This window comes from Abramis brama (genome assembly GCF_963993115.1).
Source record: "Abramis brama genome assembly, chromosome: 8".
Taxonomy (NCBI): Eukaryota; Metazoa; Chordata; class Actinopteri; order Cypriniformes; family Leuciscidae; genus Abramis; species Abramis brama.
In genome coordinates, this window is record NC_139970.1 from 9291304 (window position 1) to 9363392 (window position 72089).

The 72089-nt window shown below is 40.5% G+C and overlaps 1 protein-coding gene and 1 long non-coding RNA gene across 2 annotated transcripts; both read left to right on the top strand.

Annotated features, from left to right (window-relative positions):
- The first annotated feature begins 710 nt into the window (after positions 1 to 710).
- On the top strand, positions 711 to 39181 carry LOC311088953 (NACHT, LRR and PYD domains-containing protein 1 homolog). The gene is made up of 11 exons (XM_084123348.1): positions 711 to 1012; positions 8564 to 8635; positions 8814 to 9062; positions 18370 to 18414; positions 18568 to 20257; positions 20378 to 20461; positions 20584 to 20667; positions 36972 to 37232; positions 37941 to 38027; positions 38363 to 38479; positions 38687 to 39181. The coding sequence occupies exons 2-10, from the start codon at positions 8617 to 8619 to the stop codon at positions 38475 to 38477; spliced, it is 2634 nt and encodes an 877-aa protein (XP_083979474.1). The 5' UTR covers positions 711 to 1012; positions 8564 to 8616; the 3' UTR covers positions 38478 to 38479; positions 38687 to 39181.
- A 26515-nt stretch (positions 39182 to 65696) lies between these two features.
- Positions 65697 to 68011, top strand: LOC311088887. Its single transcript, XR_014607576.1, has 3 exons — positions 65697 to 65779; positions 66058 to 66185; positions 66935 to 68011. It is a non-coding gene; the product is annotated as an uncharacterized lncRNA (long non-coding RNA).
- Positions 68012 to 72089: the final 4078 nt, after the last annotated feature.

Here is a 72089-nt window from a genome sequence, read left to right on the forward strand (position 1 = left end):
TTTTCATGTGTTCGTAGTCAAAACTCAAAAATGAGTTTATATTTAATTATTAAAAATTGCCATTATTTTATATGAAAAAGTTTTTTAATTGTATTTTATTTAGAAAATATTTTAGTTTGTTTTGTATATTTTTTTTATTAGATCAGATAACATTTTAAGCTGCCATATGATCATGTTACAATGTGCCCCACAACATGTTACAATGTTCCCCACCTATGGGGCATGTTGTCACATTTCACTTCCATTCTTTCGGGGTATATCAAGAAAAAAGTATATACTGTATTAATAAAACAAAAACACATAATTGTACTAGACATGTGGGAAATGAATGTGGGAAAAAATAAATACTCTGAACCATAAGTAGATTTACACAAACTGAGAAAGTCAAAAAGCGTTAGGTTGTGCCCCGCTCTCCCCTAAATCAGATTTCCCAAAGCTACAAGAGAACGGAGGAGTGCCGTTTAAAATGAACCGATTCACTAGAACAAATCGGACTTCGAGGAGCTTCTGTGCTGAATTGGTTAGCACTGTGTGATCGTGGTTGATTCGGCTGTGCAGTTTGGAGCATTTCAGGATGAGAAAGCATTTGCAAAAGTGCTGTAAGACGGTTCCTTACTATAGCTTGTGGGAATGAAGAGCGCGGCAACAAACCGCACTTTATCGACGGTCCCTTGTTGACTCTGACGAGAGGAGCACGTCTTTTAACTCTCATTGCGAAAGCTTGTGGAATATTAGCCTATCACCCTTTCGCGTTTTACACCAGTACTATTTTGGAGAGATGATCCTTCGCCGTTTGTCTCTATGTGTGAGGAGGAATATCGAAAACAAAACTAACTCGGCATAACTAAACTAGTATTCTGGGATGTCTTATAGAAATGAGGGAAGTTCAGAAGAGGTGTGTCCACAAACTACTTTCGATCTGTAGTGTAGAAATGAATATTACACATTAATATTCGTGACAAAGCCTTGACATCTTCACAGTGAATAGGCTACTATGTCGACTTCACTGAAGGTAAGAACAAGACTGGACCGTAACTTATTGGTCACTTTTCTGACATGAAGCCTCGCAGTCACGAGATGAGTTTTGCTCACTTACACGATCGATATTATTGTTTTTCAAAACCGCGACTGGACGCGCAGCATAATATGTGGGGGTTTTTTTATACTGAGTATTGGATATAGATTATTTTTAAACTATTCGCCAAAAAGATTGATTCATGGGTAGAAACTATGTGCCAGTATGTGGCAACATTTCTTTGTGTGTGTTATGAGTGATTTATTTACTTAAAGTCACCATGAAATCTAGGCGAGAGCAACCTGTCACTCACGTGACGTGAGATCAGCAACAAATTCCCGAGGGCAATATAGGCTTGTTTGACTTAATGCAGCGGTGCGAATCTAATAAATCTGTATATTTATAACAGTAAAACCTCATTCCATGTAGTCACGAATCCCAATGTTATATTGTGTCATGTTTATCAAAATAAAATTGATTAAAAACATAGACTCCGCTACATTGGTATTTAAATACTATAGGCTTATGTTATGTTTATCACTTTATTATTGTACAAACAGACGCTGTATTAAGCAGTACATAAAGTATTGAATGAAAATTTATCTGAAACATCTGTTTCATCTCCCTGATTGATCGTTTCTACCACACCTAAGATCAACAAAATCAAGTCCCACCCCACAATTTTTTCTCATCTGAGAAGCCGTTTCACTTACATCACAATAACAACTTCCGTTTCAGGCCAAATTTAATCATTTCTTGTTAAGGAACAACATCCCCTCTCATTCCCCATCCTGAGTTACGAGTGATTCTAAACTCACTGGTAGGCATATTACTTTGAACTATATTTATTTTATCCCCAGCTTTATCTAGAATGCAGAATCCCTGACAACATTCAAAAGACAGCTGAAAACTCATCTCTTCTGTGAGCACTTAACCTCATAAAAAATAAAAAAATTCCTTCAATCCTCCCTTGTCCCAGCAAACATTTGGACGTTTAATGACCGTTGAAAAGACGTCCGTCCGACACATCCCGTCATGGTTGAAAAATTTTCCAAAATGAAAGTTGAACGGACGTCTTCGACGTCATCTAACCGTGAATTCCACGTCTAAATGCGTCGTCCTTCGTCATCCGTGTGTTTAAATGTGTTGTTGCATAATTTAAGTGTATATATAAGCCTGCATATAAAATAATCACACACCTATTGTGTAACATCGTGTAAGGCAATCAAGTCTTGAGGTTTACACATCTTGACAAAGGTTCTAAAAAGGTCCAAAATTGGTCCAGTCAGACCTTAACATCAATAAAACGTTTTAATCACGTGTACATCACAAACAAGAACACATTATTTGTTGACATAAGCAAAAATTTTACATTGATTTAGCACAACATTTTATTGATCTTGAACAGCCAAAATTTATCTTTATTTTTTTCAATGTTTGTTAACCAAACTAAAATACTAATTACAAAATACTGAATTATTATATAAAGGGATAGTTCACCCAAAAATGAAAATTCTGTCATTTACTCACCCTCATGTTCCAAACCTGTATGAGTTTCTTTCTTCTGCTGAACACAAAATAAGATATTTTGAAGAATGTTTGTAACCAGGCAAATAGCGCAACCACTGACTACCATTATTGGAGAAAAAAGGATTATGGTAGTTCATGGGAAGAGACATCTGCTTGGTTACAAACATTCTTCCAAACATCTTTGTGTTTAGCATAACATAGAAAGGTTTGAAACATGAGGTTGAGTAAATGATGACAATTTTCATTTTTGGGTGAACTATTCCTTAAACACATTGTTTGGCTCATTTTTTGTATCCACCACCCCCAGCTCTTCCTGGAGCATGTTTCAGGTGTTCTGCCATTGCTGCATCAATTTCAGAGTCTGTAGCATTTGGGCTCCACCTCTTCACAGCATCTAAGGGAAGAGAATATTTCTTTTTAAAATAAATAAAATTAAAAATTTGAGGTAAATGACATGCACTTATTTTCAAAATATTTTTAAAGCAGTTACTGAAAACATACATGTTCAAATCCAGCTAAACATTTAATTCTATTTCAGATAATTTACTTTCTGAAAGAAACTCTCAAAAGGCTACATTAATAAGTTACAGTAATAACTTTGACTGTATCATTAAACATACTTTATACTATGGTATACCGTTGTATAATTTCAAAGTAACTTTTAGCCTACTAGCTAATTTTAGCCAAACTCAGTAAATTTCAGTTGACAATGTGGGCATCATTTCTTTCAGTTCATTCATGTCAAACAAGTAAAACTCAAGCACGTTAATCTAATAATACAAAATGTACTTACCCAACAGTAGAATTTTAAAAATATCGATACAACTCCCTCCTCAATTCCTCCTCTCCTCATGGTTGTTCAATGTTCCGGAGTCTATGGGGAGAACGCGTTAACATCTCGCAAGATAATCTATCCTATCGCGGGATTTTGTAATATCGTGAGATCTTTTATTACTACATCTTGGCAGCACAGTTTTGGCAATTACATCCAACTCAGACATAAATGGTGACCATTTTACATGTATATGCATACATTCCATAAAAAAATAACAACGAATACATCAGGTACAACAGATTGAAATAATGACTAAAATGCAGTGGCTTTGCAATCACTTAACCACACTGGGCACTTTGTGATTATAATTTATTTAAACAAGATAAAGTAAATATATTTACTTTGTATACAAATTGTGTATTTCATAAAGATAATTCCTGTTTTTTTTTTTTCCTGTCTTGCTTGACTAGACGTGTAAAGGACGTCAGTGGACGTCTTCACAACCTCTTAAAAACTACTTGGGCAATTAAATTAATTATTGCAGTATTAACCATGCAAGGATTAAGCACAGCTTTTGCATATTTCACAAGGATTTCATAGAGGGTCATGATGGACTATAAATGCACGTGTAAAAGATGTCGCCAGGTCCTCTCACCCGATACACTGTTGAACTACACGTAGCTAAAAGTCAAAATTATAATGACAATTATACATGCAACCCCAGAGAACTGTGGACATGTACAAATGTATCTGAATGCATTTTTAGAAAATGTTCTGTGTTATATATTTTTACCGATTTATGCCGTCCTACCGCGACTATTTTTGGCCAGGGACACGATGTTGCCGTCGGACCAATGTTTGCTGGGGTCTGGGTTATGCTACTCTGAGCAATGCCTGAACTTTGTATTTTGAGCACTTCTTGCGTTGTTTTTGCCTCTTCACGATGACTCGCTTGCTTTAGTCCTCATTTGTAAGTCGCTTTGGACAAAGGTGTCTGTTAAGTGACTAAATAAATGTAATGTAAATTTTATAGGGTAAGTCGTGGGAAGTTGATGATGAATTTGCCACAGAATTAAAATATGAAATATGTAGATCATTGGCCACTATTACTGGGTGTTTAACCTCTTCAGGCATCATTTCATTTTCAAGACGTCCACCAACTCTCATGATATCTGAGTGAAGTACTGGGTTAAAATGGTAAATGGTAAATTATCACACCATCTATCCGCCAGTTCTTCAGAATGTCTCTTCTTCTGGCAAAGACTAATCATTTCCAATTCAGCCTTTTCCAGTTCCTCAGAAAACAACAAATTTGGAGGGATATTGAATTGATATGAATGTACTATCACACCGGTGTGATCATTCTTGGCTGGTCCCTGGAACGTACGATCACAACGGTGTGATTAGAATGTTCGTGCATCACGTGATCAACTGCTAAATCTGGTTAGGGGCTGGAGCTTGCACTGGGCTCTGGTCAGGGCCTTAAGCCTGCACTGGGCTCTGGTCAGGGGCTGGAGCCTGCACTGGTATATGGCCAGGGCCTTAAGCCTGCACTGGTATCTGGTCAGGTCCTGAAGCCTACACTGGACTCTGGCCAGGGGCTGGAGCCTGCACTGGTATCTGGTCAGGGCCTGAAGCCTGCACTGGGCTCTGGTCAGGGCCTGAAGCCATCACTGGACTCTGGTCAGGGTCTGGAGCCTGCACTGGACTCTGGTCAGGGGCTGGAGCTTGCACTGGGCTCTGGTCAGGGGCTGAAGCCTGCACTGGTATCTGGTCAGGGCCTGAAGCTTGCACTGGGCTCTGGTCAGGGGCTGAAGCCTACACTGGTATCTGGTCAGGGCATGAAGCCTGCACTGGTATCTAGTCAGGGCCTGAAGCCTGCACTGGACTCTGGTTAGGGCCTGAAGCCATCACTGGACTCTGGCTAGGGGCTGGAGCTTGCACTGGGCTCTGGTAAGGGGCTGAAGCCTGCACTGGTATCTTGTCAGGGCCTGAAGTCTGCACTGGGCTCTGGTCAGTGGCTGGAGCTTGCACTGGGCTCTGGTCAGGGGCTGGAGCTTGCACTGGACTCTGGTTAGGGGCTGGAGCCTGCACTGGGCTCTGGACAGGGGCTGGAGCTTGCACTGGGCTCTGGTCAGTGGCTGGAGCTTGCACTGGGCTCTGGTTAGGGGTTGGAGCTTGCGCTGGGCTCTGGTTAGGGGCTGGAGCCTACACTGGGCTCTGGACAGGGGCTGGAGCTTGCACTGGGCTCTGGTCAGTGGCTGGAGCTTGCACTGGACTCTGGTTAGGGGCTGGAGCTTGCGCTGGGCTCTGGTCAGTGGCTGGAGGTTGCACTGGGCTCTGGTCAGAGGCTTGAGCTTGCACTGGGCTCTGGTCAGTGGCTGGAGCTTGCACTGGGCTCTGGTCAGAGGCTGAAGCCTGCACTGGTATCTTGTCAGGGCCTGAAGTCTGCACTGGGTTCTGGTCAGTGGCTGGAGCTTGCACTGGGCTCTGGTCAGGGGCTGGAGCTTGCACTGGACTCTGGTTAGGGGCTGGAGCTTGCACTGGACTCTGGTTAGGGGTTGGAGCTTGCACTGGGCTCTGGTCAGGGGCTGGAGCCTGTACTGGGCTCTGGACAGGGGCTGGAGCTTGCACTTGGCTCTAGTTAGGGGCTGGAGCTTGCGCTGGGCTCTGGTCAGTGGCTGGAGCTTGCGCTGGGCTCTGGTCAGGGCCTGAAGCCATCACTGGACTCTGGTTAGGGGCTGGAGCTTGCACTGGACTCTGGTTAGGGGGTGGAGCTTGCACTGGACTCTGGTCAGTGGCTGGAGCTTGCACTGGGCTCTGGTCAGGGCCTGAAGCCATCACTGGACTCTGGTTAGGGCCTGAAGCCATCACTGGACTCTGGCTAGGGGCTGGAGCTTGCACTGGGCTCTGGTCAGGGGCTGAAGCCTGCACTGGTATCTTGTCAGGGCCTGAAGTCTGCACTTGGCTCTGGTCAGTGGCTGGAGCTTGCACTGGGCTCTGGTCAGGGGCTGGAGCTTGCACTGGACTCTGGTTAGGGGCTGGAGCCTGCACTGGGCTCTGGACAGGGGCTGGAGCTTGCACTGGGCTCTGGTCAGTGGCTGGAGCTTGCACTGGGCTCTGGTTAGGGGTTGGAGCTTGCACTGGGCTCTGGTTAGGGGCTGGAGCCTACACTGGGCTCTGGACAGGGGCTGGAGCTTGCACTGGGCTCTGGTCAGTGGCTGGAGCTTGCACTGGACTCTGGTTAGGGGCTGGAGCTTGCGCTGGGCTCTGGTCAGTGGCTGAAGCTTGCACTGGGCTCTGGTCAGAGGCTTGAGCTTGCACTGGGCTCTGGTCAGTGGCTGGAGCTTGCACTGGGCTCTGGTAAGAGGCTGAAGCCTGCACTGGTATCTTGTCAGGGCCTGAAGTCTGCACTGGGTTCTGGTCAGTGTCTGGAGCTTGCACTGGGCTCTGGTCAGGGGCTGGAGCTTGCACTGGACTCTGGTTAGGGGCTGGAGCTTGCACTGGACTCTGGTTAGGGGTTGGAGCTTGCACTGGGCTCTGGTCAGGGGCTGGAGCCTGTACTGGGCTCTGGACAGGGGCTGGAGCTTGCACTTGGCTCTAGTTAGGGGCTGGAGCTTGCGCTGGGCTCTGGTCAGTGGCTGGAGCTTGCGCTGGGCTCTGGTCAGGGCCTGAAGCCATCACTGGACTCTGGTTAGGGGCTGGAGCTTGCACTGGACTCTGGTTAGGGGGTGGAGCTTGCACTGAACTCTGGTCAGTGGCTGGAGCTTGCACTGGGCTCTGGTCAGGGCCTGAAGCCATCACTGGACTCTGGTCAGGGTCTGAAGCCTGCACTGGGCTCTGGTCAGGGCCTGAAGCCATCACTGGACTCTGGTCAGGGTCTGAAGCCTGCACTGGACTCTGGTCAGGGGCTGGAGCTTGCACTGGGCTCTGGTCAGGGGCTGAAGCCTGCACTGGTATCTGGTCAGGGCCTGAAGCTTGCACTGGGCTCTGGTCAGGGGCTGAAGCCTACACTGGTATCTGGTCAGGGCATGAAGCCTGCACTGGTATCTAGTCAGGGCCTGAAGCCTGCACTGGACTCTGGTTAGGGCCTGAAGCCATCACTGGACTCTGGCTAGGGGCTGGAGCTTGCACTGGGCTCTGGTCAGGGGCTGAAGCCTGCACTGGTATCTTGTCAGGGCCTGAAGTCTGCACTGGGCTCTGGTCAGGGGCTGGAGCTTGCACTGGACTCTGGTTAGGGGCTGGAGCCTGCACTGGGCTCTGGACAGGGGCTGGAGCTTGCACTGGGCTCTGGTCAGTGGCTGGAGCTTGCACTGGACTCTGGTTAGGGGCTGGAGCTTGCGCTGGGCTCTGGTCAGTGGCTGGAGCTTGCACTGGGCTCTGGTCAGAGGCTTGAGCTTGCACTGGGCTCTGGTCAGAGGCTGAAGCCTGCACTGGTATCTTGTCAGGGCCTGAAGTCTGCACTGGGTTCTGGTCAGTGGCTGGAGCTTGCACTGGGCTCTGGTCAGGGGCTGGAGCTTGCACTGGACTCTGGTTAGGGGCTGGAGCTTGCACTGGACTCTGGTTAGGGGTTGGAGCTTGCACTGGGCTCTGGTCAGGGGCTGGAGCCTGTACTGGGCTCTGGACAGGGGCTGGAGCTTGCACTTGGCTCTAGTTAGGGGCTGGAGCTTGCGCTGGGCTCTGGTCAGTGGCTGGAGCTTGCGCTGGGCTCTGGTCAGGGCCTGAAGCCATCACTGGACTCTGGTTAGGGGCTGGAGCTTGCACTGGACTCTGGTTAGGGGGTGGAGCTTGCACTGGACTCTGGTCAGTGGCTGGAGCTTGCACTGGGCTCTGGTCAGGGGCTGAAGCTTGCACTTAACTCTGAACAGGGCCTGAAGCTGTCACTGGACTCTGGTCAGGGGCTGGAGCCTGCACTGGACTCTGGTGACATATCCATTATCAGGTCAATTTCTACAGAGTTTTCATGACAGAACTATACAATATGAAATTTGACAATGCTGAGTCAAAAGCAGAAGATGACCGATACATTTATTTATCAGAAAATTAATCAACCTTCTATGTCTGTAACATTTAGTTCTTTGACTATAAATTCAGTAAAGGCCAAATTTGGGTTGTGCATGTTAAGATACATTTTTCTACATGCCACTTAATTTACTGCATACCAATAATGTAATCTTTAACCATGGGTCACAAAAGCTCTCTTCAACCATCTCACACTACGTGCATTATGTTTCATTTCCTAGAGGACAACTTAAGACAGCTCTCTACAACACGTCATAGACACTTATGAGACACCATGGACCAAGACTCAGAGTGTAAGTAGTTACCATGGTAAAAGCATAGATAGTCATATGAAAAAAGTCTGCATTACACTGATTAAAAGTGAAGTTTCCCAAATAAGTACTTGCTACACTATAGAATATCCCGTTCTTGAATCTTATGAAATCACTTTCTCCCTTGTGAGCAGTTATCATGTTATTATCTCTCTACCAGGTGCTCGGTTTGTGGATGCCCACTGGGCGAATCTTGTCCAGAGAGTACAGATGGTGATGCCGATAGCGGATGAGCTGCAGTCCAGTGGCATGCTGGAATGGGAGCCATACTGTAAGATCAGAGCAGCAGATACTAACCAGGAGAAAATGAGAGAGTTATATGAAGTGTTGCACTCTGGAGGAGACAAAGTTAAATCTGCCTTTTATTCTAGCCTGGAAAAGCATGAGCCATCTCTGTTTAGAGACTTAGGTAAGAGCACACTAATTTTGGCTATTATACCACATGTGTCTAGACCTACAGTATATTGAGATATGTACTGTTAAAATATGTACTTTTACAGGCATTACACAAATTCCAGAAGCTCTTGTAGAAACCTTAAATATTTTGTCTTAATTTTCCATCTTGTTAACTTATTTCTGTCAGGACCACTATCGTCAAATACGATTGACAATTAGCATATGTTTTGGATTGGAGGTATGGTTCTGTTCTGGGCAAGAACTCCCAGTGCAGCGATGCAGCCTAGCATGGCAGGGTTCCCACGGGGTCATAAAAAAGTCTAAAGTTCTGAGCTTTAAATTTAAGGCCTTAAAACGTCTTAAAGACGGCCAGATTTTCATCCAAGGTCTTAAATTTAATTTAGTCAGGTCTAAAAAAGGTTTTACCCTCGTTTATTTCCAGAAACGCTGGCCGCAGAAAGTTATTACAAAGTAGAAAGTTATTACAAAGTAGTAAAAAAAGTATCGAGTCGTAGCCTACAAAGCGGAGCTCTAGAGCAGGGGTCTCCAACACGTCGAGACCAGTAGCTCATGGCCTGATTTGAAGTCGCTCGCCAAGGGGCCGTTCACATATAGTGTCTTTTGCGTGCTCAAGTTCGTTATTTTAAATGTAGACGTGTGGCAAGCCCGCTCATATTAGAAGCGATGCAGCCGTTTTTTCCAGGTGGAGCGAGATGAAAAAATCTCAACTTTTTTTCTGCAAGTGCACTGCAGGTCATGTGACAAGAACCAACCAATCAGCTTCACCCTTTCCGTAACAACATTGAAAGCTCAGTCAACAGGAAGGATGGGGGTGCACCCAAACACTACGGGTGTTTTTCTCTTCTCTTTAAATAAATCTTGAAGCAGAGCTACAGCAAGCGTTTATCGGTGGTGGAAATCCATTAACTACTACAACAACCATAGAAATACATAATAAAGGCTAGATGTCTTGTCCGCGCTGCTGGCCAATGGAGGTCGACATCCGCACCTGGCGGCCATCTTGTCACAGTCAGCTCGCTCACTCGTAACATTGTGTTTTAATGGTGCATGTCATAGCTGGCAACTTTTGAGTTTTGCTTGGAGTGAGATTTATGTTTTGGGGGGGGGGGGGTTGGTGTAGTGTAAAAAAAATTATTGCATCACAATAAGTGTATTGTGATTGTCAAAACATTTTAGTAACTAAACTGAATTTTATTAGGTTTAGTGAGAACATGTTACAATGTTTACATGGTTCAATTTCTGGTAAGCTACGCTTTTTTATTATTTCATTTGATTTTGATTTAATATTGACTCATTTGGATAAATATTAGGTAGGCTACACAAGATAGGCATTCATTTTTCTCAAGAAAAAAACAACTCACCTAATGCTGTAAACATACAGAGAGCCCTATCAGCTGGTAGTATTATTTAAGGTTAAAAAATAACACAAATTAAATATAATGCGTTTTTTTTTATTATAATAACAACTTTATTTAAAGCTCCAATATGTAGGAATTTTGTAATAAAATTTCCAAAAATAACTTGCACAGTGTGATATATTTCCTCCAGTTGTGTACTTACAATATCTCAAAAGTCTCCAAAGATTTTTTATTTCAGAGAAATTCCGATTTTAAATAACTGGCCGTCCCGGAAAAGAAATGTCGCGCCAGTGACGCAATGTCCGCTCTATCCTTTTTTTCCGCTATCCGATTTTTTTTTTTTTTTACAACAACTTTATTGAGTTTTTTTTCTTATCACAATAAACAATAAAGACGTCTGACAAAGAATAAAAAAAGAATAAAATAAAAAATATGACCCACCACACCGGAATATCACATGGTCAAATGCGGAAGTGGTGGTTAAAGCGTTATAGCCATAGACTGTATGGTTATAGCTGTTATGGATCACGAACTCTTTGAAGTGCCAACAAAACGAAAGCGTCCATATTCTGATACACGCAGACTGTGTGACAAACGGAGGAATAAAACCCAGATAAATATCGGCAGGCGTTTTCGAGATGGAGAGAGCTGCGCGACTATCTTGGACTTGACAGAGACTGCTCTCGCGAGTGTATTGATAGACAGGTAAGACATGCAACTGTCAATAATAGCACTTATAAACAAAGTTATATTGCTCTTTGTACTTTGGTAAGGCTTTTTATCACGTGTGGTGACCGAGATTATGGCAGTACAATTAAATACAATCGGATATGATGTTAAAAAAATATATTTAGTCATTACTTGCAAATGTTCGTTCAAATTTACTTTTAGATATTGGTTTGAACACGTTAAACAACACGGCATTAACCATAAAAACGTAAAACTGCACAACATAAACCAAACAAATCATTTGACAAATAGCTGTATGTTGTAACGGGATAATATAGCATAACATTTCACGTTCCTTGCAGTTCATTAATTATGATGACATAAAATAATACGATCAGACATACAGGTAATACAAAAACGAATAAATTACCTCATCCGTGATCATGATTCATTAATTCCATTTAGATACATTGCTATGGTGAAAACGCATTAAAAACGACATCTCCCATCGTCACCTCCTTCATAGCGTCATCAAGCTTCGCCTTTGTTATTGTTGGAAACTGCGCCTTCTTGTGGTCAAATACCAAAGTCGCATACTGGAGCTTTAATGATATAAGTAAAAATATAATAAATATGCAATATAGTACACATATTTAGCCAAATACTCTCTATAGCTCTTTTTTTCTAGCCAACTAACGTGCTATAGCCTATATTATGGTCATTAAATGGCTTTCCTGAGGTAAATGTTATGTGACATGATTGTTCTCCAGCTGTTTTATTGACCCCTTTGTTTGATTGATTGGTCGATATTATGTATGAGGAATATACATTTCGGTAAGTTGTACTGTATCTTTCAACAGTGTTCATTCGTGTTTAAAGTTATTTATCAGCTAGAGATGATCTGGTCACGTGCCGCTAGGGATCTGTCGCGTCACATTTACAAGCGCCAAAACGGTATTTATTGTCTGAATTTCGTAATAAAAGTGACAGAATCTGAGAGCTGAGATTTTTTTCATATCATAAGTAATCTGCTCTGTCTAGTCTTTTGGTCTCCATGTCCTCTTTGCTTCGCGATTTTTCTGTGCGTGAGAAAATGGATGTGTGGCGTGAGCGCGTGTGAAGAGTGTCAATTGCGTGTGTCTCACGGTGAATGCGTGAGAGTTGGCAGCTATGGCATGTACTTTTTAAATAACCATAACTTGCTCAATTTTCTACCGATTTTCAAACTGTTTGCTTTGTTATAAACGTGTAACCGCACTGGGTATTGAACATTAGCTCAAATGATCTATAGGGAATTTTAATACTTAATCATGAATATGATTAATATATTGCATATTACAGTTACATTAAATCAGGGGTTCTCAAACTTTTTGTGTGTGTGGACCACTATTTGTAAACAAGAATTTTCGCGGACCACCTCATAATACACATAATAAAATATGTCTACACAGAGTCCTACCTGAATTAATCTGCACCTATAAATAGGCTTACTAGCACTAAAACTATAACTGGTCATCACATCAGTACAACAGGCTTGTTAAAAGAAAGTTTACTGCACAGAACGGCTGCCACATATTTAATTTATTTATTTAGCCTATTCAAGCGCCCGATCGAGGGCATAATCAGGTTCATTTGAACAACAGGCAATGGAGTATGAAATCTATACAGTAATAAGAACACTGGAATATAGTCAACATTTCAAAACCTTTGGCGATTTTAGGGGATTATTAATCTTCAGAGTTTTACAAGTCCTCAAAAAGTAGCCTACTTAGGCTTGAGTTTGTCCACTTAACAGCACATCCGCAAAACATTTCAGAAACGCAAGATCAAGAAACTAACTGGAAATTAAAATAATAACAGGCCTTATTCATTCCATTTATAAACATTTCGTTTCATATAAACTGCCTATGCCTAACTGTAAGTTCACACCGGACGCGAATAGCGCGTCAAATTCAAAAAGGGATAGGGATCATATGTCAAATTCGCGCCTGCCGCGTCTAGTGATACGCTTGATTTCGCAAGAGCGAAATTGACGCGCGTAAAAACAAAAGTTTGAAGAGAAATTTCGTCCGGTGTGAACGCACCATTAAAGGCATGCGTGTGATGTGATAATGAGAACATATTTGCCTCTGCCCTTTTCTCTTCAGAGAACCTGTTGCTATCCACCAAACCAATGTTGTTCTAACGGCACTGAACTTGAATGTCACGGCCGAACACCACTAGGCTATTTTAGTAATCACACAACTTGACAATTTAATTAAAATGTTATATCAATATAGGCCTACATATTCTTTTTACTTTTTTTATGGGAATTTCCTGGTAAAATGAAGGTAAAAAAAATATTATTTTATATTTTATTTAGCCTTTCCACGGACCACCTGCAGTACCCTCACGGACCACTAGTGGTCCGCGGACCACAGTTTGAGAATCACTGCATTAAATTATCGAAGTTGAAAATAGATCGATTGTATATATGAATAATCAATCACAACGAATTATAATTCCTCATTCATATATCAATAGTCTTATTTCAGATCGAGTCTATGAGATAACACTTAATGGAAATTAATGTAATTATCAAACAGTTGTTTGTCCAGCAAACGGCCGTAAGATTAACTTATCAACTTCTCAATAAAGTTATCACTTCTTACAAACTCCAATAAATATAAATTTTCTGGCCGTGAACATTCATTTTCCTGTGTTTATAAATTTAAACTACTCAACGTAGTAAATAATAAGCTTGTAGCTAGGATCAACATTTCATTGACTTCGTAATGTGAGCAATTTAGACAGAATGCAATCAAGAATATAATGGTTTTAATAATTGAACTAATAATACATCGAACTACAATTCACACAGAATATATATATGTATATACACCCAAAACAAACAAAACGAAAAACATTACGAACATGAATTAACAGAGGATGAGAGAATTAGAGAGATCAGACGATGAGAGAGGTGAGAGAGAATGAGAGAGAGGGAGAGAGGATGAGCAAGCGAAAGTGAAAGCAACATGTGCGATCAGAGAAAGGTCACAGTTAGGCAGAAATCACAGACCAGGGAACCTTTGAGAGAGACAACAAGAAATCAAATCACCTTAGTGGTGCAGGCAATCTTAAACACATTAAAAGCTCGATAGCTGATACTTGCATATAGTCTTTTGTGTTGCTGGGGCAAGAAGACGTGTGTCGGTCTTTCGGAGCTGCTATCGGAATTCGACTTCGTTAGATTGAGAGAATTACAGAGATATCAAACACGTCACATGAATATTATAGGAATACAAAGTTACATTCAAATGCACGAACAGAAGCATTTACAAGTTCGTTCCTTCAAATAAACGTCATAAACGAAGTGAATATAACCTGGGAAACACACAGGAGTATATGAAATATGACATGCTTATATTCTAAGTTTAAAGTTCAAAGTTTGTGTATGTGTGTGCGTTAATGTGTGTTGGAATGTCGGCCGCGTTACGCACCCCATTATCTCTCTTGCAGAGGAACTGGATGAGCTGCTAATGCTTGGTGGTCATAAACTTTATGACCTGGCATGAGATAGGGTTACGGGATGCGATTCCACTGGGAGAAACATTCTTCAAAAATACATTTCAGAGCCACACACTAGAAGATCATAACTATATGATCAAAACAAAACTAATCAAACATGCATGCACACAGGAAGGTCAGATACAAGTCTGGGTTACATACTGTACAAAGGACATTTGTGTGTGTGTATGTGTGGAATGTCTATAGACAGTTTCGTTATCTCTCTGGCTTAGAGAAAGGGGGTTTGGAATTCTTCTTTGCAAAGCTAGGAGATGCGGTGTCGTGTTGTTCTGTTTATCCTCCAAGTTGCAATAAAGTGTCGCAAAAGACCATTTGTTGCAGACTAGCTGGAGCCTAAGCATGATTTGTATTTGGGAGTTCAGAGGCCAAAGCTTGGACTTTAAAGGGTTAGTTCACCCAAAAATGAAAATTATGTCATTAATGACTCACCCTCATGTCGTTCCAAGCCCGTAAGACCTCCGTTCATCTTCGGAACACAGTTTAATATATTTTAGATTTTGTTCGAGAGCTTTCTGTTCCTCCATTGAAAGTCTGTGTTGTACGTCACACGTAGGCTCACTATTGGCCGACGCTGGTCATGTGTGATGCGTGTGACGTACAACACAGACCCGCTACGCTATTACACTACGTGAAATAGCTTGAGGCTCAGAGAAAAGGAAATGAATAGTGGCATAAAGTCGTTATTTTTGTTTACTTTTTGCGCACAAAAAGTATTCTCGTCGCTTGATAAATTTAAGATTGAGCCACTGATATCACATGGACTACTTTGATGATGTTTGTATTGCCTTTCTGGACGTGAACAGTATGCCATCCATTGACTTTCAATGGAGGAACAGAAAGCTCTCGAACAAAATCTAAAAAATCTTAAACTGTGTTCCGAAGATGAACGGAGGTCTTACGGGCTTGGAATGACATGAGGGTGAGTCATTAATGACATAATTAAAATTTTTGGGTGAACTAACCCTTTAAGAATGAATGTGCATTTGTGTTTAGATTCAACGAGCCATGATTCATTCATTCAGAACCAACGAATGAATGACCTGCTCATATGCTACATACGTCAGAGATGTAGTTATGAGACTGCATACTTATGAATAATTATAATATGACTTCCTTATGAAAATAACATTGAACAGAACAGATAGGTGCAATGAATATACACACGCACAAGGTATTTGTTTAATTTTAAATCAATATATAGGCTACTAAAACTCAGTGTACAGAATGGCAACATGAGATATATATATATATATATATACACACTTTTATAATGTGAATATTACTATTATAATAAAATAATTTGAATTATTACATGTTTATTTTAACTTCTTCAGGGTTGGGCCATTTCTAGGCTTTTCCCCCCGATATTGCACTGTGCCTACTTCAGAGATCACTGTTCCCACCTATTTTGGCCTACCATCAAATGCCTGACCTCTTCAGAAAGCTAAGACCCTGTAGTGTCTTAGGAAACAATCAGAATAATTGTGTGAAGTACTGGCACAGAGTTATAGAGGCTAGAATATTGTTTTTTCTTTCTGCCAGATAACAAGCATCTCTGAACTGACCACATTTCAGCCCTCTAGGTCACTTGATATGACTTTAGAAAAATATAACCATAATACTGTCATATCTTACAGGTGAAAGGTGATCCCACAGGCTCTCATTTTGAGACTACGGCGATTGGAGCAGCCGTAGGCTACACAAAAGTCTGGCATCTTCTCTTATAAAGCCAGCAATTTCCTCTATCATAATGTAAGATGTTTTTAACAGACCAAACCGATTGGAAATCATGTGCAACTTAAGTTATATTGAAAAGAAAGAGCAATTCTGCCTCTCCCACTGATGTAAAATTGCTGGGTAGCCGCCAAACTGTAACGTTAGCTGCTACTAGGTCTCACTCAAAGCTCACAGCTTCTTGTAATTAGCCAGCTAATAACTACAACCACATTCACAAAGATTGTAATTTAGACAAAAGATTTCAGCGAGATAAAGAGTATTTGTGTTCGTGCAGATCACTCACCTTACATCAGGTACCACAGAGCCCGCCAGAAAGCTTGCCTGTGACAAGATGGCCACCGGTGATGACGTTAGAGACTCCGCCATAAGACATCTAGCCTTTATTATGTATATCTATGACAACAACTTCTTTGGCCCTGTCCCAAATGGCACACTCCGGACTTGTGGACTTCCTCAGAGTCCACACTTTGGTGACGTCATGTAGTGCAGACCTATAGGACCCTTGGCGCAAGTCCACGAGGGCGCATTGAGGTATTTTTGGGACAGACTCGATCGTTACACCGGAAATAACGGTCTGGTTGTTGTTGGACAGGAGAAATAACATTTTTTGCGCTCCAACGTCTTATCTCCATGTCAACTACACAGCCTAATTTTACAGTTCTGTATTTTGATATTGCGCATGCCACCTGGGCTTTAGACAATAGATACATCATGCTTATTTAAATGATGTAGCTGTACATAATAATACATAATGTTCCATTTGAACTAAGATTACAATTTTAACACATAATGAAAATGTGTATGAGTTTCAGATGAATTTACAGGTTTCAATATTCATACTGTGTTTATATGACTCAGTAAAGCCCTGACATTCGGTTCTATTTATTCAATGAATCATAATGTGATTGTATTATTTAATGCACTATTATTATGTTTGAGACATCAACCACTGGTCGATGACCATAATGTTTGTAATAAACTGTTGGTAACTGGTAAAATGAATATTTAGGTCATAAAAACTAATAATATTTTCTTCTCAGCCATGTCAACAATTGTCTGTGAGCGAAATCTCCTCCCATCCGTTGTCTGATTGGCCTTTCGCAAGGATTCCTGGGTAGTTAAAGTGTGTGGAGCCTGCATCTATGCGGGCTTCGCGGAAGACCGCTTCAAGGGTACAAAGGGGGCGCTGCTGAGCACACTTCATGAATGGGACGGCCTACGGACTCGTAGACTCAGCGAGTACGCGCAATTTAAGTCCACGAGACCGAAAGTCCTCATGAAGTGCGCCATTTGGGACAGGGCCTTTGTCGTTGTGGAGAGTGCATGCATGGTTGCATAGCAACGACAGATGCCACAGGAACATTGGACCGAATTTTACTATGGATAAGAGCAGGGAGAGCAGCAATAACCCCCTTTAGGGTAAACAGTCTGATTCAAAGGGGAATCAGAATCCCAAATCCTGACTGATGAGAGGTGGAGCTGGGGATGGAGGAGGGTAATTTGCTCCTGATAAACGCAATACTGCTGATAATACTGGAGGAGCTGATATATGAATACAGTGATAGGCGTTGTATTCCTAAAGGTAGACTTGGATCAGCTGAGAGTCTGAGTGTCTTTGCTTTTCAAACCGGAAGTAGAAAATTGCTCTACAAAATGCAAAAATATCTAATTTCCACTTATGGATAGACTTTATGAGTACTTTTAGTGTTTTCAATGATGTGCAGTCTCTACATATTTTTTCCCTTCTCAAAAAATGTGATTCACCAATACTGTTAATTTAGGGCAGTTGAGGCACAAACCTTACATTGGGTGGTGGTCTAATACATTTCTTCAGCAATAGACAGACTGACAGATAGACAGCGAGATAGATTGATGTAAAATGTTTGAAAATGTATGTGAAATGCCTTAATCAGTATATCAATTAATAAATCAATTAATGTATCAAGTGTGTCTAATGTTCTACAGGCTCCACAGGACATCACACACACTCTGAAAAAACACATTCCTCAGGTGACTGATGAGTTTTATAATAATATGTTTTAAATATTGCACTCCATCAACCTCGTAATTTAGTTGGTATTTGTCTGCTCTGGAATTTCTTACTGTATTAGAATCAGAAAAAGAAAAAAAAACTAACTCTTTGAACATTGACCTTTTCTACAGAAATCAGCTCAGTGATTCACAAATATATGAAGCAGATCTGCAGCGAGTATCAGTATGTGACTGAATATAACTCACTGCCTGGTGAACATGTGCTGCTGTCTGAGCGCTTCACACAACCTCTGATCCTTCGGAAACATAGAGATCGAATAGAGCGAGAAGAAGAGATCAGCTCCAGTGGAGAGAGCTTCCAGCAGGTCCTCAGCTCCAGGAGCAGTGGAGACTCTGTCCATCTCAGCTCTGTGTTCGACCCAGATGACCACGGGAACAGTCCTAGTTCTGTGATACTGCAGGGAAATTCTGGAAATGGGAAATCTTTCACTGTGCAGAAGATCATGATGGACTGGGCATCTGGTGACCTCTACAAAGGGCGGTTTGATATTGTGTTCCACTTAAAGTGTAAAGAAATAAATCGCATTCCTGGCGAGAAGAGTTTGGTGGAGATCTTGAGCTGCAGTTGTAGTTTAACATCAGATGAGATCTCACAGATTTTACAGCAGTCGCCAGAGAAGGTGCTTTTGGTCATTGATGGATTTGATGAGCTGAAACTCACACAGGACATTAATGACACGTCAGCACACACTGATCTGCTTCAGAAAGCCCCACCTGTGGACACTCTTTGTGCCCTGCTGAGGGGTCGAATCCTGCCAGAGTCTTTCCTGCTGGTCTCCTCCAGATCTACAGCTACAGACACACTCAGTAATCTGCTCAAAGGACCTCAGCGTTTCTCTGAGATTGTGGGATTTTCAGAAAAGGGGGTGGAGGAGTACTTCCAGAAGTTTTTTCAAAATGAGGAACTTTTCAGGGAGGCTTATACATATGTGAAGGCAAATGAAACCCTCATCACTGCCTGCTCAATCCCTGTCGTCTGCTGGATCATCTGCACAACTATCCATGAGCGTTTCAAATATGGTGCAAATAAGACAAGCGGACTGGAAACCACCAGCTCCATCTACATGGACTTTGTGTGCACTCTTCTGGAGCATCACTGCCAGGGTTTGAGTCAGTCCGTCCCGACCCTGCTGAGGAGTCTGGGTCAGCTGGCAGAGAGAGGGATGCAGGAACAGCAAGTCCTGCTGGATGAGAAAAGTGTGAATGAAACCATTTCAGACCCTGCTGGAAATCCATTCTTGTGCAAGTTCCTGTTTAAGAGAAGAATCTACCAGGAGACAATGTTCAGTTTCATGCATCTCAGCTTTCAGGAGTTCTTCACTGCTCTGTACTATGTCCTTCTTGATGAAGAAGAGTCCCTGAGGAAACTTACAAGGTCACTTTTAATGGATAGTTTCTCAAAACAACGTTTAGCAGCTGTGGTGCAATTTGCATTTGGTTTGTTGAATAAGGAAGTGAGACTCACACTTAAAAAACATGGTCTGTTCATTCATCCAAAAACACAGGCTCATCTGAAAGAATGGATTTTGGAAAAGGTTAAAGGTTGTTCCTTGAATTCGGAAGCAGTATGTTTTGTTCTTCACTGTCTCTATGAACTTCATGAAGAAGACTTTGTGAAAGAAGCAGTAGAATCCTGGGAAAAGATTAAACTATGTTGTTATTCCCTCAGAAGAACAGACGTCTGTGCCCTGCTGTACTGCTCTCAGTGCTGTCAGAGCATTGAAGAAATCTCTAGTTTGTTTTTAACATCAGAAGATTTGTCTATGATTTTGCCTGAACTTCACAAGTTTAAAGAAGCAAGGTAAATGCGTTGGTCTAAAACAGATATTTGGTGGATGTAATTAATATCTAATCTCTAATTTGCTGTTGCAAGGTAAACTTAATTAGTCTGTACAGTGATGTTCTGGATTTGATTTTGAAGCTTGGGTATAGAAGATCCATCAGACTCTGATCTCGGTGAACTGATCTACGCTCTCGTGAGAGGACAGACCCTGAGCTCACAGCAGTAATGTTTTAAAATATATTTTATACGTTTGGTGTGTTTTATGCACACGTACTATCATCCTTTAATCTGCTTTTGTTTGACTTTAAGGTTCATGTATATTTTTTCTGTGCTTTGATTTGCAGTGTTCGTGTAGAAACCTTTCCAGTAAAGTATTTTGATTATGCTGTCCACAAACTTGATCTGTCAATCGACGAAGAGCCGTCCAGGTGAAGAACAAGTGAATTTTTTCTATTCATTAAATAGTTTTTTTCTCATGATAACCAGAAATAATTCTATGATTAATATGTTTTGTATAACCCATTATATCATCATCTTGTTCTCCCGTTTATCTGGCATACTTGGTCTCCGCAATCTAATAAATTATAATTCTAATATAATAATGCATCTAAATTGGTCACCCAAAACAGTTTAAAAAATATAGCTGCAAGCAGCAATACGGGGCCAAGCCCTGCAAGGCACAGCAAGCAGACCAAGTACAGCAGTGCAGCAAGCATTTAAGCACCAAGAGCAGTGCGGAGCCTGAAGAACAAAACATCAGAAATTAAATGTACATGTAAATGTACATCAAGCACAGCAAGTACTGTAAGCACAGCAGCGCAGCAAGCATTTAAGCACCAACTGCAGTGCGGAGCCAGAAGAACAAAAAGATCAGAAATTGAATATACATGTAAATGTACATCAAGCACAGCAAGCATTTAAGCACCAACAGCAGTGCAGAGCCGGAAGGAATTTAAATGACAACTTTATACACAAGTTGTCCCACACAGGACTCGAACCCACGACCAGAATGGTTCTGGATTCATGACACGTGGTTTAGCAACTTGCGCCACTCAGAGGACGTGAATTCCAAAGCTGCAGAGGCTTCAGTGTAAGAATGAGCACACAAAAGCAAGTTAACCGGATTAGCATGCTAAGCTAGCTTCATGCTAATGTAGCTTATGGCTTATGACGTGGTACATCCAATCCTGGCAAAATAGATATCCTCGGATTCGACATGACGCAAGGAATCGATAGACACCAATTTTATGATTTTGTGACAAACTGTTCACAAGTTACAGCCTCTGAACCAATTTTGGGTCGACCTTGTTACATTTGCGACATCATAACTTTTTTTTTTCCAGTATAGCAAAAAAATCGGAGACAGTACTTCTATGCGGCTCGGTCCGAAGATCATTTGAGCAAATTTTGGACAATTTTGGACAAATTTTGAAGGAGGAGTAGTGAAAAAACTGTTTTACATTCGGTCCAATATGGCGGCCAGTCACATTGTTGAAAAATAACATATGAGTTATCGTTGAAATCAGCATAAGCCAAGGAATATATTGACATAAAGAAATCAAATTTCAAGCAATATTAGCAAAAGTTATAAGCGTTTTTTCAAAAAACAATGATATCTCTGGAACACTAGGTGGCGCTGTGATCAAATTTCTCAGGTACCTTCGGGCCATGCTAATGATGATCCATACCAAATTTGGTGAAGAAATTTCAAATAGTTTAAAAGATGTTGCAAATTATGTCAAAATTCAAAATGGCGGACACGTGGTACATCCCATCATGGCAAAATCGATGTCCACGGATTCGGCATGACCCAAGGAATCCATAGATACCACATTTATGATTTTCTGACAAACTGTTCAAAAGTTATTGTCCAAAATATAAATTTTTCATATCTCATGACCCGTAGGTGGCGCTGTTCCCAACTTTGGCATGGAACCTCAGATCATGCTTCAGATGAAGTGTACCAATTTTTGTTTCGATTGATCAAATTTCGGCCGAGATACAGCCGCTGAACCAATTTTAGGTCGACCTTGTTAACTTTGCGACGTCATAACTTTTGATCAGAGATGAATAAAAAAAAATCGGGGACAGTACTTTTATGCGGCTCGGCCCGAAGATCATTTGAGCAAATGTTGGACAATGGACAATTTTGGACCAATTTTGAAGGAGGTGTAGCGAAAAAACGGAATACTGTACTTTTCAAAATGGCTACTACTGTAATGGGCGGAGTCTTAATGTATGATATTGTTTGTGATCAACATGATGAGAGCAATCTGGTGTACTATGACTCATTTCTGTGGATCAAAGGGTTCAAAAGTTACAGCCGTTTCAATGTTGAATTTTTGAACTGGTGGTGGCGCTATAGAGTTGGTCCTGCAGACTCCAAAATTGGTCCAATTACTATTCATGGTCATATCTACAATTTTGCCAAATTTCATCATTTTCCTATGTACGGTTCATAGGGCTGCCATAGACTTCCATTGGCGGAAGAATAATAATAATAAGAAAACGTATCGGTTACTAAACGTAACCTCTGTTCTCTCTAGAAAAGGGAACGAGTATTGCGTAAGTAGCTTACGCTGCGGGAAAGTCTTCTTTCTCGAGATACTGAAGCCAAAAATTATCCTTAATTTTTAATAATCTTGTCAACGCAGTGCGGCAGCATGCAGACCTAGGGCAGGCTTACTAGCGTGCCCATTGGCTGCCCTGCGGCAACTGCAGCAGCCTATCGCTGAGCCCTTGGCGTGACGTCACGACCAATGAGCGCGCTTGGCGCTCTTCATGCGTCACAGCCCGCTAAAAGGGGTGTGGCTTAGCGTATATAAACAGGGCTCAGAGGCTGCTTCACTGGTTTCTGTCGCTGAAGCGAGTGAGCTTGTGGCGCGAGCACGGCGGGTTACGCAATACTTGCTCCCTCTTCTAGAGAGAACAGAGGTTACGTTTAGTAACTGATACGTTCTCTTACGAGAGGTTCTCTCGTATTGCGTAAGTAGCTTACGCTGCTGGAACTCCCTTGTCAACGCCGTGCGCCCAGCATCCACTGAATGAGTCCCAGGGAGAGCCCGGGGAATATGATAACAGGGAGCCGGGCGGCCAAACGAAGGCTAGCGCAGTACACAGCACATATTAGGGAGCACGGAGCGGCACAGCCGGTCCAAACTGACAATTCCCTGCACAGTGCAGCTCAACCAGTAGAGCTAAATCCAGCAATGTAGCCCGCACACTGATAGTGGGCCGGTCTACACGAGACTTCGACTGATAAAACATTCGCCTGCAAGGCGGGCACTTCCAGGTTATAAAACCTAACAAATGTGGAGAGGGAGGCCCAGCCTGCCGCTGCACAAATGTCATGAATGGAAATCTCGCTGGACCACGCCCACGATGAGGCCATGCCTCTGGTGGAGTGAGCTCGAATGCCCAGTGGGCACTGCAGGTCTTTAGACGCATAAGCAGTTGCGATAAAATCTATCCATCTGGACAGGCTGTGTTTCGAGGCGGCGAGACCCTTGGTGCACCCTCCAAACGAAACAAAAAGCTGCTCCGAGCGCCTGAAAGCGCCGGAGCGTGTGATGTAGTTTCTCAGTGCCCTGACCGGGCAGAGGAGATTACTATCGGCCTCGCTGCCAGGGGTTGGCAGGGCTGAGAGGGAAATGACCTGCGCTCTGAAGGGAGTGCCCAAAATTTTGGGAACGTAACCATGCCTCGGTCTGAGAATAACTTTAGAGTCATAAGGTCCGAACTCGAGGCACACGGCGTTAATAGATAACGCGTGAAGGTCTCCCACTCGTTTTTTTTTGTTATAATTCAAATATTTATTGAGTTTTTGTATTTTATAACTAAGAGAAAAATAAATAAATAAATAAATAATATATATATATATATATATATATATATATATATATATATATATATATAAAATAAAAACAAACAAAAAACATAAAACAGTGAGGTTCAATGTAAATCTCTATAAACCGCTGATGTCAAAGTTACATTGTAGACATGTAGGTGCAGAAATTGTCCCATTGTTCCTTCATGGTTTCATTCATACAGTATAGTCTTCCCAACATCTTTTCGCACGCTGCATTTTCAGTCATTCTTTCTTTCCACATTCTAAGTGTTGGGGCATGAGAGTCCTTCCAAAATTTCAAAATGAGTCGGGAACATGTTACCAAAGCAGTATTTAACACTCTAAAAGTATGTTTATTTAACATTGGCACTTCTCATTTATCTCCGAGAAAACACAGTCTACGTGAATTGGGCAGATTACAGGGTAACCAACCCTGCATGTAACCTAAAACACTGCTCCAAAAAGCAGAAATCACCGGACATTCCCAAAGGGCATGCTTCAAAGTACCTTTAGCTATTTGGCATTTCCAACATAGATCGTCTCTACCAATACCCATTTTATAAAGCCTAGAAGGAGTATAATAATATCTATTAAGGATTTTGTATTGAATAAACTTGCCCCTAGCTTCTCTAATGTGCAATCCACTATTTGACAGAATTGAATCCCATGTATCATCATCCATTGTACATCCTAAATCTCTTTCCCATATTACTTTCAGACTTTTATTTGTCTTATTTTTAATCCAGGGGCAAATATTATACCATTTTGAGGCTTTGCACAGTAGTGGAGGTAGTAGCAGAAAGGTCTCTATAGGATTTTTCCCATTTAATAACTTAACACTTCCTTTCAAACAATCTCTGATTTGTAAATACTTCCAAAAGTGGTCAGGACCCTCCAAGTTAAATTTCCTTTTGACATCATCATATGACATAAATATATCTCCCTCCATTAGATCACCTATTGTTCTAATTAGGGCTGTAGTACTCGAGTCCGGTCTTGGACTCGAGTCCGGACTCGAGACCGCTTTTCTATGGTCTCGGACTTGTCTCGGACTCGCTGGCATTCGGACTCGGACTTGTCTCGGTCTCGGCCACTGGTCTTGCCAAATATGGCTTTTGGTCTCGACCGAGTCCAGGTGTCTTTATTATGTTCCCAGTAATCACACATACGTCGCCGCGATATTAAAACAAAATATTATTGGAGGGAAAGTGAAACACTGGCCACCTAATAACTATAGGGATTTCGGCTCTTTTTCGTGAGCCGGCTCGTTTCACTCAGCTCACTGAAAGAGCCGGCTCTTTTGACTCATAAACGGCTCTATAAAAAATAAATGTTTAAATAAACTCGCTGAAAGTCCACCGCTAGTGCAACGTGAATATCACATTTTTAATTATCCATAACACCCCGAACACTAGCCTGCTTGCCTTGCACATCTAATTAATGGGCAAAGTTTTCCGACTTTTTTTCTTACCTTTCTTTCTTTGCCTATTCCATGAGTGGTAGGCTAAAATATTATTTTTCGTCACGTCATCCGCCCGATCCGCGGTTTATCCGCATCTCTTGTGTGTGTGTGTGTGTGTGTGTGTGTGTGTGTCTGCGAGTTGGCTCGGCCCTCCCTCATGCAGTTTAATTGGTTGCCATCGCGTGTATGATTGACAGGAACAGAATGTAAGGCTGATCAGACAGTCGAAACTTATGTGTGTGCTCCTTTAGGCCTATATAATTATTATTTTTTTGTTGTTCTTTGAATTAGTCAATTATTTTAAATAAAATTAAAATTATTCATTATTTCATGATTTAATTTATATAGGCTAGCCTATATTTTTTTAGCAGACTGCTTTTTTTTTCCTGTCCTGGACTCGGTCTTGACTCGGACTCGAACCTTTTTGGACTCGGTCTTGACTCGGACTCGAACCTCTTTGGACTCGGTCTTGACTTGGACTCGACTAGTCCTGGTCTTGGACTTGTCTTGGACTCGACAAAGGTGGTCTTGACTACAGCCCTAGTTCTAATACCTTTTCTTAGCCATTGTGCCCAGTGAATAGTCTGTTTATTAATTTTAATTTTTGGGTTATGCCACAAGGGGGCGTATTTTTGCACATATGTAACAAGCTTGTATTTTTTATGTACCTCCAACCACACCATTTTAGAAAAGTTCAAGATAGGATTTTGCATTTTATTCCCATTATTTGACTTTTGTGATAAAATATCTATTGGTGTGAACGGAGAGGCAAGCTCTCGTTCTATTAAAATCCAGTCCAGGTTGTTTTTCCCTGCCCAATGTTTGGCCAGTCTAGACATTTCAAAAGAAATACTGTAATGTTCTATATTGGGCAGGGCCAACCCCCATTGTTTTCTTGGTTGGCAAAGCCGATTAATATTAATACGAGGTTTACCACCATTCCAAATAAAGTGTTTTATCATGTTATTGTAACTTATTAGTATTGGCCGTGGTATACACATAGGCAACATTCCAGTATAATAATTGATAAGAGGGGCTATGACCATTTTCACTGTGTTTACTTTCCCCCATAATGTTAAATTTAACTTACTCCATTTATCCAAGTTAGTCTTAAATTTGTTGAGCATTTTTCCCATATTGTCAGCCATAATATCATCAATATTTGGGTTCAATTCAATTCCAAGATATTTCATTCCTTTACCCAACCACCTAAAATTTAAACCAGTTAATAAACTATGAGTGCAAGCTTGTGAGACTGGCATCGCCTCAGACTTATGCCAATTAATTTTGTACCCAGAGAACAACGAATAGTTATCAATAACTTCAAGTAAGGTTGTAATAGAGTTAGTGGGGTCTTGACTTAATACTAAAATGTCATCTGCGTTCAAAAACAATTTGTGTTCCCTGCCCCCAGCAAATACACCTTTAATTCTTGAGTTTTCTCTAATTTGAATAGCCAATGGCTCTAAAAAGATAGTGAATAACAGTGGACTTAAACTACACCCTTGGCGGGTTGATCTGGAAATATTGAAGAATGGAGAAAGTACCCCATTTGTAAACACAGCTGCCTTTGGTCCCGAATACAAGGTTCTAATCCATCTCTTAAATTTTTCACCTAGACCGAATTTCGCCATGGCGGTAAACAAAAAACTCCACTCTACCCTGTCGAAAGCTTTCTGGGCATCCAGAGATATAGCTAACACAGGATTTGCATTGTTTCTATTCATACATAAGAGATGCAATAATCTTCTCATGTTATCTGATGCAGATCTGTTCTTGATAAAACCTACCTGGTCATTATGAATAATTTGTGGCAGTACAACCTCTAACCTTGTTGCTAACACTTTGGATAATATTTTACAATCGACATTTATTAAACTTATTGGTCTATAATTGGCTGGGTCAGTTGAATCTTTGTCGCCTTTTGGAATTAGAGATATTACTGCCTGATTAAAACTGTCAGGAAGTGATCCATATTCAAATGCTTCATGAAATATTTTGCACCTTTAGCACCTAAAAACGAACATGACAGTGCAAATGCCCTCTAGGCAAAGCTAAAGTTATCTCTGGTCCGTGTGGGTCCAACAAACAGCGATCTCCGCTCCTCTGGCTGTCCAGGCGATGCCCCAGCGATCCCGCCCCCGTCTTCTGAAAGAACTTATCAACTCTCCCCCATATGTAGTTAAATCTGTTGAACGATCACTCCATCTCGTCTTGAATGTTGTCACGTATAAATTTCTCTGCCTCCGCAACGTCTTCAAAGCTCTTCCGCTCATCTTTCCATGTAAATCGTAGTGTTGCTGGATGTGCAAGTGTGTGCTTCACCTGATGTTGCCACAGCGTTTTCATTACCGGGGAGAATAGCTTCCTTTGCGCAGCGCGCTTGGCAGTCATGTCCTCATAAAACGACATGCGACAGTTCTCCCATATTATGCCTTTCTTCTGTTTTGCGGCAGCCAGAACTTTCTGTCGTGCAGAGTAACGAAGAAATCTCACAAGAATAATCCGAGGGGGCTGCCCAGGGTCCGGGCGAGGTCTCAAACTACGGTGGCATCTTTCAATTTCAAACTCGTCTCCACGCAGCCCGAGGCCATCAGCGAGTATCTTCTTCACAAAATCACTCATATTGCCACCTTTTTCCATGCCTTCTTTCACACCAATAAGCCGAATATTCTTCCTGCGACTTCTATTTTCCTGGTCGTCAACACGAGCCCAGAGTTGCTTGAGTTGTTTAGAACATTTGCCGTTGTCTGCAGCCATGCTTTCCACCTTGTCTTCCACATCCGAAATGCGCCCCTCGGCCTCGCTCATCCGTATTTGGGTCACAGTCACAGCGTTTTTTAATTCCGTCATGTCTGACTTGATAAAAGATACATCTGCTGCAACACCATTCAAAATAGCTCCCATTTTAGTCATTTCGGCAAACAGAACGCTTATGTCCATCTTCAGAGTTTCTTCTTGGTTAGCGTTAGTATTGCTAGCTGTTGCAGAGCTAACGTTAGCATCACCCACCATAACTGTAGGCAAACGAGTTTGTACACTCTTCTTCTTGGACCCCATGGATATGTTTTACATTGATATCAAGATTAGTGACTTAAGAAGTTATCACCGTTCAGTAACGTGTTGTTTGGGGGATATTCAGTTGTTTAAAACCAGTATTAGGTTGACGGGGTTCGGAGCTTTGCTACGGCGCGGCCATTCCCTGGTACCTCACCACGTGACTCTCTCCCACTCGTTTGACTGAAGACAGAGCTTCAGAAAAACGGTTTTGAGCGTGAGGTATTTCATATCCACAGTTTCCAAGGGTTCAAAGGGATGCGCTTTCAGGGCCCCCAAGACCAGTGAAAGATCCCACATAGGAACCGAGGGGGGTCGCGGGGGGTTCATCCTCCTGGCTCCTCTAAGGAAGCGGGTGACGAACTCGTTCCTTCCTAATGCGCGGCCCAGCTCTGAGACAGTGAAAGCTGAAATGGCCGCAACATAAACTTTGAGCGTGGAGGGGGACCTGCCCGCGTCCAGCAGCTCCTGAAGGAAACACAATACTTGCGATACCCCACACGTCTGTGGATCGAGCCCCTTGGCAGTGCACCATTTGCTAAACACAGACCATTTTGACGTGTAGAGCCGCCTCGTAGAGGGGGCTCTAGATTGTATGATCGTGTTCATAACCCCTCTTGGCAGATCAACGGGTAACCATTGAGGCTCCACGCATGCAGAGACCAGCGCTCTGGATGGGGATGCCAGATCGAGCCGCGGGCTTGAGAGAGAAGGTCTCTCCTCACCGGTATCGGCCAGGGGACTGTGTCTGCCAGCTGTATTAGTTCCGGGAACCAAGCTTGGTTCTCCCAGTATGGGGCTATGAGGAGCACTGTGTGGCGCGCTTCCCTGACTCTCCTGATGACCTGAGGCAGCAGAGAGACCGGGGGAAAAGCATATAGCGGGCCGCTGGGCCAGGTCTGGGCCAGCACGTCCTCGTTCTTCGTAAAGAACTCTGGGCAGTGAGCGTTGTCTTTTGACGCAAAAAGGTTGATGTTAAGATAGCAGTAGCGGATGGAGGCCCAAAGTGACAGCAGAAGCCGTTGGTCAGGTTCAAGAATACCTTTTATTTGCCACACGATAAGTCACTCAATAATTGGGAAACAAAACACAAAAACAAAAAAAACTTAAATACAAACTGCACCAGACACATAATCAAAATAAATTATATTAACAAAACAAACTCTGACCTGTACGTGCAGCCGCACGACACAAACAGCACTTCCCATCTCCATACTAAATTTCTGGAGCCTTTTTATAGGCCTAACTCCTCCCATGGTCCGGGACATACCATTTGAAAAGGTAATTATGTTTCACATAAATCACATATACATATAATAATAACAATAATACATACAACAACTCATATCTGCAGATACACACATAACACACACATTATGTACACACAAATAAATAAAACAAATAACTCAGAAAACATTTCTTTTGCACAGCTATGACGGATGAAACCCCCGGTGACGTCACACACACGGACTACCAAGATGGCGCAAACACCATGTATAAATAGACCGGATTTTTAACTGAACAGGTTTGGCAAATGACCTCGTCAAATGTCGTAAGTATATTTGTATCACTCTTAACACTGTACTTAATAAACCATATAAACCAAATAATAATGGTGAGGTGATTTATTTCTGTACATAAGACAACAATCCTATCATGTTATATACACTGATGTTACAACCACTGATTCCCCATATAACTCACGTAAACCAGATAATACTAACATACAGGACATAATACAACACAACACACCTTTAAACATACAATACCATCAAATTTTACACAAGTCCGTGTATACATGATTGTCAGTGCCGGCAAACAGACCGTGTTAACATGACGCCGATGTATGTATGAAATGTGCGTGTGTGTGTGCGTGTTCAGTCCATGCATAGTCACAGGCTTACCCTGTGACATTTCCTCCCCTTCCCTAGACACCACTCGTGGTGTCCTGGAGAGGAAATCTGCCGTGCAGTTCTCAGAGCCAGTCCGATACAAAACTTCAAAATCGAATGGCTGCACAGCCAAGAACCACCGTGTTATACGGGCATTCGTGTCCTTCATTCGGCCAAGCCAAACCAGTGCCCGATGATCAGTCTCCAACTTAAACTTCCTACCCATGAGGTAATACCTGAAAGAGTCTAAGGCCCATTTGACAGCTAGGCACTCCTTCTCTACGGTTGAATACCGTGTTTCTTGTGGAAGGAGTTTTCTGCTGATAAAAGCAATGGGTCTCAAGTGCCCCTGCTCTCCCTGTAAAAGTACAGCCCCAAGGCCAAATTGTGAAGCATTGGTCTGAACTGTAAAGGGTTGTTCAAATCTGGACTTTGCAACACTGACTCTTTGCACAAAGCATCCTTCAAATCCACGAAAGCACGGTCACAATCTGTCATCCAATTAAGCTTGTTAGGTTTGTTCTTTTTTGTCAGCTCAGTAAGGGCTACGGCCCTCGCAGAGAAGTTTGGGATGAAGCGTCTATACCACCCCACCAGGCCAAGGAAGGATCGCAACTGTTTCTTTGTTACAGGCCGCTCAGCCTGTTTAATGGCCTCAACCTTCCCAACCTGAGGTCGTATGATTCCATGCCCCAGCACATGACCAAGGTAGCAGGTCTCCGTCTTAGCTATAGTGCACTTGTCTGAGCGAATGGTAAGTCCAGCATTCTTTATTCGGGTTAACACTTCCTTGAGATGTTCCAGATGACCCTGCCATGTCCTACTATAAATAATAATGTCATCCAAATATGCTGCTGCGAAATTCTCAGTTCCCCGAAGGATCTGATCAATCATCCTCTGAAAGGTCGCAGGTGCCCCATGCAGCCCAAAAGGAAGGACCCAGAATTGATAGTGCCCAAACGGTGTCTTGAATGCTGTAAGTTCCTTGCTATCTGGACTTAAGGGCACTTGCCAATAGCCTTTGCACAGATCAAGAGTTGTAAGATACTTTGCACTACCAAGTTTCTCAATCAAATCGTCCACTCTGGGCATAGGATAAGGATCAAATTTGCTCACCGAGTTGAGTTTCCTGAAGTCCAAACAGGGACCCATCTTTCTTAGGTACTAACACGATGGGGTTATTCCACTCACTGAATGATGGTTCTATAACCTCCAGTTTCTGCATCATCTCCAATTCTTGCTTCATGATGGGCAACAGCCTTTCTGGAACTCGGTAAACTGGTTGTCGGATCGGTTTCAAATCCTTCAAGTAGATGTAATGTTGTACTAGGTCTGTTTTCCCAGGTGTGTCCAGGAACAGTTGGTCAGGTATGCATTCTTGCAGTTGATTTCTCTGTTCAGTTGTCAAATGCTGCAGATTTAAAGGGCACTCACTTTGATGAACAGGTAAGTACTGCTCCTCTACTTCATCCTCCTCCAGCACTGCCCTCACCAAGAGCTCTTTCACGGCTGCCCCTGCTGGTTCTGGCAGTGAAGACGGACTGTGCCACTTCTTCAACATATTGACGTGGAAAGTTTGCAAAGGTTTATTTCTAGATGGCATTTCGATTTCATACGTTACAGGACCAACTTTCTTCCTCACCTGGTAAGGACCTTGCCATTTGGCCAACAGATTGTTCTCTGATGTCGGTAGCAGCAATAAAACTTGCTCTCCTGATTGAAAGGTTCGGGACCTGGCCTTCTGGTCGTACCATGCCTTCTGCTTCACTTGTGCCTGTTGCAAGTTCTCTCGTGCTCGGGTAGATGCCAGCTGTAACTGCTCTCTCATTTTGAGGATGTAAGAAAGGGTGTTTTGCTTGGGTAGCTTGCCACTAGCTTCCCAACTGTCTCTCAACACATCCAATGGACCTCGGACCTGGTGAGCAAAAAGTAATTCGAAAGGAGAAAACCCAGTGGATGCTTGGGGAACTTCACGGTAAGCAAACAAAAGGTAAGGCAGCCACTTGTCCCAGTCTTTTCCGGTTTCAGACACAAACTTCTTCAACATGCCTTTTAAGGTCTGATTAAATCTTTCTACCAGACCATCAGTCTGGGGGTGATATGGAGTAGTTCGAACTCTCTTAATGCCCAGTAACTGATAGACCTGCTGCAGAGTGCGACTCATGAAATTGGGACCTTGGTCAGTTAACACTTCTTTAGGAATGCCTACATGCGAGAAGATGTTTAAAAGTGCAGATGCAATCTGTTTTGAAGTGACCTCTCTCAAGGGGTAGGCCTCTGGGTATCTGGTTGCATAATCACAAATTACCAGAATAAACCGGTTCCCTTTTTGACTTCTCTCTACAGGTCCGACAATGTCAACCCCTATCCTTTCAAAAGGTGTATCAACTGCAGGTATCGGAATAAGAGGTGCCTTTGCAGGTGTTCTGCCAACTGTCAACTGACAGTCAGGACAAGTCTTGCAATATTCCTTCACTTCGCTATACATACCGGGCCAATAAAATCGTTTGGAAATTCTCATTAACATTTTCATGAAGCCCATATGACCTGCCCAGGGAATAGAATGGCTGAGTTCTAACACCTTCCTGCGCTGTGCTTTGGGTACCACTAACTGTGTGCCTTCTTCACTTTGTCTGTAAAGAAGACCCCGTTTCACCAGGAACCTCTCGCCATAAAATGAACTCACAGTCTCATCTTTAACAACTTTCTCAAAGCATGCAGACAAGGTGACATCCTCTTTCTGAAGCTGCCCTAGTTCACTGGGTAAGACCAAATCTAGCTCACCAATCACAGGTTCTTCCCACTCATACTTTGCCTGTTCTGCGCTATCCATCAAGTCTGCAACCCTTTTTCTGCGTCTGTCCAATCTATCTTCCTCGGACAACCCTTCTTCACCTAAACTTTCCTCTATAAAAAATGGCATCTCCTGAAGGGTTCTATCTACAGAATCTTGGGATTGGGACACCTGGGTAAACTTTTGAGCCTGCGCTCGAGTAACTACTCCACACCAAGCTGTCTCCTGCACCAAGTCTGCTAATATGGGCATATCAGTCCCTAGCAACACTGGATATGGCAGATTCGTGGCAACACCTACGTTCATCAAAAATGGCTGATTGTTAACCTCAGCGGTAGGCAATTCTGACTTGTCTCCATGTACACAACAAACCGTTACAGTCTCCTCAGTCCATGACTCTCTGGCTATATACTGTGACTGTACTAGAGTACGTACACAACCTGTGTCTACCAACGCTGTTAGTGGCCTACCATTCAACAACACTGAAATGATGGGTTCCTTATCTGGCTTAACTACTACATTAGGACTGGATTGGGGCACATAACACAATCTGGCAGATTTAGGTTTTCTCAAAGGGCAATGTGGACTAGTATGCCCTACCTCTGCACAATTGTAACATACTATATCATCTTTAGACAAAGTCTGGCGTGTAGCTACCGGTAGTGTGGGCTTCAGGTGAGTGGTTTTCAAAATTTGGGCTTGACTTTGAGAGAACGAACTACCTCCTGGCCCCACAGACTTACCTCTTGCTGCCGGAAAGATACCAGAATACCGAAAGGTCCCAGAAGATCCTTTCCGCGCTGCTATATAGGATTCTACCAGGTCGGCTGCTTCTCCTCCAGTGCTGGGGTTTCTCTCCTTCACCCAAGTCCTCACCTCTGGATACAGCACCTTCATATACTGCTCCAACACCAAGGTCTCCATCACTTCTATCTTGCTGCTCACCTCCAGCTGGACCCACTTTGAGAACAAGTCCTTTAAGCGGATGTACAACTCCGTCGGGGACTCATCAAAGGCTGTGTTTAATGAACGAAATCTCAGTCTATAAGTCTCTGGACTAATCTCATACTTCTTGAGAATTACCTCTTTAACCCTATCATAGTCAGAGGTAAAGGCAGGCGCCATGGCGACAAAAGCACTTCTCGCTTTTCCAGTGAGCAAAGGAATCAGATGAACAGCCCAGTCCTCCCTTGGCCACCTGTACACCTCTGCCAGTCTCTCGAACGTAGTCAGAAAATGTTCAACATCATCACTGTCTTGTAGCTTTGGCAACGGAGGCACATGATCCAGCACTCGTGTAACTGGCTGATCTAAACAGGTAGCTTTATGCCTAGTACGCTCCACGTCCATCTGCATCTGCGTGACCTGATGATTGAGGACCTTGTACTGCTGCTCCCGTCGAGCTGACTCTCTCTTGCCTCTCGTCCCTCTCCTTCTGGTACTGCAAGAAGGCCTGAAACATCCCTGCCAGGGCTGTCACCGCTGCATCACCTGTGGTGGTTGAAACCTCAGCAAGTTTGAAACTTTCCTCTGGAACACCACCCACTGCACCTTGATCTTCTTCCGTTTCCACATCTGTAGTCACCTGACCCCTGGTCTTCGGTGGCATTTTGATTCACTGTCACTTTTACCGCTATTTGTTTCCTTCACTTCTGACACCAACTGTTAAGATAGCAGTAGCGGATGGAGGCCCAAAGTGACAGCAGAAGCCATTGGTCAGGTTCAAGAATACCTTTTATTTGCCACACGATAAGTCACTCAATAATTGGGAAACAAAACACAAAAACAAAAAAAAACTTAAATACAAACTGCACCAGACACATAATCAAAATAAATTATATTAACAAAACAAACTCTGACCTCTACGTGCAGCCGCATGACAAACAGCACTTCCCATCTCCATACTAAATTTCTGGAGCCTTTTTTATAGGCCTAACTCCTCCCATGGTCCGGGACATACCATTTGAAAAGGTAATTATGTTTCACATAAATCACATATACATATAATAATAACAATAATACATACAACAACTCATATCTGCAGATACACACATAACACACACATTATGTACACACAAATAAATAAAACAAATAACTCAGAAAACATTTCTTTTGCACAGCTATGACGGATGGAACCCCCGGTGACGTCACACACACGGACTACCAAGATGGCGCAAACACCATGTATAAATAGACCGGATTTTTAACTTAACAGGTTTGGCAAATGACTCATCAAATGTCGTATGTATATTTGTATTACTCTTAACACTGTACTTAATAAACCATATAAACCAAATAATAATGGTGAGGTGATTTATTTCTGTACATAAGACAACAATCCTATCATGTTATATACACTGATGTTACAACCACTGATTCCCCATATAACTCACGTAAACCAGGTAATACTAACATACAGGACATAATACAACACAACCACCTTTAAACATACAATACCATCAAATTTTACACAAGTCCGTGTATACATGATTGTCAGTGCCGGCAAACAGACCGTGTTAACATGACGCCGATGTATGTATGAAATGTGCGTGTGTGTGTGCGTGTTCAGTCCATGCATAGTCACAGGCTTACCCTGTGACAGTCGACTTCTGCTTTGCCGAAACGGCGCCACAGTGACTGGACTGTTTGGGGGTGTAGAGACCACTCCCCAGGGGGAACGTTGTCCCTGGACAGTCTGTCGGGGCCCTCGTTCAGGTGGCCAGGCACATGCGCGGCTCTCAGCGAGCGCAGAGAGTGCTGAGCCCACACGAGGAGGCGTTCCGCTAGGGTGCAGAGCGTCTTTGATCTGACACCGCCCTGGCGATTCACATAGGCCACTACCGATGTATTGTCCGTGCGGACTAGAACATGGTGACCTAGGAGAAATGGGAGGAAGTGTTTGAGCGCTTTCTCGACCGCAAGCATCTCTAAACAGTTTATGTGTAGGAGATTCTCCTGGTCTGACCAGCGGCCATAGACCGGTCTGCCTTCGAAGAGCGCTCCCCAACCTAGGTTGGAAGCGTCTGTCGAGACAACTTTCCGGTGTGAAATCACCCCCATATTCACTCCTGTGTGATACCATTCGGCTGCCAGCCAGGGCTGCAGGGCTGAAATGAAAAGAGACAGACATCAGTGAAGCAGCCTCTGAGCCCTATATATACGCTAAGCCACACCCCTTTTAGCGGGCTGTGACGCATGAAGTGCGCTCATTGGTCGTGACGTCACGCCAAGGGCTCAGCGATAGGCTGCTGCAGTTGCCGCAGGGCAGCCAATGGGCACGCTAGTAAGCCTGCCCTAGGTCTGCATGCTGCCGCACTGCGTTGACAAGATTATTAAAAATTAAGGATAATTTTTGGCTTCAGTATCTCGAGAAAGAAGACTTTCCCGCAGCGTAAGCTACTTACGCAATACGAGAGAACCTCTCGTAAGAGAACTAACAGATACAATAGGTGCCTTGCCCCTTCGGGGCTTGGCCCCTAATAAGGTACAATCTTTGTGTAAATATTTTTTGACTATTGCTAATGATGCAAATATTGGCTGGTGCCCAGCAAACCACCAATTAATCATAATTAAAAAAAAAAAAAAAAAAAATTCACAAAAAGATATTCTAAGCAAAGAATTATTGACTCATAGACACAATAACAACTTGAATATTTTTTTCATTCTTTTTTTTTTAATAGTATCTGTATAGAGATTTTCCTACTTCACCATCCGGATTTGAAATCATTCAGTCTCAACTTTCCACACTCAGAGATATTCAACATCGACTGGACCAGATTTTTTCAGATAATTCAGCAAAGGGATTCAGAAGCATTACTGTCATTTCTCTGTTCCTTCTCTAACCTGAAAAAGATGGAAATGAGCGTGAAGTGTCTAACTGAGATGTTGTCTGTTTGGATCCTCAAGATGACCCAGAACTGCCCCAGTCTAACCGAACTCACGTGAGAAACATCTGGAATCACCTCTGTCCTGTTTCTATATGAATTTGTCTGTTGATAAGAACCAAGTATGTAATATTCAAAGGGATAGTCCACCCAAAAAGGAAAATTCTGTCATCATTTACTCACCCTCATGTTGTTCCAAACCTGTTTTCCTCTGAGGAACACAACAGAAGTTATTTTAAAGAATGCTTGTGTAACACAGTTTCAGATCCCATGGACTTCCATTGTTTGGACAAGAAATGCAATGAACCAAAACTGTTTTATTACCAGCATTATTCAAAATATCTTCTTCTGTGTTCTGCAGAAGAAAAAAAAACACACAGGTTATGAATGACATGGTAGAGTTTAATTTTTTTAGTGAACTAGCCTTTTAAAACATTATGACACTGGTCACACAGTCACGCACCTTTGAGGAATTGAAAACCTTAGAAACACAAAATGGTTTAGTAAACAAAGGAACTATTGTATTTTATATTATTATTATTATTATTTTATTTATTTATTTATCTTGGCAGTTTAGCAATTTTGCAATGCTCTTGCTATATCAGATAACCTTACAAAGCAAATGAAACCGCCCATCTGTAGTTCATGGCCTTCATCCATTTAAACTGTTATGGAATTGTTTAAATGAATGTGTAATAAGCAGATGTGAAGAATGGCATTATCAATCTTAATCATTTTATCTGTATAATGTGTTTCCACATCTAGTGTAAATGCTGGCTTATTACTGGAGGAAGGAATCAAGATCTTGCAGAGCTCAAACACAAGACCAAGTTGTATGATGACACTTTACGGGTTTGTATTGGTTTATCATTATATCGATTTTTCATGCAATTTCACGGAGAGTACAGCTTACAAGCTTTAAAAAGGAGACAAAAACACCATAAAATAACGACTTTTCTATATTCCATGTTTTCTGAAGTCACATAATACCTTTTTGTAAGGAATAAATCAAAAGTTTGTTAATTGTTACTCATAAATTAAGTTCTCATAGTTCATTAACAATTCAATAACTTAAATGTTGATCTGTTTCTCACACAAATTATTGTTATAACAATAATTAAAAGCAAATATCAGGTTTGTTAAAGAATCTGTACTGATGCTGTGCTTTGTGCTTTCTGATTATGAAGGTACATATGCAATAAACCATCTCAAAAATGCACAGATTATAAAGGTTTGTTTGACTGCAACCAGGAGGTGGAGATTATTCTGAATCACCAGGGCTTTTCCATGGAGACTTTTTGAAAGTAAGTTAAGACTGAGATTAACACTAAGAAAGCACCAATAAAAAAAAAATTAGAACAGTAATATGACACGAGCCAGTAACACAAAAGTTTTCTTATGATTTATACAATTTCATTTGAACATTGCATACTAAATGTTGATGCTATCCTACAGGTCAGCTTGTTCATATTTCTCTGTCATGATTTATCTCTCGTCTCTCCATTTCTAAGACCCTTGTTTCCGGGACTAGAGGAGAAAACTGCAAAAGCAACATCTTTACCTGGAGCTGTGGAAGTGAATAAAGACACCAAACAACTCTGAAGTCATTTACATGCATTGTAATCATAATAGCTGTGTCAATTTGTTTGTATAGTGTTTTTCCAAGCAGCTTTACAGAGTTTTACAATGTTGACACTTTGTCCAAATTTAATATTTTAGAGCAGAATGATTTTTAGTGCATGGTTTATGTGTGAAGAAAATATAAACTATCAAGCATTTGAGATTTGCTTTAAAGTATAGATCATGTGACAGTTATTGTATTAAATTAAATTGTATATTTAATATACTATATTGCCTACATGTAGTTGTTGGGTTGTTCATTTATGCTGTGATTATAAATATGTAAGGTTTTGTACAATTTATAACATGTAAACAAATTTTGTATGATTTATTACTGTAGTGTCTAATAAGCCCATGAGGGCTGGGCACCATGGTGTTTGACACTTAAATAAACAAATCAATCAAATATAACATTTTGGTATACTAACAATACTAACAAGCCTATTTACTAATTGATGATGTTTATTACTGCTAACATGTGTATATATATATATATATATATATATAATATAAAATAGATATATGATGGGATTTAATATTTTGTTCATATTACCCAACCCTTAAGCAGTTTATGAAAAGTACATAATACAAAAATCTTTAGTCCCCCAGTGTGCCAGACAAAGGTGATTGTGGCAAGAAATGAAAAACTTAATCCTTTAATTTTTTGATTGCAGGAATGTTAAGCTTCTCATTGATGTGTTTGGTGTAAACTTATGTCTTGTATAAATGTAATGGTTTTATATAGTTTGTCGGTGGATGTGATTAACATGTTTGAAAAGATCACACTGTGTATTCACTGAAGATGTCTGAGAGCCGAAACATCTGTATTATTCCTCCATGTGTAAAATAAAATATGTAAAAAAAAAAAAAAATTCTGAGTGGTAATCACAGTTGAATTTTTGAATGAATTAAAAACCCTCAATTACTTACAGGAGTGAGTCTAGAAATGTCCCATTCAGACAACAGCCTACAGTAGCATATTGAGAACTGTCTGTATGAACGTCTCGGTTACTAACGTAACCTCGGTTTTCTCTAGATGAGGGAACGAGTGTTGCGTAAGCAAGCTTACGCTACGGAAAATCCCTTTTCTCGAGAATACTGAAGCCAAAAATTATCCTTAATTTTGTATTAATTTAAAACGCATTTGCTGCACAGAGCAGACCTAGGCGAGGCAGTTTGCGCGCCTATTGGTCGCTCTGTGGCAACTGCTGCAACCGATCGATTTTCCCGTAGCGTAAGATAGCTTACGCAACATTTGTTCCCTCATCTAGAGAGAACCGAGGTTATGTTAGTAACCAAGACGATGGATTTTCTTCACATAGTAGCGCAATAAACTTAAATTTCTCCGTCATTTATGGTCATACAGAAAAAAGAAATATGAAAAAAGAATCTGTTATATTTCTACTTTTGTATGTGTCCACTTACAATCAAATCAATATTGTGCTTTTGTAAAATAAAGAAAATAAACGGTGTGCTTTCTGCCTCCCCGTCGCGGTGAACTTTTTTTTCTTGAGCACGTCTATAAACTGAAACAAAACTCAGCGAATACTTGTCACACATTTATGAGCCATATACCTTTATAAACATTTAAGTGTGTACTTTTAAATGATCGGATTCAAACTGAAAACAAATATTCTCTGTTTAAGTAATTTGTATAAAACCAACAAGATTCAAACGCTTGCTCATTTTTAATTTGACCACGCCCACGCGCACAAAAGAGATTCACATGCAAATTTTCACATGGAACGCGAACGCGCTCATTACCTCAAAAACAAAGCACCAAAAAACTTCACAAGTCTCTGCTTTTTGTCGAGTTTGAAAGACGCGCCGTGAGCTTACATTGGATTTACCTCAGAAGAAGAAGAACGCGATTTGAAGACAAGAAAGATGTAAGGTAAGAAAATGTTACTTATTAGTTTGTTATTGTTGCATAAACTTCACATTGCAGTTGAAATGTTGCTAGATATATGGTGAATATTATAATATTTAGACCCGTGTTTATAAAGCTTTCTCACACAAAACATGTCTTACAATTTTTAAATCAATTGTAAAGGAGTTTTTAACTAATGTGCTGATTAGGTGATTGTGCTCGCCTCAGGGTGTCAATCAAAACACATCACAGGATTCAGAATCTTCTCATCTTTACTTTGTATTAGTATATATGTGTGGTCTGAAATAAACAAATGAATAGCATTACAATAAGTAATTACAGTATTCATACATAATAATAATATACATATTCTACATCCAATACAGTTATCAGGGTTTGTACTGCACTACCGAAATTAACCGCTAGATGTCGCGTGAAGCGCATATAATGAGGATCGCGAATTCTCCATGTCTCTGAGAAAACGCTGAGTAATCATCATATATCGGCAGGGTTCGGAAATACGACAAATACTATAAACTTCACAGTAATTAAAGTAATCACAAGCAAGGAATAAAGCCAGTAAATAACTTAAATAACAAATTACTTTCTATATATGTTATATTTGTGGCAGTCAGTACGAGGTGAATAAAGTTTGACACTAAAGAGATAAACGACTCGATAATTTACATTAATCAAACTGTAACACGGCAGATAACTATACTAAAGAACACAAATAAGTAAACAGACTTACATTTTATCATGAACGCACACACAGAAGGTAAACTCTGAAGGTTAAGATACATGAATATACGAGGCGTGTTCTTCTCTTAATTCTGCTTGCTAACTGTTCAGGAAGTTTCTAACTCGCCACCAAACGTCCTTTGCCGACGTCACCAATAAGTTTGTCGCTGATTGGTTAGATCTCCTTAACATCGCCGCCCCCAAATATGCAGGGGCATATTTGTTCCTGCATCCAAGTTACTTAGTGTCAGTAATCTCTGGTAAAGGAATGAGACGGGCAACAGGTCGCGTATATAACCTGCCTTTAACGTTGATTTCTACAGACCTTACATGTCCATCCGCCCCAGGGAATGTCCTGACTACTCTCCCAATCAACCAGAGGGCACGGGGTAGCTGAGGGTCAACCAGCATTGCAACAGATTCGACCATAATGGGTTTAGTTTCTGCATGCCATTTCTGTCGTAACTGGAGGTTAGGCAAGTAGTGTCTCATAAAGCTTGACCAGAAATGATCAGTGAGGACTTGACTCTGTCTCCATCTACGTCGTCCTATGAGCTCAGTAGCGGGGTACATCACTTGAGGTAGAGAGCTGTCTGGCCGCCCCATGAGCAGGAGATTTGGGGTGACTGGATCCAGGTCAGCTACATTGGAGGAGACATATCCTAGGGGCTTGCTATTGAGAATTCCCTCTATCTCAATAAGCACTGTTTGAAGCACTTCCTCCGTCACTGTTTGTGAACCTACTACTGTACGGAGGGCATTTTTGAGGGATCGGATTTCTCTCTCCCAGATGCCACCAAAGTGGGGAGCACTAGGAGGGTTGAAGAGGAAGGTGATTTTTTGTTTGGCAAGATGTTGTTGAAGCTCTGGGCTACAGTTTGTTAAAGCTTCTCTTAATTCTCTCTCTCCACCCTGGAAATTAGTGCCCTGGTCAGAAAGCAGTTCAGATGGGGTGCCTCGACGTGCAATAAATCTCCTCAGAGACATAAGGAAGGAATCTGTGTCTATAGATGTGAGGAGTTCAATGTGTACACATCGAGTGGTCAAACACTTGAATAGTATACCCCATCTTTTTTCACAGCGTCGTCCTACTTTTATTTGGAAGGGACCAAAACAGTCCATCCCAGTGCTATAGAAAGGAGGTTTGTGAAGTCTTAGACGTGCTGGGGGTAGATCAGCCATTTTAGGGACCTCAGCTTTGGCTTTCCACTTGCGACATTCTATGCAGTTGTGCTGGAATTTGCGAATTGCTTCACGACCTCTCAGTATCCACACATTTCTCCTCATTTCAGCAAATACCCGTTCTGTTCCTGGGTGACAGAGCTTACTGTCATAGTCCTGTATGAGCAGTTTGGTTGCTGGATGGTGAGGATCCAGAACTATTGGGTGAATTGTCTGGAGTTCTAGACCTTCAGCACGACGTAGACGTCCTCCAACATGTATAAGCTGACTGGCTTCATCAAACTCTGGTGATAAAGTGAGTAAGCGGCTCGTAGTGGATACAGGCTTACCAGCTTTCAATCGTTCATATTCCTCTGAAAAACTGTCAAGTTGGATATTCTGGAAGATGAGGCATTCTGCCTTCATGTAGTCTTTAGCTGTAGCTGGACTGGGTTGGTTTGGGTCACTTTGACTGTGCTGGGCTGTGGCTTCAACAAGGTCCTTCCATGTACTGTACTCACTGGGGTTCAAGGGGTTTGATACTCTGGTGACACCGCAGAATACACTCTTTCTCTTCTCCATCTCATCCTCAGGAGGTTTAAGAACTGGCATAGCTGGCCACTCTGATTCAGCCTGTAGTAAGAATGGTGGGCCTTGACTCCATCTGTTTGGTGACGCAAGTTCTTTTAGGCTGCGACCCCTTGTGAGGTCATCTGCAGGGTTTCGGAGAGAATCTACGTATTGCCATTCATGCTGATCAGCAAGGTCTTGGATTTCTGAAATCCTAGTCCCTACAAAGACTTTAAAGCTACAAGACTCTGATTTCAACCAGGAAAGGACTGTAGTGGAATCAGACCACAAGACCACTTGACTTATTTCCATTGTAAGTTCGGTTTCTAGCAGCTTTGCCATTTGAGCACCAATAAGTGCTGCACACAGCTCTAGTCTAGGGATAGTTTGTTTCCACTTGGGGGCAACTTTGGATCTGGCCATCAAGAATGCAAGCTGAATTCGGCCTTCTTTGTCCTCAGTTCTCAGATGACACAGAGCCGTATGCCTGTTCTGAGGCATCACAGAAAATATGAATTTGTTGTGTAACACTGGGTTGGTCCATATCTGCTGAGACATAGCACCGTGGAATGGTAACCTCAGAAAGACAGGGGAGCTCATTCTCCCACACGTTCCAGGCTTTCAATAGATCTGTTGGCAACATGGGGTCATCCCAATCTCTTTGTTTGTTCCACAGCTGTTGGATCAGGATTTTTGCACGGGTGGTGAAAGGGAGAATGAATCCCAGAGGATCATACTGGCTTGCTGTCACCTTATAAATGTGCCGCATAGTGGGTGTGGTTTCTGGTACCGGGCGGTGTTTATATCCAAGGATGTCTGAGTCATAGTTCCATCTCAATCCAAGAGTGGATTCTTGTGGTTCAATTTTGTCATGTGACAGCCAAAGCTCAGTGCTGTCTGAACGAGCCTCTTTAGGTAGGTGATCAATGACATTTGGCATGTTGGCAGCCCATTGACGGATCTCAAAGCCACCACTGGCAAGAAGTTCTCGTAACCCATCCACTAATTGCTTGGCCTCATCTGAGAACATTACGCTCTTTAGGCAGTTGTCTACATAAAAGTTCCTTTCGACTGCTGATCTGAGGGAGTCATTTAGCTTGGTGTTATCTAAAGCATGACGCTGTAAGGCATAGATAGCGCAGCAAGGGCTGCAAGTTGTGCCAAAGGGAAGCACTTGCCACTCATAAATGCTGGGGGGGTTATTTGTTTCAAGATGACGCCAGACAAAGCGGAGTAGGTTTCTGTCTTCAGGCAGTAGGCGGACCTGATGAAACATACCTTTTATGTCTCCGCTCACCGCGACAGTATGCTCCCTGAAACGCAACAGAACCCCCAAAAGGGAAGGGCCTAGTGCAGGTCCGGCAAGGAGGTGGTTGTTGAGGTTATGCCCCTTGTATTCAAAGGAGCAGTTGAACACCACTCTGTATTTGCTGTTATGATGAACCATGTGATGGGGAATAAACCATGACTCTTCTTCATCAATTACAGAGTCTGTTTTAAGTTTAACCACATAATTGCTCTCCTCCAGCCTTTTGATCTCTTCTTTGTATGCAGATGCCTTTACAGGGTCTTTATTTAGCCGCCGCTCTGTGTTTCTCAGGTTAGGCATGACAGAGTCTTTGGAGGCATTGAGGTGAGGCATATCAGCCTTGCGCAACAGGGGTGTGGCATAGCGCATCACTCCATCTACCATCACTCTGGTAGTTTTAACTTGTAGCATGTCCATTGCTTTCTGATCTTGTTTGGATCGTGTGACCAGTCTTTCATTTTTGTAGGGAATGGTATCTTCTTGCCAAAGTCTCTCAACATTCCGGAAAAGTTCTTCCATTTGAGGAGTGACGGAGAGGTGCAGGCATTGCTGAGGCTGAAACTGTTGCTGTAGAAGGCGAGTTGGTCCTTGTAACACCCAACCCAGTCTAGTTCTAATTGCCGCTGGACCTCAAGGTGGGCCAAGGTGAACAGGCTCAATAGGGGTAATCAGATGGGGATGATCTGCACCTATTAGAAGGAGGGGATGTGCTTTGAGAATGGGCTGCAACGGGATGCCTTTTAGGTGCCAGTATTTCTGCTGGAGCATTCTAGTGGGCAGGGTTTCCGTTGTCCGGTAATTACCGGACATTGACCGGAAAAAAAATGAAATGTCCGACAAAATTAAATCTCTCCGGTCAAATTGTCCGATTAAAATTGCCTTATAATCCCGCCCCCCTAACACAATCTGAATTTGAGAATAAGCCTAAAATGTATAAAGCAAAAATACACCGACCTGTGGCAATGTTATAAAGGGAACAGGCTCTACCGTTTGAAAGTTATTAAACATTATTACATGGCTTGGTTGAATTCCAATGTGGAATGCGGTCTGTTATTTCTTGATATCAGACCGCTGCGAAGCACTAACGGCGCCAGGATTTTGATTGTAGGTGGGCCTCCAGAAAACTGGATGGGCCAGTTAAAATAAGCCAAAAAATTAAAAAAATAAATAAAAACGTGTTCCCCTTCATCTCCGTTTCAGCGCTTTTCTGGGCACTGAGGACAGTGACTTAGTAGCCTTCCTGAACTTAAACAGGATTTTTTTTTTGTTGCTTTTTTAATACAATTACAATTTAATTTAATGTATTGTTTAATAAAATTATAGGCCTATTATTTTTAGTTTATTAACAGCAACAACAGCTGTAAAAGATAAAGTTGACGCTCGCCATCTCCTTAGTGAACGCGCCTATAGAGAGAAATGCACATCATGGATTACTAGAGAGTAGCCTTTCTTTTCGTTTTAAATTGTTAAAAAGACATTTCAAGCTTTCTTAAGATATATTTCATGTCTGTGAGGCCTTTCGTTAAATTAGGATGAGATGCACTCCCGTTCACGAGCAATGCAAGTGACCGCGCGGGCGCCTGCATGATTAGGCCAATCGTCTGCTATATTTGCTGCTTATTTATTAAATATAAAAAGTATTAAAAATATTTTTAAAAAAATATTAAAATTAAGATACAATTTATACAAAACGAAATTCACTTCAACAAAGTCTTTCTACAAAACCAAACTTAATTAAGTGGTCAAAATCATGTCTGACCCGCTCCATGTCTCTCGATATTGCGCATCCTATCTTACTCGTGCGGTTCACTTTCTCATAATCAACATAAATTAAAAAATAACATTATAATATTTTAACAAATATTAAACTAAATGAGCTTATTTAATGGCTACAACACGTATAGTAGACCTAGACTTTCTATTTGTACAAATTGCTACACATTCTTTTTATTCAGAATTTTGCACACAAGTTGAAAGGCATTTGTTTGTGCATGCATAGCAAAACATATCTGCAACATTTATCAAGTTCACTGATAATTATGCGCGCATTTATTAATTATTATCTTAATGAATAATGAAACAAGGACGAACCATATAAACTGCGTTGTTTGAATGAAATGGATCGCAAATAGATCCGAATGAAGAAACGTACAAAACCATAGAAAATGGGTCTCGAGTGTTCCTGCAGAGAGGGGGTTCTCGCTGCAGAATCGGATCAAGACGAAGCAGCGAAGTCGCCTAAAAAGGTTACGCGGCTTATGCGCATTGCAGGTTGTGGAGAGACACTGAAGTTCGCTTGAGTAAAAACAATAGGCTTCAGATATTCTATGTGGGGAAGGGGGATTGGTTTGTTAAACTATGAATGTGAAACCAGACGTTCAAATCGGACATTCATGTTTTTTTTCCGTTTTTTTATTTGAAAGTTAGGCTAATAAACATGTTGCATTCGGCCTGATTATGTCATTTTTTAAGTTACATAGCCTTCCTCCAGTTTTCCTCAACTTGACTAATTAAGAGGCGATATTTGACCGGCATATCATCAAAATGTCCGGAAAACGAAACCTCTGCCGGTCATTTTGACCGGCACCATTTTTTTCTAGCGGAAACTCTGCTAGTGGGGTAAGAGTGCTCGGCCAAACTTAAGTGCTCAGAGGTAAATGCGTTCTGGATTTGGTAGCTCTTTTCTGGCTGTGACATCGAGCGTACACTAAAGGAAACGGAGGCCCCATGAAGTTTCTTGACATCTTGTCGAATTGTTCTTAATGCAAGGTCCTCAGTCTGTCCCTTAAGCCCTAGTTTCTGAACTGCAGCTGGAAGTAGCATGGTTCTTTCTGATCCATCATCAAGTACTGCATAGGTGTTTAGGGTTTGATTCTTATGTTGCAAGACAACAGGAACCACTTTCAGCAGAACATGTTTGGAAGTCTCTGGCCTGTCCAAGTACAGGGACTCATTTGTGGAACTCACTAGGCAGGTACCCTCTGTCTGAGACCGGTCGTTAACTGCGTGAAGGATTTGAAGGTGTTTCCCGTTACACAGGCGGCAGGGCTTTCTCAGGGTGCAATTTTTTGCTAAATGTGACCTTCCACATTTCCAGCAACGGTTGTTGTCTTTAATCCATTTTATCATCTCCTCTTTACTGAATTTCTGGAAGGTGGGACACTGGCTTAGGAAATGCTCTGTACTGTCACAGTATGGGCACAACACTTTGCTTTGTTCAGGTCTCTGTGCTGTCTTGGTTGGCTTGAAGTATGACAGTACCTGTGTAGCTGTGTCAGGGGTTTGGTCAGCTCCATGAAGAACAGTGGCAAATCTAGACTTAACTACAGAGCCTGATCTTTGCTGCGCCGTTTTACGTCTTTGCTCCTTTCTTGAATTTAAATCATCACAGTCTTGGCACCAGGATTCAAACTTGAGCCACTCAGCCAAGTCCAGTAAAGTGTAGACTACACCAGATTGATAAGGCATGTGTCGTCTGAATGATGCACGTAAATCTGGAGGGAGTTTAGTGAGCAGACGGACTACATGCGACCCACACTGTAACTCCACATTACCTTTAGGACCTAATGTCCTCAGGAGACCCACAAGAGCTTGGATTTGAAGGGCAAACCTATCGAAACTGGCCAAATCTCCAGGCTGAACATCAGGGGCATCCATGACTGCTGCTATTTTAGTTAGGGCCAACTGGTGAGGTCTTCCAAATCTGTCAGTAAGTGCAGTCATAGTGTCTGTGTATGGCCAAGGGGAATTGAGGAATGAGTCAGCAATTAGGCGTGCTTCTTCAAACTTCAGGTGATCTAGAAGGACTTGATACTTAAAGAGCTCAGTCGCGTCATTGGGAAGTAGATTGTCAAGGGCTAGCTTTAAACGAGCGAACTCGCTAGGGTCACGACGTGTGAAACATGGAATTGTTGGTTGTGGGCCCCTGTAGGAAGTCTCTGGACATATAGTGTTATGAGGCCGCCCCGTGGGAGAAGAATATGGCAGATGATTAACAGTGGCAGGCTGTGGACTTGATTTATAGGTGTAAATGTCAGCACCAGGCTTAAAGGGACTCCCTCTGGGTTGTACTTGAACTCTGCGTGGAGTAGGTTGTGGAGTGTGGGGAGCTGGACTCGGTGCTGCTATCTGAGGTGGTCTATATATGGTTCTGGGTAATGGCACTGGAGTCTGGTTTGTATGCTGTGGTTGTGGAGTTAGGGAAGCTGACTGCTGCTGTATAATTAAATCTTGCATACCTTTGTGAAGATTTTGTAACTGGGTGAATGACGGATAAGGATTTAAAATGTGAAGAAAAATAAAATTGGTAAAAAATTAAAATTGTAGGACTTTCTATACTTATTGGAGTGTTGTGTATGTAATGCAATGATATTTACACATTTAAAAAATGTAATTAATAATTTTTTGGGTGAATCAGATCTTTTTCCCCATGAAAATGTCATTCCAGGGTAACGTAATGAATTTTTAAATTAACTATATTTATACCATTGTTGGCATATACAAATGTACTGATCTCCATATTTGGAGCTCAACAAACAATTAGTGCTCGGAAAACTACATTTTAATCACAATTAATATAATCAATTTGGGATTTCAAATAGACATGGGCTCATTTTTGGCTGCTGATAACTCAAAATTCAGAACCAAATAAAAAAAAAACCTGCAAAATGTTTAAAAATGTTTTCCAATAAGGTAAATAAAACTTGTTTTATCATTAACTCAACAAAAAACTGAGTTATGTAATCTAACACACAAATATGGGTTAAAATAATTGCCCGTGTCATTGTTATCCAGAATGACAAACTGTTAGCCGGAAGGACATTCTGCAATATTATTACCATAAAAACCATCCTCAGTATCATTTTTCTTTCCAACACTCAAACTTGAAACAAAGTAAGAGACACTGACAAGTTTTTTATGATTTAAAAATCTGTAAAAATTTTAGTGAATCTGTAAAATTATAATGCTTAATAAACAATGGCCAAGGGTATAGTCCAACACATTATACAGCTAAAACATTTAGGACCCTATTTTAACGATCTGAAACGCAAGTATCAAACGCAAAACGCAAGTAACTTTGTGGGCGGGTCTCGGGCGCTGTTGCTAAACCGGCGGGATAAATGACTCTTGCGCTCGACGCAAATCTAAAATGGGTTGGTCTGAAGTAGCTTCATTATTCATAGGTGTGGTTTGGGCGTAACGTGAAATAAACCAATCAGAGCGTCATCTCACGTTCCCTTTAAGAGCAGGCGCGCTTGTTCCATGGCGGATTGCTATTATAACGGCGGATTTGCCAGGAGCGGTTCACAGCCGAGGAGACCGACGTTCTCATCAGGGCCGTAAAACACAGAGAAGTGACATTGGGGATGGAGAAATACACCCAAATTAGCTTCGGTTAAACAGGCGTATGATAATTTTAGTAAATGTGTAAGCTAGAAATATGCCTATTTTTTCACATCTTCATGGGCACCACAATGATTTCCCTCATGTGGAATATTTTTCCTTGTAATTATGTATGGTTTGCAAAAATGTGAACTGCTGCGTCTGTGTAGATGAGAGAAGTAAAGTGTATGTGCGTTGTGCACGCTACATTATGGCCAAGCATGCGCCCTTAAAATAGCATCTGAAAACAATTCCGGAATTGTTTTCTGAAACTGCAAAATAGCACCAGGGAACGTTTGCGCCGGAACACGCCTCCTCTTTCCGCTGAACCGCCCTGGGAGCTCAAGTTCATTCCCTAATTTACCGACGTGCGTCTGTGGAGGGAAAAGTCCGCTGTGCGTCGGGTGCAAAGTAGGAATGATAAATGCGTCGGTGTACAAAGTCAATTGCGCTGGGTGCAAGATAGGGCCCATAGGCTTATTGCAAATGAGTCAAGTCACCTTAATTTATATAGCGCTTTTAACAATTTAGATTGTTCCAAAGTAGCTTTACAGTGATAATAGGAGATTAAAGTAACAGAGATTGTTTTGGCTTTACATCAGCTCTAGAATAAAGTTATTGTCCAGCTAAAGTTAGTTTTGATTGATTCACTTCCGTCGCAAAGATCATTAGTTATTAACTTAGGGGCCACTAACACGTCACCGTTCTAACAGAAAACCCTTTAGTTCTCTCTGTGCAAACTTTAAAAACGCGAACCTGTGAGAACACTGATGGCGTGCACATGCGTATTACGCGTTTAGATTAAAGGAATGTTTATAGGAGTGTGAACCTATTTCGATTAATATTTCAAGTTTGCTTGTTACTAATACATTATCACTCCACTGAGTCATCACTATAATACCTTGCTCTCTTTTTTCCAAGTTACTCAGCCCTAGCTTTTGCATCTGTGTTTATCCTGGCTCTGAACCGTCTCTGCCTCTCTTTATTAGACATCTGGAAGGACAGAATTGACCTTAAAACAACAGAAGCTATACTAAAGCTTTAATAAAATGTTGATATTAATAAATTTGATTACATTATTCATGATTTGACCATTAACATTACAAAATTCAATTCAATGATAATGACCCATGTGACTCATTGACTCATATGAAATCAAGATGAATGACAGCAAAAAATATGGCAAAAAAACATACAATTATGTAAATAATGTTTATGTTAATAATAACTATAATAACTCAGGGGTGCAAACACATGTATGGTCAAAAAAGAGAGAGGTAATCGAAGCCCTCGTCCCGCGGCAAATATCCAGATACTACATTGCCACCATCCCCAACCCACCCCTATAGGCACATAGAGTCAAATGAAATTTAGAAAAACTATCTTGCACTTCTTCTTCTTGCTTTACTGCTACTTCCTGAAAACAATTTCACCTGATGATTTGAATAGCTCTTTTTGTAAAGAATTAATAATTCTAGGATGATTGGGGTAATTGTGTAGGGTAGGCCTAGTGCATTTGCATAGAAACTAATAAACAAAATACAAATATAAATACAATAAAACACAAATACAAGAGAAATAAAGCAGTGCTTTATGTTTTTCAGGTAAATTAACTGTATTAAGTATTAATACAGTTTATCTTTTGACAAAACGTGATTTTTCTCTTTCTCTTTTGTTGTTTGATTAACTTTGGTGACACAAACAGCTGCAGGTATATTGGGTGCTGTCCCTTTAAGACGAATGCACGTATCTAATACCGGTAATGACACGCATCCGTTTTATTTTGACTGCGTTTACGGGGAAACTCGTTGAGACGGACACTGGCTTATTTTTTCGTGCACATGTCTGTTCAAACACAAATAGATAAGAGAAAAGGGAATTCGGTGTTCACGAACTTCACGTGCTGTCTGCGACTGCGTGGCTCTGTGCGCCGACAGACCATCTACATTTGGATGTTAAACATAATATGTATAACTTAGCCTGATACAGCAAAGACAACGTCGGCAGTATTGACGGCAAAATAGGCTACAGAATATTTCGTTCTGTAGGCCTATTGACAGGGGCAATATTTGAAAATCGATAATTAGGCCTATTTTTTAAATTACAATTATATATGCATTTGTCAAAAACCGAGAGACTTTCAAGCATCAAAACGTAATTTATTAATATGTATTTGCGCCTTCTATTTTGTCTGAAAACTTCCAACACTCTTGCGTGTCGTGTGAAAAATAGGCGTCGGTTGCGGTTCTATTTCTAGCACGCGGTTTCGGCGCGGCTCGAGAAGTGTGTGTGTCACGCAGGCATTGTGCTCTAACACAAGCTCTAACCAGTTAACATGAGAGCTGACATAAAAACGGACACTCCACGCCACGCAGAAAGAAATGTGATGTAGTGGCAGATCCAGACTTCCAGAGTGAGAGTGAGACAGAAACACTAGTGGTTCACGCTTGCGCACATACTGCTGGTTTGGCGCGCAGTGTTCTGATTCGCTTATTTCCTATTTACTTGTTGGTGGACGCAATCCAGAATTACTGTTGGTTAAATTATAATCAGACCCTCTCAAACCCCCCCCCCCCCCCCCCCCCCCCCCTCCCCCTCCCTCTCCCTCCCCTCCCCTCCTCCTTAAAAAAAACTCTTCGGATCTGCACGATTCACACAAGTCACCCAAACTGACGTGAAAAAAGCGGGAGGCGCCGAAAAGCGCGCTGTTTGCACCCCTGATAACTATGCCTAAAAGTTTACAAATGTTAATTAAAAACTAGATTGTTATGCATATGTCATTCTGGATAACGGATGACATGTCCTGGCTAACAGAGGTTTTTTGTTATCCAAGAATGATATGTTGTTATCCAGGAATGACAAAACAAATATTTCTCTTTATAATCAGGCACTAACTTAACCAACTATGGAAAACTACAACTTAGCTATCATCGCTTAAGGTAATCTTTTAGATCAAATAGATCTTTTTTTAATATAAAAACATTATAAATGTTTTATTAGTGTTATCTAAAAGGACACATGGTATGCTACAAAGTGCACCAGTGACCGAAAAGGTCAAAATATCAACATTTTAAGAGACACTTATTGACCTTTGCACATGTTCTGGTGCTCCTTCAGGGTCTTCTTTTTGCTACAATATTATGTCACATGACATACCAAAATGCATTATGGTGTAAAATGGTCATTGATGTCTGTTATCCAGGACTGACATTAGAGAAATCACAATTTGGAGACAAAAGTCTTTCTGTCATAAAAATTTAAATAAGCTTAGTATTATCACTATATTTGTAGGTATCGTTGGAAACATCAATACAATTATGCCCAAGTAGATTTTAAATACTTTTATTTATATTTTTTACATTTTTGTCGTATTTTTGTATTCAGATTTTAAGCCGGGACAGTTACCCGGAATGACATTTTGGGACTTTTGAGCTCAATAGTTCTTTAAAGATTAATTATTTATAATAAATTCTCACATGAGTAATTAAAGAGGGGGAAGTTGAGTCACTTAATGAAGTGCATTTAAAAATGTATACATTTTTAATATTATGAATATGCTTTGGACACCAGAATTGACACGCCACGTCATTGACCCATCTGCAGAATTTCCTCTTTAAGGACCAGCTGAGCTTTACGCAGTTGCCTGTTCTCTTGTTTTAAGTCTTGAACCTCCAACCTGTGTCTAACAGCTGTGATTGAAGCCTCATTCTCATGCTCCTCCTCTTCATCACTTTCATATTGTGGTGCGGTTAGCAACCGTCTGTCAGGTTGTCTGCTAGCAGTCATTCTGGAATAGGGAGTAATCGTGGCTCCAGCTGTTGCTCCAGTGCTGTAATCATGTGAACTTGAAAGTGGAGAGTCAGGAGGTAATATCTCAGACTGGTATGTCCTTGCACTTTGTTGTGGTAACCCTTCAGGCACAGGTGAATGCTGCATTGGATATTGGACTTCATAGTCCCTGAGATAAACTGGAGGCTGGGTTGTACGTCGTGGGCGCACACTCTGGTGGAAAGGCTGCTCTGACATCCTGTCTCCGTGGTAAGCACACATATCCGGCTCGAAGGACCACTATGTAAAGGAGTTTTTAACTAATGTGCTGATTAGGTGATTGTGCTCGCCTCAGGGTGTCAATCAAAACACATCACAGGATTCAGAATCTTCTCATCTTTACTTTGTATTAGTATATATGTGTGGTCTGAAATAAACAAATGAATAGCATTACAATAAGTAATTACAGTATTCATACATAATAATAATATACATATTCTACATCCAATACAGTTATCAGGGTTTGTACTGCACTACCGAAATTAACCGCTAGATGTCGCGTGAAGCGCATATAATGAGGATCGCGAATTCTCCATGTCTCTGAGAAAACGCTGAGTAATCATCATATATCGGCAGGGTTCGGAAATACGACAAATACTATAAACTTCACAGTAATTAAAGTAATCACAAGCAAGGAATAAAGCCAGTAAATAACTTAAATAACAAATTACTTTCTATATATGTTATATTTGTGGCAGTCAGTACGAGGTGAATACAGTTTGACACTAAAGAGATAAACAACTCGATAATTTACATTAATCAAACTGTAACACGGCAGATAACTATACTAAAGAACACAAATAAGTAAACAGACTTACATTTTATCATGAACGCACACACAGAAGGTAAACTCTGAAGGTTAAGATACATGAATATACGAGGCGTGTTCTTCTCTTAATTCTGCTTGCTAACTGTTCAGGAAGTTTCTAACTCGCCACCAAACGTCCTTTGCCGACGTCACCAATAAGTTTGTCGCTGATTGGTTAGATCTCCTTAACATCAATATATTGTCTTATCTGAATGAGCAGTCAGGGTGATTTTCACATAGTTTTGGAGCAAATATTCTAGGTTACGTGATATAATTTTCAAAAGTCTTGTGAAGAAATAATCAGTAGGGGTTTCATGGCCTTATTTCAGTGACAATTGTTTTTTTGTATTTTCACAAACCACTATGTCATTATCTCAAAACTACAAACTTTTACATACATGCTGCTGATATATTATTGTAGCAGAGTTTGTGCTGAATACAGTGTAATCAGACTTTAGCCATGAAAATGTCACAATTAACAGAAATAGGCACAAATGTCAGAGCATGTCAGAACACCTCCAGGCCCAGAAAACCCCTCAGACCCCAGAGGGTTAACACAGTATTTCAGTCAGGATGGACATCAGTCAGCCTGAGCTGAAATGAAATAGGTGTTTTTAACACAGTATCACATTCAGGAAGGACCTAAGTCAGCCTGAACTGTAGATCTTTACTTTGTACAAGAATGCAAAGCATAATACACAGTCTGGTCGGCGCTGAGTTGAACAGAGCTGCGGATATTACATTTAGACTGATAACAGTCTAGCCTGTAGGGCAGGAACTTCTAGGTTGTAGAACCTTATAAATGTAGACAGAGAGTCCCAGCCTGCCGCCATACAAATATCTTGAAGTGAAACCCCACTGGACCAGGCCCACGAAGAGGCCATAACTCTGGTGGAATGGGCTCTAACGCCCAAAGGGCAACGAAGGCCTTTAGATGTATAAGCCAACGCAATAGCATTGACTATCCACCTGGAAAGGCTCTGTTTCGAGGTAGCTATTCCTTTAACGCGGCCACCGAAAGAAACAAAGAGCTGTTCTGACTGCCTGAAGGCAGCAGATCGTTCAACGTAAATTCTCAGCGCCCTGACCGGGCAAAGGAGATTCACGTCATTCTCACTGTCAGATCCTGCACTCTTTGTCCTGTATCGTTAACACTATGGTGTGTGTTTGTATTCTTTGTGTGGATCGCTACCTGTTAGATTATTATAAGTAAAGTTACCCATTTGAATCTTCATCTTCTGCGTCTACGTCTTTATCTGGATGCATCTGTTACAGAAGTAAGTTTATTTACTTAATTATTTTAAGGCAACGAGTTTAAAGGGGTGGTTCAGAATTTTGGACATCGGACCTCATTTACAAGTTAGCCTGTGTGTTATTTATCAGTAGAGACAGTTTTAAAAAAATTTCACCCAGTCCTCCCAGTTGCATAGTTCGCTGGTGCTAGGCTAGCGCGAGTCAACGGTATCTGCTAGCCTGCCATTAAAAACAGTTTTACCCACTCCACAGTACACCAAAAGCAAATAAATTATAACGCCAGACTATCGATGTAAATGTCTGTTGAGAGAATAATGTTAGAAATCAAACTACTCTTGCATCTCAATGATCGCATTACATTTACAGGAACTAGTTTCTCAGCAGCTGCGGAATTTTACTTTGCTCCGGTTAGTAGTACTGCGCCGAAAAGTAAACACAGAACCAGAGGTGGAAAGAGTACTGAAAATTTGTACTCAAGTACAAGTACCGTTACATTGCTGAAATAATACTCAGTTACAAGTAAAAGTACTGGTGTCAAAAAAGTACTTAAGTAAAAGTACAAATTACTCTTCTCAAAAACTACTCAGAGAACTAGTTACTAGTTACTTTTTAGCTGGCGATAGTTAATGTATTAACAATAAATATTCAACCAAATCATAGATTTATGTAGAAAATGGCTACTTTTAACACGTTTTTACCTTATTGTCGAAGGACATTAATTAGTGGTCATGATACTGGAATTTCTAACTTCAATATGACACCTTGAAATATGTCAGTATTCAGTAGGCCTAGCCTATCATTTTTAATACCATCGGGAAAACTACCACATACTTAATATTTTAATATCTACATTTTTGTCCATCCATTTTGTCAATGCATTCATTATTCTCAAGCATCAAAAAGCACAACACTCATTGTAACAGTAATCTATTTGAATGGAAAATTTTAATTCAAGTCTTCTGAAGAGACACGTCACTTTATATGGTGAGATTTTAATTTAGGCTTTTGTTTACATATTTAAACATTGATCAATAACCATTACAATAATCTAACTTAAATATTTACTCACTCAGTGTATTTGTATTTACAATAACGTTAACCGTTGCAATAGCTCACACACAGCACAAGGAAGCTTGATTTCAAACTGAATTTAATTTGCAAAAAAGACTAGATTTTTCATAACTTTTGACAACGTTTAATTCAAGAGCATGGAGTGATTGGAGCTGGACGTCATTTGAGTCTGCAGTGAGAACCACTTGGAGAGATTCGCGATTGCACATGATATGACACAGTCCGAGAGCGCACACTCAATATCCGAGTCCAGTTCATTCGTATATTTGAGAGCTCGCGTCTAGTTTTCTGTGAACACATGAATGTGCCCTCGCGTTACAATATTGCACTCGTGACATTTGCCATTACAATATGCCATAGCAACTTGCAGGTATTAATAAAATTATGCGTAATAGGCCTACCTGCAATCCCGCGCTGAGAGGAGTCGGGTGTGTCAAACTCGCTGTCGTTGAGATGAGAGAATGAGAACGCGCAGCTGGTCTCGTATCGGTGTAGGCTATAGGCCAAAATGAGTATTGACAGATTTTTCAGTATTGATATGTATTAAAATATAGATATTTTGACAATGTTTCTCCAAACTTTCAGTCCAGCCATTAATCACTCTGAGCTCCTCGCCTCCTTCACTTAAAACCTGCTGCGACTGCGGCGGCTTTAATTCAGTCCAAATATCAGGGGTTTTATTGGTCCGTTTACGATCGAATATTTTTATTGGCTACCGAAATGCCGGTCAAAGATTTGAATATCAATTCAAATTGTACTCAGTAACGAAATGTGATTTTACAAGTAGCGAAGTAGATTACTTAGTTTAATATGTAGGCTACTTGAGTACAAGTAAAATTACAGATTAAAAAATATACTCAAAAAAGTACAAGTACCCAAAAAAACTACTTAATTACAGTAACGTGAGTAGTTGTAATTCGTTACTTCCACCTCTGCACAGAACAGAAGTGCACTACAGTCGGGACGTCTAGCTAGCCAGTCTCCCGATGTTCTGTCCCGGTTCTCTACGGCATCTCCAGCTGCTGTTGTCTCTACAGACCAACATTCTTTCTCTTTCTGCCCTTTTAGCATCCATCTCGATTAGTTATTCGTCTGTTATTCAGTCCCTCCAGGATTTCACGATTTTTTTGTGTGATTTTTGCGATCAAAATGACTGACTTTGTGGTGAAATTCCAGAAATTTGTGAAAAAATTTGAGATTTTATATTTTATAATTAGGACATCACATTAACCATAATAGTATTATATCAGATGCACAATAGTCATACATGACACAAATGACAAACAAAATGCATAAAGCTTGTTTATTTTGGTCTAATCATCAAACTCTCATCAAATTAACTTTTAAAACAACCTATGGGCAATTTTTCTACCTGACCTATGTAAATATTAACAGCAGGTGTAGTAATTTATACTGTAGAAATGTGTGTAAATCCTGAGTTGAGGGGTCCTGAGCTGCAGAAGGCAACCAGTTACTTATAGTGCGGCATTTTGCATGGCGTCCCCACTGCGTATAGCTACGCAATACGAAGTGACCGTTCGAAAGGGAACTACTCGGTTACTATCGTAACCTCAATTCACACCCTGAGAGTAGGGAAATGCATAGCCGACGCACTGTAGTAACCTGGCAAGTTGTCGCTTCAGTCGTTAAACCTGCTAAAATGTTTTTTTCGGGGACTAATATCATAGACAGTAAAATAATAATATAGGCTAAGGCCACGCCCCTTTGGCGAGCTCTGACGTGTAATGGCGTGATGCTAGCTTATTGGCGCACACGTCAGAGGCGCCTGCACCATTGGATGTGCAGTTGCCGCAGCACAGCCAATGAGTGAGCCAGACACTCACTGTGCTAGCTGTGCAGCTGCAAATGCGTTTTACATTATAGGCTTCAGTAAATCGAGGAAAATGAGTTTCCCCTTTTCCCGCAACATCTGTATCCACGTAAAAATGCATTGAAACTTTAATTAAACTAGAGATATTTCAATTGGGTGATTATAAGTTAATGTTTTGTGAGGTCTTTTTCATTTTTGTGATTATTTTGCGGTTAAATTAGGAATTATGCAGGATCGCAAAAAAATGCGACATTTTGTTGATTTTGCATTGCATTCAGCGATCACGGAATCGCGAAAAAATGGAGGGACTGGTTATTAGTTATTAGTTAAGCGAACTACGAGAAGTTGCCAGCAATCGCAAGAAATGGACAAAATTAGTGACCGACTGTCAACCTAACGTTACCCTGTTCGCAGCCGTTCGATGATCATATTCGTCTGTGGTTCGTTGAATAACACACCTCGCCTGCATCGTCTCCAAAGTCCAAAACATTGCCATGGCTTTCAAATGTGGCCATAGTCCTATGTCTTGTTGATTTCTTCGTGAAATATACTCTGCTTCTGCTGTAGTGATGAGTGTCAGCGGCAGGTAAATACACTTGTGTGATTGTCATGTGGACCGGCTCTCTCGGTTGCCTAGGTAACTTAATATCACTTCGCCACTGTTGGACACTGTGCTAATAAATGCAGGGAACAAAGTATAACTTTTGCAATGCGACGAGAGTTTGATTTGTAACATTACTCTCTCAACAGACATTTACATCGATAGTCTGGCGTTATAATTTATTTGCTTTTGGTGTACTGTGGAGTGGGTAAAACTGTTTTTAATGGCAGGCTAGCATTGATACCATTGACTCGCGCTAGCCTAGCACCGGCGAACTATGCAACTGGGAGGACTGGGTGAAATTTTTTTAAAACTGTCTCCACTGAGAAATAGCACACAGGCTAACTTGAACTTGTAAATGAGGTCCGATGTCCAAAATTCTGAACCACACCTTTTACTGTTTATATAATTATAATCATGTATGTTAGTCAACACGTCAAGATAAGTGTACTTCTTTAAAGCATGACAAATGATTATTAAAACATAATGAAAAAACTATGCATGCACATTCAATACAGTTAAGCACAGGTAATCTTTCACAAGAGTTGTGTGGGAGCTCTATCTCTTTCTCTCTGTGTCTCAGTTCTACCCGCGAGGTTACACCTGCCGCTACGCCGTGAATGACTGTGATATTTCAGAGACGTGCTCAGGAGACTCAGGGCTGGTCAGTGACATATCAGCACTACTCCACACACATATAACAGTCTGATTATGCATGTTTTTATTGAACCTTTCTTTGCATCTCTGTGTGTGTCTGTGCAGTGCCCTCCAAATCTACACAAGCAGGACGGTTACTTCTGCTCTCTCGAACAGGTACCACCACAAAAACTGTTACTCTACTGAAACATGGGTATTTATTACGGGTTGGCCAATGAGGGTTTTTTATTTAAAGTCCCCCTGTAGTCAATAATTTCATCCTTTAAAACTCATCTTTGATCACTAAAATTACATTTTTAAATGTCTTTTTAAAAAAAAATCTTCATCAATTCTTCAAATATCTTGAATGTAACTCGACACCCTTGCCTCATTTAGTATACGTGCTTCTATAAATATGCAAATTAGCCCCTGATCTGATTGGTTACAACGTAGTTTGTGACGTCAGAAACACCAGCGATTTCAAAGCGTGTTTTTGAGACTGTCTTTGGTTCACTGCAGTTTTAAGGAGAAAATACTCAGCAATGGTGTCGACTTATGAATTTGCACATGGTTTGTCGTAATCATATTAAATACACCACATAGACACATAAACAACATTAAAAGCTGGATTTTCACCACAGGGGGACTTTAAATGGCCAGTGACAGTATCAAGAAAGCGGGGTGAGCAATGACCAGTCTGGAATTTGTCGTAATCTTAAAGAGCTTCTGATATAAATTTATTTACAAAACTAATTTTAATTAAGATTTTTAAATGATATATTAGATAAAAGGAAACAGAGTTTCCATGTATGTAGGATTTTTTTTTTTTTTTTTAACATCATACACCTATTTCCACTTGTGTTTCATAGCTTTTATAGCTTGTTCTATTATAATTCTATTGGTAATGTTAAAGTAGAAATGTATAAAATTAATAATTAATTATAATTAATGAATGAAATGTAGATACATAAATTGAATGGTAGTAAGAAAAAATATTAAAAATAAATATAATGGTAGCAAATTGCGTTTATTGCATTAAATTGATAATTAGGATAAATAAAATATTTAAAAATGTTCATTATTCATTAGAAAGAGTCAGCATATTTTAGCAGAGCAGGCACTGATATCAGTCGATGCTACTGATCTTAAAAAGGCCTGTAATCATCTGATCAATGTGTTTGATTGATATACGTATGCGTTTAAAGGCACACTGTGTAGTTTTTCAACCTTCATAATATATTTCCAAGACCCTTGTGATGGTACATCAACTTACAATAGGTTGAATGACACGTCTGCCATAGCCTGACGGGGTCTGTATCGCTTTTACTGGCACTATGTAACTTCGGGGTTCGGGTAGTAACCCGAGCACAAAAAGAACTTAAAAATTCGACTGCTTTACGGCATACGTCACTTCCCCCACCACTTCCTCAAATTTGGACGTGAGAAGAGGCCAATCAGCGTTTGTTTTCGGCTTTCGTGCGTATGTTTTTGTCATGGGGGCTGTTTACACCTGGCCACTTCATGCGTTTTCTCAGATCGGATAGCTATCTGATCGTGAAAAGACAGTAAATGCCCTCCGAAACGCATTGAAGACGGATTTGAATCCGATCGGAGGAGGTCTGAGACGCATTCCAGACGAAACTGGACAAGTGTAAATGCATCTGGTTGTTGAAACCACATATGTAAATTGTACTCCTCCCAAAAATGCTAAAAAAATAAATAAACGTGTGAGAGCGTGTTATAGGCTATAATGTTATAGCCAGATATGACGACCCTACTGGAACACGCATCACCGCAGATGAGCATCTGAGCATCTATTCATCAAGCCAACATGCAAACTATCGCAAATCAAAGTGACAGTAAGTCGCAGACGCTTAAAACACAATCATCATCATTAAAAGTAAAGAAACGAAATGATCTTACCAGGGCTGTTACTGCTCTCTCTTATTGCGGTCTTTGATTTTGAAATTTTAGCTGATGATCAATAAAATGCAGCTCATATCTGTTGCTTTCGGTGACGTGAAAGGGATATTTACGACAGTGCAGGTATTCCACAGCGACTCTAGGGGTCGCTGTTTGACAAAAACACAATTTCTACATAGTGTGCCTTTAACTATTGATTAGTGAGACTGTGTTGTTTTTGCAGGGCCGCTGCTACGCTGGGGAGTGCAAGATGAGACAGTCAGTGTAAATATGTGTGGGGTCCAAGTGAGTGACCATTACCTGTCAACATCAAGATGATGATGATACTCTGTCGTTTTGGGTCATACACATAAGGGACTGTTCGTTATTTATTTAAGGGGCCACCGGAGGAGTTTTGAGATCTGTTGTCAAAAAAGACATGACCCTCCCTTCGCCAGCAACAAATTTTTCTATGACCCTCCAAAATGATTGTGAAAAAAGGCATGACCCTCCCCGATAATGTATTGATTAGCCTAATTCTACTGGTTTGCGCGTGGCAAAGATGTTCAGATAGCCATTGTTTGTTTGTTTTTTAAACCATAAACTCTTGCTTTCTCATCTTACTAGGGCTGTAACGATAGACCAAACCTACGATTCGGTTCGTATCACGATTTTTGATTTTAGATTTGAAAAAAAAAAAATCATGTTTTTGGTGCTGATGCGGTGTAACTCGTTCAACATGTGGGTGGCGCTGCGAATAAAGCATCTAAAAGCTATCACAAAGAACCGGCAAAAGTAATGATTATTAATATGTCAAATATAGCTAGGAGACATTTTAATTGTTTATTAATAAACAAGTGTTTTCTGTGTTGACTGCAAAGATGAAGTTGACGATGCGTCGCGACCTTCTCAGAACGCGCCAGAGAGAGATGCACATTTCATAAGGAGAAAGCAGTCTGTTTTCTTTAGTTTTGAATTGTTCTGTGTAAAAGTAGACATTTCAAGCTTTCTATATATTTCTCCGGTCTGTGAGGCAAGTAGCATAGCCTACCTTACGCTGAGTTTCGGTTCATTTATGAGACAAGAGTCCAGTTCACTCGCCCGCGCCTCCGTGTCATGATTATCTATTTTCTACTTTATTTAGACTACTTCTTATTTATTAAATCCAGATGAAACATTGATTAAAATTAAGATAAAATTAATAAAAAAACGAAATTCACTTTAAAGAAAGGCTTAGTTTGTGCTTTCTGTTTGAGGTCTCTGTGAAATTTTTAAAGTCGCTTCAGAGCAGTCATGTCCGTAATGGAGAACTGTCACGTCCGTAACATTATTTTTTTTCCACATAAATGCGAACACGAAAAATAAAATAAAAATAATATAATATTTTATGTTCTGTGGAGGCCGATCTTTATTCATCCGGTGGGTATATATCTTTGGTTTGCACAGTGTAATTTATAGAATTACTAAAAAATATTTTGCCACATGTGTATTTCACTCATATTAAATATAAAACGCATGTGTAGTAGACTGATATTTTTCTAATGTCTTGACTCATTTCAGACGTTTCAAAATATTGGTATTAAATGCATTTTCTGAGAATTTTTATTTTAAAGTTTTGACTGCAAATGTCACGTCCATAACACTGGAATCGCCCAATTTTAACGAATTTATCCTCAACTAGTTTTTGTGGTGTAGGTCTATGTATTTTATGTTAACTTAAATAATACTAATAGTAATTTAAAGATGTGGTAGCCCTACATCTTACACATCGTGGAAACAAAATAAGAATGGAGACTAAAATATGCAGTATCGCGCTACAGCACACTCTAAAAAATGCTGGGTTGTTTTTTCAACCCAAACGCTGGGTTGAGACTGTTGGGTAAGGATGCTGGGTTGATGTAACCCAATTTGGGTTGAAAAACGTTTTTAATCTGTAACCCAGCGGTGCTGGGTTGGGAACGCGGACGTGAAAGAGAGCACGCACGTCACGCAACAACACGGACGACACCAGTCAGAGAAGCCGCCATTTTCTTAGCGCCTTCAGGTGGAAGCAAAGAAAAGACGTGTATGCAATTTATGGTAAGTAAATATACAAATTTCAATTAGTTATCAATTGGTTTTTATCCAAGAGTATTTTGAGATTTCGTGGGAAGGTGGAAAAGTCAGAAAATAGCTTATATGGAAATATTCGCGGTTTTTGCCTCAAGTCTTAACTGCCGCTTTTTATTGGTTTTCTTATGTCTTATTTCCAAAAATTCTGTTAATAGAGTCTGTTATCAACATTTATTACATGGCTTGGTTGAATTCCAATGTAGAATACGTCTGTTATTTCTTGATAACAGACCGCTGCGAAGTACCATGAAAAACAGAGCGTTGCTATGGACGCGGAACGGACTATTTTCTTTAGCGGAAGCAATATAATCGTTTTTAAATCAATAAACTCCTTTTTAAATCAATCTTTTGTCCCGTTCAGCCAGTCGGGGTTGTTATTCGCTATAACAACCGCCTCGCTATACATTATCCCTTACATATTCAATATTTCTCTAACGATTTTACTGTATAACGCAGTTTTACGCTCTCAGCTCCTCACGGCCGAATGACAGCCGCGCTGCGCCTCATACGCTCTGCTCAGTGGACTACATTAGGAAGAAAGTGCGCCACACGACGCTGGCCTTAGGAAGGGAAAAGTTGTAAGTCCATTTTTAAAAGTTAATTGTTAATTTTTGCTTCTGAATTTGTTAAATTTACTTTATTATATATGATTTGCTGTATTAGCTACGGGTTTGATTCGGTGAAGTTTAACTTAATTAAGTTACTTTGCTAACGTTAGCTTGGTCCTCTGTCAGAACATACTTCACAAATTTTCCGCTCTGCTTTCCTTTAACTGTACAATAGTAACAGTAGATATTATTAATTTAATATGAGCATACTATTCACTATACTTACATTTTTACCTTTTTAATTTTTAATTTTTTACTTTACCTCGACCGCCATTTTGTCCGTGCCACTCCCGGGATAATTTGGAGATAAGAGCTTTTCTCAAGTTTTCTGTGATAATAAAATGCCTTTTGACTGACATTAATTTTTGTTTTAGAGAATGTAAAGGCAGCAAGCACTGTGATCTTTCTGAAATTACTGGAAAGTGCATCGAAGGACATTGAAAAATAAATGCAAAACAGTAGCCTAATACTTTTTTGTTACTGTTGTAAGTTAACGTTACTTGTTAAATTATGTTGTTTATTTCATAAATATTTTTTTTGCCAAATGCTGCTTTGACGCAGAAGTGTTAAATCCAGCTAACTGTTCTGTCTCATTTTCCCACTTCTAATTTCAATTCTGTTAAGCCTTGTAAGTTATATTTGATATCATCGACCCTGATTTCACTATTATTAAAGAGCAATGAGACGTTTTACATGTTTTCAGTTCTATAAACCTGACTACAGTTGCCTAGTTCAATAATGTTAATGACTGCCAATTTTGCCTTGCCACTCTGTAATTGGGATGTACATAATTTAGTCATAAAATGTATTTTATCTGTTATTTTATCTTAGATGGACGAATATGTGAAAACTAAACTAAGAGAATGGAATCTTGAAGAGTTAATTCCCACATTTGAAGGTATGTAGTAATATTTCACAAGGTTCATTGTAATCGTAAGCCACTTGCACACTTTAAAACTGAAAAATTTGTGTAGAAATTACAAATTGACTTTTCTGTTGAATTTATCAAATCTGCTGTTAAAACAAGCGTATTTTTAGAAAAGGTTTGAATCTTCACTCAAATTTAACAAATAAAAACATTGGCTCAGTATTTTCTTTTTTGTTTTACAACTTTGTTTGCCATGTTGGCCTTTGTTTTGTATTTTTTAGATATCCCAGGATTTCTTAATTTTGAATCCAGACTCCGCTTCAAAACTCACCAAAAATTGGGTACCTGTGTTTAAGGATAAGATTCTGCAGTTTGCCAGCAGAGAGAAACAATGTCTTGATCTACTTTCCAGTGTAGAATTGATGTCAGCAGGTAATGGGTATTAAGAACACTGTTACAAATGAATAATTCAGTCTAAAAATTAATTACTATCTCTCATGTCATTCTAAAAAAGGAGAGATTTTCCCTTTTTACAATTACTGTTAGTCAGGACCATTTTCATTTTGTTAACTATTTCGTTGTAACACAATTTAATAAATGAATGTCATACATCCAGATTTATTGCAGTCAAATTTTATTGCAGTTTTATGAAGACTTTTTTTTAAAATTTTGAGTGATTTTTGTGAACATTTTTTCATTGTATTCTAAAGAGATGCAGAGTGATGTCGCCTTGCAAGTACTTCCCGTAGTCCTTTCAACATCAGTGTACAAGATTGGAAGGAAAACGTTTAAACCAACTTTCATTGAAACCCGGAAGGCCTTCATAGACATACAGCCGGTAAGTTAACAGCCATTGCTAAAACTACATGATTTAAGTATTTACAATATATTGTATGGACCCTTTTCACAGACTGACACATTTTAACAATTATCAACATCACAAATCTAGTAAAGTTTTTAATTTAATTTTTGAGTGAAAAAATGCACTGAGTAGTGTCACCCAAAAATGAAAATTCTGTCATCAATTACAAACCTTCCTGTCTTTCCAAACCTTTAAAACTTTTGTTCATCTTCGGAATGGAATGACGATATTTCTAATGAAATATGAGAGCTTTCTGTCCAACTATTGACAGTCTATGCAATTACCACTTTGATGCTACAAAAAGTTAATAAAAAGATTGTAAAACTAATTCATATGAATCTAATGTATTCCAAATTGTCTGAAGAGACTTGATCGCTTTATATGATGAACAGATTTAATTTAATTTAAGTATTTATTTTTGGGTGAACTAATCCTTTAAGGCCATAACACAACAAGCCGACATAAAAAAAAAAAACTTGTGACATCAAACGTTAACTGTGTTGTTGCCATGAGTCATTTGCATCTGGGCCAAAAAGTTGGAACACTGCAAAGGCTATGGCCAACCCCTGCCAACTGGGGTCCGACTAGTGCTAACATTGGCCGATGGTTGGCTTGGTGTGTCATAGCCTTTACTGTTCCTAAAGGTATTTACATTAGTTTTAAGTTTTTGCATTCTAAATTGATGCCAATTCTTGTTTTTCCCTCTTCTTTTTTTTTTTTGTCAGATTGGGACCAATATGGCTGAGTACCTGCACTCAAAAGACTCTGAATTTCCACATGTTCTCATGCTTGGAGACAACCAGTGCTTTCAAGCCTTTGCCATTATAAACGGAGAGGCACTCGCGCAAAATACATTGCTTGCTGCAGTAAGGCGTTCTACGTGTTTGACACAGACTACCTGAAACAGTGTTCCACAGTGTGGCAGTTTTTACAGACTGTGGTGTATGGACTTTCTGGGGATGAAACACCAACAATGAGAGTTTTGCGAGCATTCATTTTTGCTGACAAACAGTAGTTTTTGTTATTACTGTCTGTGACCTTGCCTCTTTTATGCTGTTCTTTTTATATTTACTACTATTACTTCTAAACTGTTACTTCTAAATACTTGTACTTTTCTTCTACAGTACAATTACACTACAATTGATTATTACTGTGAGTATTTATCTCACATTATATGTTATGCTCAAGATGTTGATGTAAATGCTTTGAAATGTTTTAAGATTTCAAATTCATATTTTCTTCAAAAGGTTCATTTTTCTGACTCATTTTTGCTGACAAACAGGTTATTACTGTCTGCGACCTTGCCTCTTTTATGCTGTTGTTCTTTTATATTTACTATTACTTCTAAATACAAGTACTTTTCTTCTACAGTACAATTACACTACAATTGATTCTTACTGAGTATTTCTCTCACATGATATCTTATGCTCAAGATCTTGATGTAAATGTTGTGAAATGTTTTTAGATTTCACTTCATATTTTCTTCAAGAAGTTATTTCAAGTCTTTCTGATATGGTTTCATGCATTTTCAATTTTCAGGGAAATTAAAAAAAAAATGTATTCACAAATGGACAATTTTACTTGATAAAACAAAAATAAATGTTCATATTTTGATTACTGAATGAGCACTGTGCCAATGTTCGTCCGACTGTTTGTACTGTACTGTATTTTATTTTTCTAAACTGTTTTAATTATTCTTATTTCTTTTTATTATTTTAATTTCTTCTATGTAAAGCACTTTGAATTGCCATTGTGTATGAAATGTGCTATATAAATAAACTTGCCTTGCCTTACTGAAGTCTGTATTGCTGTAGATGTTATTTTAGTCATTTTGATTACTAAAATTTCTAGTTTAAATTTCCAACCCATTTTGGGTTACATTAACCCAGCACTGTAGTAATTTTTAACCCATAATTGGGTTAAATGTTCAACCCAGCATGCTGGGTCAAACATTTAACCCAATTAGTTGGGTTAAAACAACCCAGCGCTGGGTACGTCCCTTTTTGACCCAGCGCTGGGTTGCCAAAATAACCCAAATTGGGTTGTTTTTAACCCAGCATTTTTTAGAGTGCACACATTCTATCAGCTGCAGATCTGGCGCCTCAGTCTCAATACTGTTAAATTCGACGTACGTTCACATCACATGTTAATGCAGCGGTAGAGTTACACTCACAGGACACTGTGCACTTAACAAAAGTTCATTATTTGCTCGTGCTTTAAAGCTTTGCCGGGTAAACATTTCTTTGGCATTCTGTTCTGACATGATGCACTTTTTCTAAGCGCGAACTGAAGTGCGCGCGCACTGTCAAACAGCGCCAAACTGGATTTTTGTTGGGTCAGACACATCTGATATCGAAGGGGGGCTGGTAACGCGAGATCAACATGGAATAAATGGAAAAAAAATAGCACCAAACAAGCCACTTTGAAATGTTGCTGTTTTAATGAATATAAAAGTTGGGTGACCCTCCCCCTAGACTAAAAAAAGTTGGATGACCCTCCCCTCAACAAAGAATAAAAAGACATGACCCTCCCCTATTTTCCTCCGGTGGCCCCTTCCATAAATACCGAACGGTCCCTAAGAGTAATGCAAACTGTAAAGGGTCTACTTTTATTTTTGTAAACTCACAATAACAACAAAATGTTGTGCTTTTGTAAAATAATGGCGCTCTCTGTCGATACGGTCTCGTGAACTTGAGCGCATGACATAAATGAACCGAAACTCAGTGTATCCTCAGCGTCCACTTCTGCGGAGATGACGAGTCAGCATTGTTGACTTAATCTCTGCAGCCGGAAACACAGAAAACAATTATTAAAATGTTAAACAGTCTCATTCTGATTTTTTTCACAACACATTCATAATCATTACTTTTACCGGTGCGCTGTGACAAGCTTTATGTCTGAATTTGTGCGCTGATTAGGCTATACAGAGTGTATTTTATATAGACAATTAAAGGAACATTATTATGATTTATGGCTTATTAATATAAAGCGCAATTAGTCGACTAATGACTTATATGGTGGCTACAGTAGAGTAGACCTAAACTACCATTAGTCAAACTAGCTTATCTGTACTAAAGTTTATTTTCTTTTTTCCCTTGTTTCTCTCCTTTTTCTTTGTTTTCGTACAGAGGCTGCGAGTTCTGAGAAGTTCTGCTATGAGAAGCTGAACACAGAGGGCTCAGAGAAGGGCAACTGTGGTCAAGATGGAGAGAAATGGATCCAGTGCAGTAAGCAGTGAGTTTAAACCATTCAACCATTCTGGAAGGTTGCTTATCGGCCCAAGACTAAAGATCCCACTTCTCTCTGGGATATTCTGATCTAGATATGGCTCGGGTGTTTTATTGTCCACCAAGAGAAAATCGTATGCTTGCTTAGACGAGAAATAGCACAAACCTGCTCAACAAAATGCATATTGTGAAGTGTAATCCATGTCTCAAAAATACTATATATATATATATATATATATATATATATATATATATATATATATATATATATATATATATATATATATATATATTACATATATATAAACACAGTGATGTGAATAAGTATGGACACACATGCTAAAGTTGCCTAAAAAGAGGAATAAAATTTCATCTTTTGGAAATTGATCTTAATGCCCTAATTTAAAAAATGAGGAAAAATCCAACCTTTAAGGACACCAATTTTCTTTGTCAATGAATAATGTATTGTAAATAAATAAATGTTCTTCCTTAAAATACAGGGTGCATAAGTCAGGACACCCCTATGTTAAATTCCCATAGAGGCAGGCAGATTTTTATTTTTAAAGGCCAGTTACTTCATGGATCCAGGATATGGATGACACTCAAATCTATATTTCATCACGGCCAGATGAAAACGCTAAATTATCCAAATTGACAGAGTGTGTTAAAGATATAAAAGATTGGATGACGCGCAATTTTCTTTTATTAAATCCAGACAAGACAGACGTACTAATCATCGGTTCAAAAAACCGCCCACAGAACCTCTCACAATACAACTTTAACATAGGGGATGTCCTGTTACTTTATCCTCTACAGTAAAAGACCTGGGTGTTATACTAGACTGCAGCCTGTCTTTTGAAAATCATATTTCATATGTTACAAGAACTGCCTTTTTCCACCTTAGAAACATTGCTAAGCTACGTAACATGCTATCAGTTTCTGATGCAGAAAAGTTAGTTCATGCATTTGTGACCGAATGAGGGTATCAGCTCACTAATAAGACACCAAATTTTCAAGTCTCCTCAATAACAGGCTTTCAAATGAAAAGGACAAGCAGAGACAATACCACAGTCTACAATTTTATCTATCAATTAAACACTAAAACAGCTGAGCTCAACATTCATGATAAAAAGACACTTTAATAAGTCAGCCCAATGGGCTTTGTTCTGGTCAATCTGCAGGGGGCCATACGCTGGTCAAGCACACACACAAAAAAAAAAAAAACAAGCAATAAGACAAACATACAAACAAAATAAACAAATTAAATAAGTTGGGTAATAATCAAAACCCAATAACAAAAATCATAATAATAAAATGAAGAAATGAAAACACACCAAAAGGAACAACAATTTCAATTAAACATTACACACTTACACGAAATACACAGACAATGCATTGATACAACCCACTGTACTTTCACCAGCGAAAACCAAGTGGCGCCAGAAACAAGGCCACGGATGTACCGCACGTTACAACGTGAACGTTGTGTAGACGAGGATCTTCCATGCAATCTCGAGAGTTGAAATGGGAATAACGGCTGAAGACGTTCAATGAAACCACGCGGCGTGGTATAGGTAATAGCGAACTGACGATGCTCACTCATGTGTTCAATACAACCACGTGAGCGCGGCACAGGCACGAGCAACTGAAGACATTCTGTACCAACACTTGCACAAATGCAAATCCCGCGTCCCAAAACTGGACACGCTATTTAAACAGCAGCAAAGCAGCAGCTGGCAACTTCTGCAAGACAAATAAATATTTTTGTTTGGTCTTTTCTCCCTCCCCACTCACATTTAAATCACACAAATAGGGTAAGGGAAAAATAAAGTTACCTTTCCTGTGCAGGACACTCACATGCTCACTAACAATGCCTGGACACACCCAACTACTCTAAAATTATACCAAACAAACAAATTAATCAAAGACGTGAATTAAATGAAATCCCCACAAACACCCATATTCTAAATTTATATTTCCCTCCCATCTTTGTTCCTTCAATTTAACAGAACATACCTTTCTTGAGGAGTGAAGGAGATGCAAGACCTACACCAGCAAGCCACATCAACATATGGTCATGAAGAAACCAAATCTCACCTGTGTTTATATAGCTACATAATTACCTGATGTACCCACCCACTTTAGGCAATCTGGGCACCATTTTTAAAGGGGCCATGCAACTATCCTTAAAGGGGCAATCCCACTACACATTCATGACCTCAAGACTAGATTACTGTAATGCTTTATTAGCTGGTTGTCCTGCATCCTTAATAAACAAGCTACAGTTAGTCCAAAATGCCACCGCTAGAGTTCTTACTAGATCAAGAAAATATGATCATATAACACCAATTTTATCATCACTACATTGGCTACCTATAAAGTTCCGTATTAATTACAAGGTATTGCTACTGACTTATAAAGCCCTAAACGCCTTAGCTCCAGTCTATTTAACGGACCTTCTATCGCCCTATAATCCATCGCGCTCTTTAAGATCACTAAATTCGAGGCTTTTGGTCATACCTAGGATATCCAGATCCACCAAAGGAGGGAGAGCATTTTCACATTTAGCTCCAAAACTCTGGAATAGCCTTCCTGATACTGTTTGTTGCTCAGACTCGCTCTCCCAGTTTAAAACTAGATTAAAGACGCATCT

Bases quoted from the DNA above. Each gene is read 5' to 3' on its own strand.
- LOC311088953 (XM_084123348.1), top strand. The intron at 20,668-36,971 runs GTGAAGAACAAG...TTTTTTTAATAG, and splicing joins ATCGACGAAGAGCCGTCCAG to TATCTGTATAGAGATTTTCC. The intron at 38,028-38,362 runs GTTTGTATTGGT...CTGATTATGAAG, and splicing joins TGTATGATGACACTTTACGG to GTACATATGCAATAAACCAT.